The 50,946-nt window shown below is 44.9% G+C and overlaps 1 protein-coding gene across 1 annotated transcript; it reads right to left on the reverse strand.

Moving 5' to 3' along the window:
- Nucleotides 1–18,045: 18,045 nt before the first annotated feature.
- LOC145340349 (arf-GAP with GTPase, ANK repeat and PH domain-containing protein 1-like) lies at nucleotides 18,046–47,646 on the reverse strand (the record flags this gene model as incomplete). The annotated part of the gene is made up of 2 exons (XM_080184806.1): nucleotides 18,046–18,221; nucleotides 47,485–47,646. Coding segments are annotated over 2 exons (338 nt in total), but the record flags the coding sequence as incomplete, so codon positions are not given.
- Between the last annotated feature and the right edge of the window lie 3,300 nt (nucleotides 47,647–50,946).

Here is a 50,946-nt window from a genome sequence, read left to right on the forward strand (position 1 = left end):
CTCAACTCCGGTATCAGCCTAGTAACCTCCTCTGCACTCCCTCCAAGGCCAAAATATCCTTGCTTAAGTGCGGCGACCAAAACTGCACACAGTACTCCAGCTGCGGCCTCACCAATGCCCTATACAGCTGCAGCAAGACCTCCCTACTTTTATATTCAATCCCCCTCGCTATGAAGGCCAGCATCCCATTAGCCTTCCTGACCACCTGCTGCACCTGCAGGCTGGGTTTTTGCGACTCATGCACAAGGACCCCAAGGTCCCTCTGCACCGTCGCCTGCTGCAGTTTTTCGCCATGTAAGTAATAGTCCTTCCTACTATTATTCCTACCAACGTGGACCACCTCGCACTTGCCAACATTAAACTCCATTTGCCAGTTCCTGGCCCATTCGTCCAGCCTATCTAGAAATTTATTGGAGTTCTATGAGGATGTGTCTAGGGCGGTGGATAGAGGAGAGCTGGTGGATGTGGTCTTTCTTGATTTTCAGAAGGCGTTTGACAAGGTACCTCACAAGAGATTATTGCAGAAGGTAAGGGGGCATGGAGTTGGGGGTAGGGTGTTAGCGTGGATAGAGGATTGGTTGTCAAATAGGAGGCAGAGAGTGGGGGTTAATGGGTGCTATTCGGATTGGCGGTTGGTGACTAGTGGAGTGCCCCAGGGGTTGGTGCTGGGGCCTCAGCTATTTACCATTTATATAGATGATCTGGAGGAGGGAACCGAGTGTATGGTGTCGAAATTTGCTGATGACACCAAGATTGGTGGAATGGCAAATTGCGCGGAGTGGGGGGGGAGGGGGAGAGGGAGTGGGGGGAGAGAGGGAGGGGGGCGGAGAGAGGGAGGGGGGGGAGTAGGAGGGAGGGGGGGAGTGGGAGGGAGGGGGAGGCGAGGGAGGGAGGGGAGGCGAGGGAGGGAGGCGAGAGGGGGAGGGAGGGGGAGGGAGGGTGAGGGGGAGGTGAGGGAGGGGAGGGGAGGGGGAGAGGGGAGGGGGAGGGGAGGGGAGAGGGGAGGGGGGAGGGGAGGGGAGAGGGGAGGGGAGGGGAGGGGAGGGGGGGAGGGGAGGGGCGGGAGGGAGGGAGGGGGAGAGAGTGAGACGGGGAGGGGGGAGGGGGAGAGAGAGTGAGAGGGGGACGGGGGAAGGGGACAGGGGGAGGGGGAGAGAGGGAGGGGGAGAGAGGGAGGGGGAGGGGTGGTGGGGGAGAGAGGGAGGGGAGGGGGAGGGGGGAGGGGGAGAGGGGGAGAGGGAGAGGGAGAGGGGGAGAGCGGGGGGGGGGAGGGGAGAGCGGGGGGGGGAGGGGGAGAGCAGGAGGGGGAGGGGCAGAGGGGAGGGGGAGAGCAAGAGGGGGAGGGGCAGAGCAGGGGAGGGGCGGAGCGGGGGGAGGGGCGGAGCGGGGGAGGGGCGGGAGGAGGGGCGGAGCGGGGGGCAGAGGGGGAAATGAGGGAAGGTTGGGGGGAAAAGGGAGTAAGAAGTCTCACAACACCAGGTTAAAGTCCAACAGGTTTATTTGGCAGCAAAAACCTCTAGCTTTTGAAGCGCTGCCTGCCCCTTCATGAGGTGAGTGGGGAGTTCTAATCACAAACAGGACATGTAAAGACACAAACTCAATTTACAAAATAATGATTGGAATGTGAGTCTTTACAGTTAATCAAGTCTTTAAGGTACAGACAATGTGAGTGGAGACAGCCATCATCTTCACATCAGGTGAAAGGGGAAGCAGGGCAAAGAGGAAGGTATAGGAAAAGGGTGGAAGGAAAAGGGTGGGAAGAGATATCCAGAGAAAGGGGTAACAAGAGGGGTAAGGCAGGGGAAAGGATGGGGGGGAAGGGGGTCTGAGGAAGAGGAATAAGTGAGAAAATCTCTGGCTACGCATGGATAGTGAAGGGTGAAAGCAGGTAAATGCATTTCCACTCAACTGGATGATGGTGTGGTCAACTACTTTAAAAGTTGCAGAGAGAGAGAGACAGAGGGGGAATAGTGCATGCTGATAGTCACAGAGGATATTGAGCTGGAAGCTGTACCAGAGAGAACAACTAGCAAAGGAGAGGATGCAACTGAAGGAACAATCGCTGCTATCACGGCAATTGTAGAGCCAAAGGTGAGAGAGACACAAGTTTGAAAGCATTACCAATAACTTGGGTGGGAGTGTGATGGGGAGAAGAATGTTTTTCCAGGGATGGAGGCAGAGGAAGCAGGATTGGACTGGGGAGGTGGAATTTGAGTGGTGAAGGGTACAGGTAATGATCAGAACAACTTCACCTGAGAGGATGGGAAAGAAAAGTGATGGCAGATAGTTCTGCATCTTCCTCAAATTTACATATATTTACATATATATCAAGATTCTCTTTATAGGATCCAATTGGCTTTTCATCAGCTACTCCCATAGCAAAGCACTCAAGCTCCAACAATCCAATGAGGACAAGAATTTCTCTCAGTCTCTTCCCGCACACTCCCAATGACAATTTTAAATTGTTGGTCCCACATCTGAGCAAGTCTTCACATGAACCACTCTCATTGCGAATCTCTTTCTAAGGAATGACAAAACAGGAATAATTTTTCTAGACTCACTACAGTGTAAGATACAGTCTGGCACACCGGCTCGTTCCATCAAAATATCAAGAGCTCCCTCTCCCTGGGTTATCAACGCCATTCAACTGCTGCTTTGGGTCAGATGGTTCGGGGCACATATGGATGACAAGACTAGGGCTTGAAGGAAACAGACAAATAGACTATCCCAGGGATCCGTCTTAGACTCAACTCCATTCAATCTGTAAATCAACAACCTACCCCAACCCTATCCTGGAAGCTAATTGGTACAGATGACATCTACTGTGGTGTGCAGGCTCAGACATTCCCTGAGCTGGAAGAAGTACTAAATAGCAATGTTGCAAAGCTGGACAATCACTGCAAGACAAGGTGTCTAAAACCGAGCACCAGCAACACAGCCACTAGCACATTCCACCTTCACAATGCCAGCCTGAAGAGGGAACTGAACACCATCGTGGATGGCCAGGGACTGAAGAACGGTCCCAGCCAGTTGATCTGGGTGTCACCCATGCCAAAATCCATCTCCTCAAGACCGTAGAAAAAAAGTTGAACCCGAAATAATCTCCTCAGTAAACTGGCCAGCATCTCATGGGGATCACAGGCCAAGACCCTAAGGATCTCTGCTCTTGCCATCACTCACTCAACTGTAGAATACTGTATTCCAGTATGATACCAATCTGCCCACACCAAACTTATCCAATGTGTGATTCCACTCAACAATGGGCACCATCACAGGAACACTTTGACCAACTTATACCACTGGCTCCCAGTCCTGAGCAACATTGCATTCTGCCACCTCACCACCCACCACATCAGGAGTATAATCGCAACAGACAAACTGCTGGAGAAGGCCTTATTATGGCCCAAGCCTGCCCATATTCAAGGACTGCAGCAGGTGACGGTGCACAGGGACCTCGGGGTCCTTGTGCATGAGTCGCAAAAACCCAGCCTGCAGGTGCAGCAGGTGGTCAGGAAGGCTAATGGGATGCTGGCCTTCATAGCGAGGGGGATTGAATATAAAAGTAGGGAGGTCTTGCTGCAGCTGTATAGGGCATTGGTGAGGCCGCAGCTGGAGTACTGTGTGCAGTTTGGTCACCGTACTTACGCAAGGATATTTTGGCCTTGGAGGGAGTGCAGAGGAGGTTTACTAGGCTGATACCGGAGTTGAGGGGGTTGAGCTATGAGGAGAGGCTGAATAAACTAGGCTTGTACTCGTTAGAGTTTAGAAGAATGAGGGGAGATCTCATTGAGACGTATAAGATGATGAATGGGATAGATAGGATAGAGGTGGAGAGGCTCTTCCCGCTCAGGAAGGACAGTAGGACTAGGGGCACAGCCTCAAGATAAAGGGGGGTGCGGTTTAGAACGGAGTTGAGGAGGAACTTCTTCACTCAAAGGGTGGTGAATCTCTGGAATTCTCTGCCCGTTGAGGTGGTGGAGGCTGCCTCGCTAAATATTTTTAAGACGCGGGTTGATGGGTTTTTGATAAGCGAGGGGATTAAGGATTATGGGGAGAGGGCGGGAATGTGGAACTGAGCCACGACAGATCAGCCATGATCTTATTGAATGGTGGGGCAGGCTCGAAGGGCTGGATGGCCTACTCCTGCTCCTATTTCTTATGTTCTTAAGACCTCAACCCACCAGCAGTACACCCCTCATGCCATCCGATATAGTTAAACCCACCATGCCAAGGAGTAACATTATCCAACATGGCCAAGGTCTCTGTCCAGCCATCCAACATCAATAGGGTTGCAAGACTACCCAAGCTGCTGCTGTGGTGCAGTACAAACAATGATGCACAATGTTGAGGCCACTGACTAAACTGGAAGGTAGGCTTAAAGAACTCCATCTGGTCAATGATAAGGCTATTGCTTGGCTCTGTGACTATGCTAAATACATAAATAAATCTGTGCAAGTATTACATGGATTCCTTACTGTTCATGAGTCCCAATGATTATTTGAGGTAATGTGCGGATAAGGAGGGAGGATGGAAACCTCCCTCTGCCACAGTGGTTTACGTTGATTCTAGCACGCTTGTTAAAAGGTATTTATCTTCTAATCATTTTCCATGATCACATACTATATTGAAGTCCAAACACAAATCTATCCTTGCTGCTGGTCTTCCATCATTCAAATGCTACTGCATCGCTGAAAAAAGCCTGGCCCACCTCTCTCTGACTGACCTTCCATCTCTGTGGGAGAACCTCTGCTTCTGCTGTAGCCCTCCTTAAAGATCAGGATGTTACTGCAGAAGACAGACAAAAGGAAAAGCCAAGCCCTATCACTATTGGTACAGTATTTGCACCACTGGCATGTTGCATTATAGTGACAAGCACCTGAAAGCAGCTCAGTAGGGACAGTGTCCAAGTGAAAATCAACAGCACTTTTGCTCAACACTTAAAAGCTACAATGGAAGAATAATTCAAAATTTCATGTTTATTTGGATAAAATGAAAAACGTTTTGTTCCTTTACAATATGCACATAAATGTTTTGCAGTAATGTGACAAATCTATAAATAAAGTCTGCGTGTAAGTCTTTGGCTTAGAGAGACAGAATGTGTGGATGTATGCTAAGTATTAGTGCATTGGACTGTATTAGCCTGTGCATTAGTGTGCTTTAGTCTGTTTGATTGTGTTTGAGTGCAACTGAACATAAGAACTAGGTGCAGGAGTAGGCCATCTGGCCCCTTGAGCTTGCTTCGCCATTCAGTAAGAACGTGGCTGATCTTTTCATGAACTCAGCTCCACTTACCCTCCCACTCATCATAACCCTTAATTTGTTTACTGTTCAAAAATTTATCTATCCTTCACTTAAAAACTTTAATGAGGTAGCCTCAACTGCTTCACTGGGCAGGGAATTCCACAGATTCACAACCCTTTGTGTGAAGAAGTTCCTCTGCAACTCAGTCCTAAATCTGCTCCCCTTTTTTTTGAGGCCAAGCCCCCTAGTTCAAGTTTCATCTGCCAGTGGAAACAACCTCCCTGCTTCTATCTTATAGAACTATATAAAATTATGAAGGGGATAGATAAGATCTCCCCTCATTCTTCTGAATTCCAATGAGTATAGCCCAAGTCTACACAGTCTCTCCTCATAAGCCAAGTCTCTCAATTCCGGAATCAACCCAGTGAATCTCCTCTGCATCCCCTCCAGTGCCAGTATATCTTTTCTCAAGTAAGTGTTGGTGTGTATGTTTTTGTTTATTAGTGTGTAAGTGTGCACAGGCCGGAGCTCAACACATTAATGCACACACACACTCCTGCATGCGCACACATGTGTATGTGCATGAATGTGTGTGTTAGCATGCATGTTTTAGTGTGCATGCTTTATAGCGTGTGTGTTAACATGTGTTTAGTGTGTTTGTCTGAGAGTTGTGTTAATATGTGCCTTTGATGAGTGTTAGTGAGCATGCGCATATTTTAGTGTCTGTGTGTTAATGTACTTTTGTGGATGTGAACATGTATTTTTGTGTGTGTGTGTGTGTGTGTGTGTGTGTGCGCGCTACTGGATCTGTGTGCATGTGTTAAGTGTGTGTATATCACCATACCTCTATCAAGGCTAGAGCACACCTCAAGTCTGCCCGCACCACAATTTTTTTTCAATTCAGTTCCTCCACTTCCATTAATTTTCAGGCTACCCTAAAAATTTCAATCAATTAAAAATTATCACCATCCATTTCCAGAATGACTGTGTGCTGCCTACTGCCAGTCTGGCTGCATGCCAGCACGCAGACAAATGCTATCAGTGTTTCTGACTATCACAAGTGCACAGAGGCCATGCATAATTGACTAAAAGATGGGCTAAAACTGTGGCCAATCAGTGTGTGATCAAAACCCGTGGAATATTCAGTGCTACTTGATTACAGAATACATATCCTTTGCTCTCCTCCCCTGAACACATCATGAAATCTCTTCAAGGTCCAGAGTGCCATAATATGATCATTACTGTCAAGCAGTATGAAGTGCAGACTATGGGTTTCAGGTTAGAGCCTCATACTTCACAAGAGCAATTTCCTTTTATTTTACTGCATTTGAGATTGCACTCCATTAAAGCATGGAGGCAAAAGGGCTGCTTAACGATCATTGCAGAGCACACAAAGCAGAATGTGTGTTCTGGAACAGTGGGTGTAGTTTGACAAGAGATAAAGCTATTTTTTCCCTTCCCTTTGTGGCTGCATTAAAACCTTTCAGGAGGAAACGGTGAAACATCTGCACCCAGAAATAAGGAGGTTAAGCCTACAACCAGCCCCCAGCCTGTGGGAAAGTCAGCCCCCTTCTTTCAGATCTTCTGGGGCAGAGGCTTCAAAAGTCAGTGATGGAAATCATGGCCATCACATCCATTCTATTGCAGTTAGGCCTCCCAAAACAGGCTCCACTCAAGCCCAGGAGAGGGTTTACTTGTAGGATCTCCTGCTGCCTGCTCTGCTGTCAGGCCTTCAACTGATATGACACCTACTGTTTCTCCCCATAGGTTTCAGAGTCTATGGAAAGTGGATCAATCCAACAAGATCATATTCACGACAGGGAAAGGCAAAATGTATTCTCACCAAAACAGCTCCCTCTTCTTCGACCGCAGCTGTCAGAGATCGGGCACCATCCCAATCTCCTCCTGAACTGTGCCAGCTCAGCTGAACTTCCCTGATAGGAAAGTGACAGGGATCATTGACAGGCATCATCTCTTCATTTGTCTTGGTTTGCCAATTTTGGGAGCCACCCTCTCTCTCTCCCTCCACCCCCCATTCTTACTACAGCAGTCCAAACCATGCGATACAACTGAGACAAATGGAACTTGTCACCTGCCAGCTTGCCCAGTAGCTCAGGAGGCAGCAGCCCTTGTGACTTTAATTATTATAAATCTATAAAGTCCCAGGAAAGCCCAGGCAGTTATTAGTGTATGCAGTCGAGTCCAATGCATGAGGAGAGGGATATGGATAGGTGTTATGGAAATCAAACAATAATTTTAACAAGAATAAGTGTGTCCAGGCAATTTAGGTGGGCAGAATAGAAGGTGAGAAAATGGACTAACTAGTGGGCACTGTCCTTTCTGTCACAATACACACTGTTCGTGTTGTTCCAAAGCTATTTTGGGTAGAAGGTGGCACAGTGCAATGTCACTGGGTTAGTCATCCAGTATCCCAGGACATGGTTCAAATCCCACCACAGCAGCTGGTGCAATTTCAACTCAACTAATTAATAAATATGGAATTGAAAGCTGGTCTTATTAATGACCATGAAACCATCATCGATGTTGTAAAAACCCATCTGGTTCACTAATATTCCTTTAGGGAAGGAAATCTGCTGTCCTTACCTGGTCTGACCTACATGCATCTCAGCTTGTTTTGGCTCCTGCTCTGCCAAGATCACAAGGAACTACAAAAGGTTGTGAATACAGCCCAATCCATCACTCAAACCAGCCTCCCATCCATCGACTCTTCCTACACTTCCCCCGCCACAGCAAAGCAGTGAGCATAATTAAGGATCCCACGCACCCCGGACATTCTCTCTTCCACCTTCGTGCATCGGGAAAAAGATATAAATCAACTGACTCAAGAACAGCTTCCTTCCTGCTGCTGTCAGACTTTTGAATGGACATACCCTGCATTAAGTTGATCTTTCTCTACGCCCTAGCTTTGACTGTAACACTACATACTGCACTCTCTCATTTCCTTCCCTATGAATGGTATATTTTATCTGTCTAGTGCGCAAGAAACAATACTTTTCACATATATCTTAATACATTTGACAATAATAAATCAAATCAAATGTGACTTCAGACACACACAGTCCCATGAATTGGTTGAGCATGCCACTCACTTGCAGCAAACCCGCTAAGGACTGGAACATGGACTGCAGCAGTTCAAGGGGGTGTATCGCCACTACCTTTGCAACAGCAATTAGGGATGGGCAACAAATGCTGGCCCAGCCAGTGAATAATGAGATCCCATGAAAGAATTGAAAAAAAATCAAAGGAAATGCCCACTTTGATGAAAACACAAACACCGACTTCCTTTTGCCGTCAGATTAGGGATCTAAGCGAGAGTGTGGCAGTCATGCGAGGGGTTTGCTGAGGTGCAGGTCAATGCACTTTTTGGACCAGAGTAAAGGGAGATTTTTTGTGTTGCACACGATCAGAGAAAGTAAGATAATGATTCTGAGCACCAAAGACACTTTGCACCCACAGCCCTCCTCTCAGACAAAACAAAAATAGATACTCTCATCAGTTCGAGTTAATGTTAAAACAGCAATGATAAAATGTACACATTTAAGTTCTTACCAGCAAACCTGATTTGATCTCAGGCTGAATTAAGCAAAATACTGCAGATGCTGGAAGCTGAAACAAGAACGGAGGATGGTGGTTAAACCGAGCAGGTCTGGCAACATCTGGAAGAAAGGCCCATTCTGACAAACAGCCAAATGGACTCTAGACACTCTCGCCTTACAGATGCTGTCAGACTTGCTCAGTTTTTCCAGCATCTTCTGTTCTTGTTTGATTTCAGGCTGACTGGCTGAAATCAGATCACTTATCAATGTCATAATAGTTGCTGTAATCACACAATCTCTCCAATTTATACAGGTTTATAGGAAACTCCACATTGGAAAAGAGGCCCTAAAACTTCTACATAACACTGAATTGGTTAAAAGAAAAATCAGTTACAAACACAGTACTGAAGAATTCTCATGAACTGCCACTTTTGACCATTTTTGCTTTGGTCAACTTCTGGAAATATTTTGGTTTTGGAAGGAGCACCAATGGTATTGTTGAAGAAATGAGTTGCTGCAGTGCAAGGGAGCTGATTCATTAATAGAAAGTATTAACATGGGGCAGAGTAGCATGGGGTTGAGGTAGGAGTTGCTGACCCTGACTGAAGGGGCTGAGGTTAGCTGCTGTAAGGTCGAGGTCGTCAATGATAAGTATTGGCAACCTGCCAGGGCGAATGAGCTGGATTAACATCAGTAGAGATACAGTCCATAATGCAGAATGGTGACTAGGAGAAAGAGCTTATTTGAACATGGCGAGGGAGCCGGACTGATTGAAATTATTTTTTGGGTACTTCATTGATCATGTCATTTCGACCATACACATTACCTCAGCTCTTTCACACTGTCAAAATTAATACATTCCCCTTTCTAGTTAATCCCCACAACAACACCTGATGATGTGGGTTTAAACAGAAAACCATTCCAAACCTAAGATCAGTTGGGAGAATCTGTCTGTGTGTTTCTACATTGGGGTTGAGGAGCAGGAAAGGAAAGCTGATGACAATTCTTTAAAAACTATTCTCAAAGGAACCCTGATTGTGACACTCGCTCTTTAAGTGCTGGTTATGAATGACTGTAATTAGGGTGGAACTTATATGAATGGCTTCTTAATGTGAGGTTGTTCAAAATGGATTTCTGCAACAACCAATCACTGCCACGAAAAATTAGGCAAGGGCATTTTTTTAACCAAAGTGCATTTTCCTTGTGGAGCAATGTTTGCAGTCTTGCAATGAAGCAAGTGTCAGCAGGCTCTTGTCCTGTCCTTCCATAGTTTACACAGAACTAAGAATGATTCCCCCCACCACCAGTGAAGGTCCACTAAGTCCCCTGACCTTCAGTGATTTATAGATGTTAAATACGCCAGGAATACATGCTATTGAATTTGTGTACTTGCTTGCTCTTAAGGAGGCAAGTCAGTTGTGTATTTAACCTCTCACAGTTGGCAAATAATGAGGTAACAGTCAATTCATTTTGTGCAAGTTATGCCTCTGATCAAAAATCAGCACTGACAAACGTTAACGTGCGTGTCACTGAAACATTATTTGCTGCCAAGCTTAATGCAGTTGTTTACCAGTTGTCACTACAGGCTTTGGGAAGGCACCTGATGGGCCCTAGGGAATCAGTTACCCTGTCACCAACCATTTGCATAAATCAGTGGCTATTCATCTCAGAGCCTGGCAAATCAAGATTACATGTCTGACCAGGAGTTTTAATCTGTAATTTATAATGAACCCTACAGCATTGTCCTAGACAGTCTCTGAAAATGGTTTATCAGTCACTGAAAACTGGGGTTAAAATCAAGAACGCAAATCAGAAGGTCAGGGAGATCCCACGGGACAGATAACTTTCGGCAATGAAAGTCTGCACAATCTAACAGGCAACGGGCACAAAATTTAAAAATTGGAGCAGGGTGGGGAGAACAACACGAGTCATCTTCACATCAGAAGGAACTATGTCAACATATGTTCATTATTAGTAAAAGTGTGACAAAATGATACTACAGACATTCAGGAGTTTTATTAAAACATCAGCTTCCCCAGTGACACAGTCAGGGATAGTCCGAAGCCAACAGATTTAGCTGGGATGAATGATATGTGCCCAGTTACCTAATTCCAGCCAGGTGGCAACTGACCTCACTGTTGCTGTTAGTAAGTGGACATAAAACAGGTGTCAGCTTTCCTTCAGCTGAGTATAACTTCTGGGAAAGCAGTTGTGATGCCTGTCAGTTGATGAGCTTATCTACACACATTGTCAATGCTCGTGTGTGAAGATATTGAAAGTAACCAATGCATCTCCCATGAATCAGCACATTCAGAAGGGAAAGAGGGAATATTCTCTGATGAAGATTTTCAAAGAAAATCCACACTTTTAAGAGGGATCTAACTTACCTCTTCCTTGTTGGCCTACTCCTGATCCAATTGACAATTTCACTGCCGTATAATGTGGTTAACAAACAATGGGTTGGGTCTAAATATTAAGTGCTGTCACAGATGATCAACGCAAGATCAATTAATAGAATCATAGAATCCCTACAGTGCAGAAGCAGGCAATTCAGCCCATCAAGCCTGCACTGACAACAATCCCACCCAAACTCCATCCCTGTAACCCCATATATACCCTACTAATCCCCCGGTACTAAGGGACAATTTACTATAGCCAATCAACCTAACCTGCACATCTTTGGACTGTGGGAGGAAATTGGAGTGCCCAGAGGAAACTCACACAAGGGAGAATGTGCAGACTCTGTATAGACAGTGACCTAAGCGGGGAATTGAACCCAGGTCTCTTGCACTGTGAGGCAGCAATGCTAACCACTGTGCCAACAGTTCATCTGAATCTTGGAGGAATAAGTAATCTCAAACCTCCTGCTGATAATTTTAGTGAAAGAAACACAGTATAGGGTGGCACAGTGTTTAGCACGGCTACCCCACAGTGCCAGGGACCTGGGTTCAATTCCAGCCTCGGGTGTTTGTCTGTGTGCAGTTTGCATATTCTCCTGTGTCTGCATGGGTTTCCTCCCACAGTCCAAAGATGTGCAGGTTAGGTTGATTGTCCTTGCTAAATTAACCCTTAGTGTCAGGTGGATGAGCAGGATAAATACTTGGGGTTACGGAGATTGGGCCTCCATGGGATTGTTGTTGGTGCAGTCTCGATAGGGTGAACTATGTGGATTCTATGATATGCTGCAAGTCTAAAATAAAAGGCTCAAATAAATGCAAGGTAAAATGAAAAGTCAGGAGACAAGAATATCTAGAAAAACACGATCACAAAGAACGTGAAAGCTGTAATAATGGAATCTAGTGAAAAAAAGCTGCAAAGAATGTTAAGGCTAACAGCAGGAGCTTTTAAAAATATATTCGGAAAGGGGAATTCTGCCTATTCGAGACAGATGCAAGCAGGGCTATAATGAATACGAAATGCAGACTTATACTGTGTATGTAATCACAAACAACAAGGTGCTTCATCGTAATAACAACAGAAAGTGGTGGAAAAATGCTGCATGTTTGGCAGCATCTGTGGAGGGAGAAAGAGACCCAATGTCCAATGACTCTGCTTCGGAACTCCAAAGTTCCACTGAGTTAAGTTCTGAAGAGGCAATTGAACTTGAAACGTTGGCTCTGTTTTTCTTTCCCCAGATGCAGAGCTTTTCCAGTACTTTCCAGCATAGTGGTGAGCACAGCTCCACACAGCGCCAAGGACCTAAGTTCGCTTCTAGCCTTCTGTGTGTGGAATTTGCAAGTTCTCCCTTGAAAAGATTGTTTTCTTCGCTGAACGAAAGACCAGTCCCAAGTCCTGGTCACTTAAGCTGTATGGTAATCACTCACTAGATTTGACCAATGGATTTATGGTTGTTTGAGAAATGGGGGTCACAGCAGAGTTCATGACTATGGGGAAAACAGATATTTACAAAGAACAAAGAACAAACCAGCACGGGAAACAGGCCCTTCGGCCCAACAAGCCCGTGCCGCCGCATCACCCTACACCTATTCTACCCTGTGTGTCTACGAATAAAACCCCCCACTTAGCCAGATTCAGGGGAGAATAGTGTCAATTTGGTAAAACCAATCAGCCTAAGAGCACATCTTTGGGGTGTGGGAGGAAACCGGAGCGCCTGGAGGAAACCCACGCATCCACAGGGAGAATGCACAAACTCCCACAGACACAGGCCCAAATCCATGTATCTGCACAGCCAGCAGTGCTAGTCACCGAGCTGTTGCGGCGCCCGTCTACCGGTCCAGGATCAAGCACACACACCGACACGAAGTACTAGGCCACTCCCGGAACCTCCAAGAGTAGCCCACGCACGACCCACCGTGTGCATGCCCCTCGTTTGACAACGAGGTGGACCTCCACCTGCGGAATAAAAGACAAAAACGTTAATCACAAGCCTGCCTTCCCGGTGTCTCCCGAGGTTCTAACCCTTATTTAATATCCCCTACCATAACCCTCCATCCTCGTTTCACTCATGTGCCTATCTAACTGAACCTTAAATGAGTCCAACGTTCCCGCCTCCACCACCCTACTCGGTAGCGCGTTCCATACTCCTACAACTCTCTGCGTAAAGAACCTTCCCTCTCATATCCAAATTATATCTCTCCCCCCTCACCCTTAAATCATGTCCTCTTGTATTTGTAACCAATCTAGGGAGCAGTCTCTCACTATTGACTCTGTCTATTCCCTTCAGTATCTTATATACCTCTATCATGTCCCCCCTCAATCTTCGTCTTTCCAAGGAGAACAGTCCCAGTTTCTCCAACCTTTCCTGGGTTTTCTGTCTTTGAGGGACTAAGTGCTCACTGTCAGTTTCTCAAAGTATATGATTGCTCTTTATATTGTTTTATTATCTTTCTTCCACATTATTAAATACTCTTTATGTGTTTAACAAAAGAGAGGTCTGAGTTTTCACTGTTTCCACAAACGTTTCTCGCTAATACCCAAAATAAAATACACCATGGGAAACCCAGTATGTTAGGTTGGAAAACTCTCGCACAAACATCACCAGGGTTTTGTTACAGTTAGGATACACTTGAAAAATGAAGAGTCTATCAAGACTATTTATAATCATGAACAGAAAGGACAAGAGATTAGCTATACGAGGGAACCTAAAAATAAGTTACAGTGAGGAACTTAATGAGCTTAATAAAAATGAAGAATAAACAGGGTGGAGAAAACGATGGGACTTATGATAAACAAAGCTCCAGGACCTGATGGTTTTGACCTTAGAGAATTAAAAGAAATAAAGAAATTATGGACATTATAGCTATAATTTCCTAAGTTTTCTAATTTCAGAAATTGTGCCTTTTTATTGCAGAATAGCAAGTGTCACTCCAGTATCTAAGAAAGGAGAGAGCAATCTGATACCTACAGACTGTTAGTATAATATAAATAATGGGCAAGTTACAGGAATCCATCAGCAGGGACTAAGTGACTGAACACTTTGATACAAATGGTCTGATTTGAAGTGTCTTTGTGGATTTGCGAAAGGTAGATGAGTCTACCCTCCTGGTTACTCTGGTTACATTACTGAATGGACAAAGCATGATGGATAAGGGAGAGTCCACAAATGCTGTTGATATAGACTTCCAAAGGGCATTTGATAAGGTTCTGGGCAAGAGATTCTTAATAAAAATGATAATGCCAGGAATTGGAGGTAACTCCGTGTCATGGGTGAGTAATGGGTGAGAACGGAGACGGGGAGTGTACGGAAGAGTTAAGGGCGTATTTGATTAGCAAAATTTGAGAAGTCATGCTCCCCAGGAATCTGCACTGAGTCCTCCACTTTCAGATACACATTCATGACTTGAGTGAAGGAACAGAGGGTTGTATATCCAATTTTCCACATAAAACAGTAAATTCTATAGATAAGAGAAGTAAAGAGACATGGACAGATTACGTGAATTGGCATAACTGTGGCAGATGGAGCTCAATACAGGAAGCGTGAGATTATTTCCTTTGAATCTGAGAAAGACAATATTTTCTGAAGGGTCAGAGACTCGGCGCTCACATTGATATCCTCACCCTTCACATCCTCAGAATGTTCAAAAGCATTTCACAGGCAATGATCTATTTCTGAAATTAGTCACTGTTGTAATATAGGATAACCGCCGGTAATCGGCACACAAAGAAGCAAGTAAATAGGTGTTTTTGGTGGGGTCGGTTGAGAGGTAAATGTTGGCTAGATCACTGGGCAACTCTCTGCTCTTCTCTGAATAATGTAATGGGATCTTCTAAATGCAGTCTGGCACTGGAGTATCAGCCTAGGTTCCGTTCTCAAGTCTTTGCAATGGGGTCTTGACTCCCAACCACCTGACTCAGAAGTGGCAGTGCTCCCACTGATCCACAGTCTCATCACTGAACTAAAATAACTACGAGTTTCATATCAGCATTTAGCTGAAGTACTTGTCGAGGCCTGGCAGTTCATTAAGATGTTGGACACCTTTGCACAGTACCCAGAACTTTTAAATGATGACTCAGTCTTGGTACTGCACTCAAATGAAATCTTTCTTCTGAAAGAAATGCTAATGGAGGTTTCAAATATCTGGAACCAATAGTGAACTTTAAAGCTCTGCAAGTTAATGATTGATTAGCTGATCTGAGTGATGTGTGAAATGGAAACGCAAAAAAAACACAATTTCTTATCAATTTAATATTTTGGGTTATGCCTGCTGATTTAATCACCTATATTAGTAATTGCAATTTTTATGGTTTAAAGACAGAGACTTAATATTTTCTCATTTGTGACTCTTCTAAAGCCTGGACTCTGACAGTTAGATTACTTACAGGTCACATCCATTTGATTTGCTCTACAGAACAAGTGTGAAGTGGTGAGGCAGTACCGGAATGTCTTACTGCAATGGCATCACATCCCATTCAAAGGGAAAATGGCACGGGAGGAATCATTTTATCCCTTTACTAGTGCTGACAGTTAAATAAACACAACTTCAAGATTTACAACATCTATGATCACCATCATTGCTCCCACAACACCTGTATTGCTTCATAAGAGCCTTAACAAATAAAAAATGTGACACAGAACTATATGAGAAGATTTCAAGTCAGATGATGTAGATTGTAAGGACTGTCTCAAAGGAGGAGAATGAGTTAGGAAGGTTTAAGGAGCACATTCCAGAGCTTAGGGCCAAGTCAAATGATGAAAAAGTGGTTTGATTAGAACTCAAGACACCTGGGGTGGGATTTTCTGATCTGCTGCCAGTGAGAATGGAGAATTTGGTGCTCAGCCAAAACTTCATTCAGTGCATTAGCACTGGAGAATTCCAGCTATGGATGAGATTTGACGTTTTTGATGCTGATCGTTTCACTTATCCAGTCAGCATCACATGGCACATAATGGAGAACTGGCTCATCACACATAACAATAGCCTGCATTTATATCATGCCTTTGATGTTGTAAAGCATCCCAAAGCGATATATAAGAGCGTTAATAAACAAACGCAATCAAACAGCAAATGAGCATATTGTTCACATGTCAATTAAAGTGAAGAATACGTTTTTGGAACATGCCACACCAATGGCCCACTTGGCCAAACCCTACTTCCATGTGAATTCATGCCAGCCTTATGGGCCTAGTTTTGGGAGATGGATTTGATGATTTTCTGGGACCATTTTGAATTAAAGTATATATACCTCCAGCAATCATCTCCTGACACTTCAAAGTTGGCAATTAAAGAGCTAGTTTACTGATGAATTGCTGCAAAGGGTGTTTGCTGATCGGAACTATATTCCACATCCACCTGTGTTATAGCTGCAAACTCAGGGCATGGCAGGGAAGAGACAGAGGGACATCAGGTCCTGGCATGTATCAATCTTCTTGAGGCAGACAAAACTTGCTCAAATGGGCACTGCAAAATGAAAACACTATTGATGCTTGTGGGAAACCATTCTGTGAAGGTGTCTCTGGGTTAGAACTTGGACTTAGCCAGTGAGTAAATGCATAAAAACAGCAACTTTGGAGCAATATTAGATGGTTCAGTCTACATTAAAGGAAGTGTTTATTGCAGGTTGTGTTGAGTTTTTGATGTCTGACAATGTAGCAGTGGAGGTCCTGCAACTGGCCAGAATGTGGGCACAGTTCTTCAGAGACAATGCAAACAACTGGGATTCTAACTCTTGATCACTCCCTAGTGCCCCCACTGCTGGAATTTCTTCTGTGTTGAGTGGAGCAGGGAAAGAATCATGTGATACAAAAACAGAAAATGCTGCGCTCTGACGAAGGGTCACCCAGACTCAAAACATTGGCTATTCTCTACAGATGCTATCAGACCTGCTGAGATTTTCCAGCATTTTCTGTTTTCGTTTCAGGTTCCAACATCTGCAGTATTTTGCAAGAATCATGCAATATCTACTGACTCTCACTATCTCACAAGAGTGCCCCACTTAAGCAATGATGTCTCTTGAGAGGTGGCATTGACCAGAAGAATGCAGCAAAGACTGGCTCCCAGCACTATCCAATCAAGATGATGGACAGCTTGCCCTACAACCTATAGAGGGAGGTGATGGCCTTCCTATTATCGCTGGACTATTAATCCAGAAACTCAGCTAATGTTCTGGGGACCTGGGTTCAAACCTCACCACGGCAGATGGTTGGATTTGAATTCAATGAAATATATCTGGAATAAACAATCTACTGATGACCATGAAACCATTCTTGATTGTCGGAAAAACCTATCTGGTTCACAAATGTCCTTTAAGGAAGGAAATCTACCGTTCTTGTTTGGTCTGGCCTACCTGTGACTCCAGCCACAACAATGTAGTTGACTCTCATCTGCCTTCTAAACAAAGGTGACAATAAATTCTGGCCAGCCAGAGACATCTATGTCCCACCAATGAATAAACAAACCCTTCCAAGCAGGAGTGCTTAAGAGCAATGCACAGCAATTCACCCCCTCCTTTCTCAAAAGAAAGAAAAGATACTTGCACTCCCAACTACTTGGCTGTTTCAGGGATCCACTATGAGATGAACACATGAAGCAACAACCCATGTCTAGCCTTTCTGTGTAAGCAACATTCCCAATGTCAATGACCACTGAACTGAGCCAACTTCATCACAAACAATCTTAAAAATTGGCCAAAATTATTATACAATAATAATTGGGAATCTTTTCAGCACAGACGCACATAAGAAGGAATTTGAATGCTTGAGTGTCCTAAACTCTTGCTCCCTTTCTTTATATCAAGGACCACTTAAACAATTTTACTGTAATCAATGTTAAACACTGTTAAGGAATGTTCAAGTGGGGTTACCTTCTGCTGTGCCTGAGATGCCATCTGCTTTGAAATTGCTGGTGCTCTTCTTCCTGCGATGCTTCTTCCTGTTGGCATGGGGTGAAGGTGGAGGGTCTAGCTTAGGACTGGTTGTGCTTGATATGCTGGGGCTTGAACAGACGGAGTCTCCCAGGCCGGTGTCTTCAACAGAAATCCAAAAGAAAACATCATGAGAAATGTTCCAGCACAATGACTTTTCAACAGTTCCGACACATGGACTAAAGGCAAATCTAACTCCAGTTAACTGGGTTTGACATTTGAAATACTGGCATCACACACAGTCTCTGGTCTCCCAAGTATTTTATATCCGTACACTGCAACAAAGGGTGACCTTATTTCACCCTTCTTGGAGTCAATAAAGATGTGGAAGATTTTAGGTAGCAAATGCTACTTGGATGTATTTCCGGAGGTTTTGTCAAAGGGAGCCAGAAGGTGATTACAGTGCAGAAAGAGGCCCATCGAGCCCATAATGACTCTCTATAGAGAAATCCAGTCAGTACCATTGCACCCATCATCCCCATATTCCTGCCTGTTTATTTCCCTCAAGTGCTCATCCAATTGTCTTTTGAAATTACTCATCACCTCTGCTTCCACCAGAGCAAGTTCCAAACCATTATTATTCACCAAGCAAAAACATTCTTCTTCTCATCCTCCCTTAGCCAAAACCTGAAATCTGTGTCCCTGAGTCTTTGTATGATAAAATAGTGGGAACAGTTTGTCTTTGTAGTCATGATATAGTGCGTCTTTATCTGTCTGTGTGGAGTTTGCACATTCTCTTTGTGTCTGCATGGGTTTCCTCCGGGTGCTCTGGTTTCCTCCCGCAGTCCAACGATGTGTGGGTTAAGTTGATCGGATTTGCCAAAATTGCCCCTTAGTGTTGAGATGCGTAGGTTAGATGGATTAGTGGGTAGTAAATATGTAAGGATATTGGGGTACAGCCTGGGTGGGATTGTGGTCAGTGCATTCAATGGGCCGAATGGCCTCTTTCTGCACTGTAGGGTTTCTATGGTATCTATCAAATCTCACTTCAATCTCCTTTACAACAAGAAGAACAATCTAAACCTGTTACTAAAATCTTTCATCCTTTGACTCTCCTCTGCACCTCTCATCCTTCCTAAAGTGTGGTTAACCAGAGCTTTGTTAAGGTTCAGCATAACTTCGCTGCTTTTGCATTTAAAACCTCAATCTATGAAGCTCAAGATCTCTTGTGCTTTCCTGACCACACTCTGTGTTTTGCCAGCTTCAATTATCGATGCATAGGCTTCCCGACGTCCCTTTGTCCCTGTACTCTCTTTAAAACCTGTCATTTTATGTTTTTGCCCCTCTTATTGTCTCTTTTATTGACCATCTCCAACCACTCTCTCCACCATTGTTATCCTTGGGGTGCCTTGCCAACTGGAAGGTGAACAGTCTGTTAATTATTTGACTGGATGACGTTTGGCTGTCAAACAGCCATTTTATCCGATATTATCGTAACTAATAAATGAAGAAAAATAGAAGGAAATAGGAATCACATGTTTTAGTGCTGCTACAATTTCTACCTGGGTTCCTCATAGTTGCATCGTGGAGATTCATCTTGAATTCCTGGGGATTCCAGGAAAATCCTGGAAGAATGACAACGCTACGAAGATCTCCTGCCATCTCTTTGCTGACGCCAGTAACTTACTTTGTTTGTTGGTTGATATAAAAACGGCTCTAAACTTACAGGTAGGGAAACAACATGTAGTTGCTTCAGTCAGATGCACAACTACAGTCCTGGCAGGGCACTGCCAGCAGCAATGAGCAAACATGGTTTAAAAGGGTATGTCACGTGGGTTTTTATGACCATCAAACCTGGTGTCCAAGAGGTGTCAAGAATTACTTGGTGGCTGCTGAAATACATGGTTTTCAAGCCATCCACCATCACACTGCATGATGACCAATGCCAAAGGCACTCATTGGTACTGCAGGCCCAGCAAAAAATGTTCGAACTCTATGAAGGTGGCAGTGCAGGCACTACAGTTGGCCTCAGTTTCTCCAGAATGATGGTGGGGCAGAGGAGGGAGAGTGGAAATATTGAAGAAGGAGAACAGTTTGTGCTGGTTCGTTGTACAATCATATCCTGACAAACACAACACTGTGTCGAAACCATCCTTTCTTTAAATAAGTATCACAAATCATTTTCAAATCATTGTACATTGCTGTGTAATTATCAATTTCTAGACTCAGCACTGATGTATCAGTCTAGTTTGGAGCCAAAGAAAATGTTAGCTATAATTGGAACTATATCTAACGCACAAAACCTATGCATAATTTTCAAAGAAAAGGAACACAAGCCAGGATCTGTTATGTATTTCTGCATTCTGAGCCAGATACCTCAAAAATTGGCCTGATTTGTCAAGCACAAAAAGGAGAAAGATTATTAGATCCACCATTGAGAGTTCAGTTGAAAGTTTGTCCATTTGTTAAACTGTAATGATAACTCTAGATACCATTTTCAGCAATTTGTTCCATGGGCAGCTGTGCAACCCAAAGCTAGTTAAGTTAGAAGGATCTGCCCATAAGCTCCTGCTAAGTTTTCCAACTGTCTGCCTGTTCCAAGGTTCCTCTCAGATCACTCTTTTGGTGGTCTTTATAACACAGCTTGGCCTTCCTGCCACATGACCTTTTGAGAGGCACTTCTCTGCAGTTGGGGAGGAGGACAGGGGTGTGTGGAGTGGAAGTTCATTAACCTGAGCAATACTTGAGCTGGTATAGATAGTCAAGCTTACATTGGTCATGTCATTTCTGGCTCCTCTAGACACTGGCAATTTCTTTCCCAAAGCCTGAATGTAACATTAATCGCTTGAACTCCGGTTGATTTTGAGATCACAAAACATTAAGAAACTTTAGAATTTATCCCCTTGACAAAGATGTATGAAAGCAAAGATGGTTTGATGCAACAGAACCTCGATATGGATCACAACTGGTGTTACCAAACAGGAAAGGTAGTAGCAAGGTCTAGACTGGCACTGGGAGGGGCTTGGAAACCCCTGGTTGTGAATATTACTTACCTATATTTTTGGGTAGGGAGCTGATGGAAAAGTTATATAAATTTAAAAAGTGACTCTTGGACACTCAAGTTTTAATCACAGAATTGTTATATTGCAGGAGGCCATTTGGTCCATCGTGTCTGCACTGACTCTCTGAAAGAGAAACTCTCCAAGTGCAATTCACCCACCTCTCCCACATAACCCTGTACAGTCTTTCTCTTCAAATAAAGTTGAATTCCCTTCTGAATGCCTCGATTGAACCTACCTCTACCACACCCTCAGCCAGTGCATTCCCAATGTTAACCGGTCAGGGGTAGGCAGAATGTGGCATTGAGGCCACTATCAGATCAGCCATGATCTTAACAACTGGTGGAGCCAGTTCAAGGGGCTGAATGGCCTACTTCTGATGCTGACTTGTACATTCTTGTGTTGTTTGAAAAAACATTTTTCTCAATCGCTTTTACTTGTTTTGCAAGTTATTTTAAATGTGCCATCTCATTTTCAATCCTTTCATGAACAGTTTCACCCAATTGGCTGTGTCCAGACCCTTCAGGGGTTTTTAACACCCCTCTACAGACCAGGGCAGAATAGATTCAGCTGTTCAATGTTCTTGATGAGAGCCAGGTTGAGAGAAATGAGGGAGAGTTGGAGATGCAATGTTGTAGTTACATTTCAAACTATTCCTTCTTGAGCATGTTTCCCCAGCAGGCAAACAGGATTTGCAAACTTACCATTACAGGTCCCTTCTGAAAGGAACCGCTCTTCTGACACTTTGCCCACTTTCTGTGCTGTATATACACTGTGTATACTGCTCATGAACTGCCCATTTTAATTGTGATGCTCTTGTATTGTGTACACACTGCTATGAATGACATCCAAGTTATGCCTCCTATCCCCTGGTCTTACATTACGTATCTTAAAGAGGGAGTGAACAGCATCCAGTTACTCATGTTCCGAAGGAAGATCATTTACCTGGGAGGGATTTTCACCCCATTTTTGAAGGGCAGGAAAGCCGTTGGGGGTGGAGAATCAAATGGGAGTTCCTAATAGGTTTTACACTGGCAAGATCTCCTGTTGTGGGTATGCCGGCGTTGGACTGGCGTAAACACAGTAAATCTCCTGTTGCCATTGTTGCCATCCTCCTCCAATGAAGTACTGGGGTTCCCACCATGAAAGATCGGAAACCCCAATATCATGCATTAAAATATCACTAATGGATTCCCCTGCTGTACTATTCCTCCCACAAAGTAAGGAACTCCCCTCGTCAGTGTGATGTCACATCGGCAGGGTTTACAACAGGTCTGGACCAACTGGGGCCTGGTGAACAGTCCCTGCTGGGGACGCACAGACAGGTACAGCCCCAAGGAATGGGCAGAGCGATTCCCATTAAAATGGTGCCCTGATCTGTCTGTCACTGAGAAAGCTGGCAGTGCGGACTCATTCAAAGCCTGTCCCACCAACTGACAGCGTGCGTCCCGCTTCTTCCATTCTTTTCCTCAAGGTGCTTGAAAACCTGGTGGGAAAAGCCGGCAAGACAGCTAACGAGCTATGCTCTGCTTTTCCCGCCCAATGAGAAAATTCCACCCTCTGGCTCATGCTCCATGGATGCTGTCTGATCTGTATTTTCCAGCATTTTCTGTTCTTATTTTGGATTTCCAGCATTCACAATTTTTGTTATCCTATTACTCACTCCCAGCTGTTCAATGCTGAATTACTGAACCACTTGAACCCCTCAATTGCACAATGAACGCCACTTGATGCTCACTGCACTGTCTGCATTCCCTTAAAAATAATATTGATAATTGACACAGGAAATATATCACTGTTCACTGACACTGTGCAAGATTTGAAATGCATACATTTGATTGGGACTGATATTGGAGGATTATGTTTGAAAATTGTGACAGGCTGTTGCATTGCAATGAATTGTTACATCACTTATATTAATCGCTCTTCCAAGTATTTTGTTGCATTTCATAGTGAATAATATTATAATTTGACAGAATTATGATGCTCAGGGAATTACTTTAGAAATTCATCAATTTGATAAACACCATCACGGATTTTGCAGTAGTAATGATGGTGAAACCAGAGACTGCCATCATTACTCCACTGAAACTTCTGGACTCTACACATGTGCAGAATAACAGGGAGATGTAGAGGCTGCTGTCTGTGATTTTTATGCTTCTCCTGAAGGTACACTGTTGTGGGTTCCCCCACTCCAAACTGCAATCATAGAATCAATGGAATTCATTGCTACTGATAGGTCACGCTTGAAAATCAATTAAAAATGTTATGTTTTGTTGAATTATGAGTAGCATGGATTTTAATGGCATACTTATTTCATAATTACTGCTAGGCACCCTCAGCACCCAAAAAAGCTAATCTTCTGTCCAGATGTCAAGTTTTTCCATATGATACTCAATTCCACTTCTTAGCTTCTAGCTTAATCCATTCCTAATCATTTATTTTGTTATACCATTTTCCTTGCAGAAGAAATCAAGAGTCAAGAGGGCACAGATTTAAGGTAATTGACAAAAGAAGCAATGGCGAGATGGGAAGGAACCTTTTCACACAGTGAGCGGTTAGGATTTGGAATGCACTGCCAGATAGTGTGGTGAGTGCAGGGTTAACTGAAGCTTTCAAAAGGATATTGAATTATTATCCAAAAAGTAAGGTGCACGACTACAAGGAGAAGGCAAGAAAGTGGCACTAGGTGAACTGCTCCTTTAGGGGGCAAGAACAGGCATAATCGGCCCCCCCTTCTCTGCTGTAACCATTCTATCATCTGCAAGATTTTAAAATTCAAGGGTATTAAGTGCATTTAATTTCCCGGCTTGCTGTGTGTGAATATTTTAATGCGATTGGCTGGAGAGTCCAGATGGAAACCGCCTCTGAAAACAGGGAAAATGACACCTTGGAGGTCACTGGATGGGCAGCCTTTGTGGACAGCCTCCTTCAAGGTCAGTAGTAAGCATCTTGTTTAAACACTGACCACAAATCTGAGATCGGAATTCAAAATGTTTATGTCCAATTAATAAAAGTGATAATTAGAACTAAGTTCTATTACTTTTCTAATATATGAATATCTAAGTTATTACACCAGAGCCCCAAACCCCAGCACAATCAATGTATTATTATCCTCTATTAATACAAACTATATCGACAATCTATGAACCTGTCCAGAAACTGTTGAACAATTGCGTGTCTCTAGGTACTATACTGATCTCCATTACACTTCATTTATGCTCCTAATGATACTGCAGTCAAATACTTCCCACTAGATGCCTCAAAAAACCCCACAAACAATGCACTTTGCTGCCTCCCCTCCAATTGGAAACACATTTACCACAACCCGAAATGATTATCACTTAGTATGGGTGGTGAAATTCCATTCTTTAAATGTCCTTACGGGCTGTTTTCTACTTCTTCCAAACACTACTACACCAAGGACCTAGTTGTGTGTACAGCTGGAAGCAAGCAATGTCTTGGCATGGAGGCCTGAAGTACATCCCTGGAGTTGCCACAGATAAGCACCAAGATGTTATCTTTCCATGCAAGATTACTTTTATTACACATTACAATGATGTACAGCAGGAAACTTCATTTTTCTAATGGACCGCATTGATAGGGATACAGAGAAGCGATTCATATGCTTTGCCTTTTTAAAAAGCTGTCACAATTTTCTTTTAGGGATACGTTACTTTACTCTGGTTACTAGCAGCCCTCTCACCTCTGATTCAGAAGTCTGTGGGCTAATTTTCCACTTCAGGGACTGGAATACATCCCTTGACTGGCATTCTCTGTACAGTGCTTTGGGCGTGTTGTAAGGTTGGAGGTGCCACCTTTCAGATAAGATGTAAAACCCAGGCCCCACCTGCCCTCTTAACTGGACGTTACCTATCCCAGGATACTATTCTGAAGAGCAGCAGGGAAACTCTCCCTAGTGCTCTGGCCAGTGTTTAATCTTCAATGATATAATAAACAGATGATCTGTTCTAGCCACTGCTGTAAGGCAGGAAACAAATTTACTCTTTGTAGTATGTTGGCTGTTGTGGTATGGAGGCTTTTAATTGAAATCTAAATGTTATAAGAACTGGTTCCCTGATGTTTGATCCTCAGGTGATATGGTGGCACAGTGGTTAGCACTGCTGCCTAACAACGCCAGGGGCCTTTGCTGTACTGGAAGTAACGATAGAAAGCACACTCTGGCACAGCTCTGCCCAGTGTTGGGATGGGCGGGACTGATCATGGAGAGTGACCAAGCTCGCCGAATGGGTCAACTGAAACATCCCTTCAACTTGAAATCTCAACAGCGCTGTCCCAAAATCAAAAGCTTTGACGTTTTTGGCACTTAAAAGTGTTCTCCTGTTTCTTAGGAGGTCAAGCCTGTCATGGATTGAGACCCATGGGCTAAGATCACTACTCTGTAAGATTTACATAGCAAACTGCAGTACTCGAGCCACTTGCCAATTGACTATTCTTTACCTTTGTAAGAGGTGTAGCTCCATCAATCTAACTTTGTAACATTGAAAACAGCAGTAAAGACAGCCTAATTCAGAGACTGTAAATTAGTGTCTGCTCTATCTCCCTTTAAAGCAACGGATCTGACTTGGATTGAATATAAAACAGGCATCTGCCTTGTATCAATCAAAGCGTGAAAAGGTTGATTGCTACAAGTTATCTAAAAAAGGGGGCAGAAATTAGATGACTAGACCATCATTTTTGCTTCTAAACCAGCTCTGACAGGAGCATTAAAACTCATAGGTTCCATTTCACAGGGGAGGGACATTTGCGACTCTTCCATACATTCAGTGCCTCATATTAGTTCTTCCCAATCGGGCATCAATGTTCAAAAAAAATAATAATCTGCAATCGCTGCATTTCGACACTTGAAGTACGAGTTGGGAAAGTGGTTTCACTTTTCACTCTGGAAGCTGACAAGCATGACTAGAGGGGGAATAAAATAACATTCAGTTCACATAAATATCAAGCAGCCTGCCCGAGACTGATGGGACCAGAATGCGTTCTCAGCCATCATTCCCCAGACAGGCCCAAGGACACCCATAACTTATTTTACAATCATTTAGTTTCAGCTGAACTGGAAAAGTGACAACTTATCTCTGCTGACAAGATGCCATCTCAAACCTTACAATTAACTGTACACGATTAACGGCCCGCTCCGTCATTATCTTCTATCATGATCAACTGTGTGTGCAGCCCTCCATGCCAGAAGGCCATTAGGACTATGCAAGTATCCAAATATGTAGCTGAAAATCTGGTCAAAGCAGCAAGTGCCATTCCTGAGCATCTAAGCACAGTAATAAACAGTAATAATAAAAGTTATTGAATGGGAACTGGATGGTGCAGCGGTTTAGCAAACTGACCTTTCACCTCAAGGACACAATTGAGTTCAAAGTCCCTTATTACCTGGCCCTAAGGATCCTCAGTGAACTGAACTGGAGCAGTTTTAACCCAATTCCGATACGGTTTAGGTTTTGCACATAGTGCAAATCTATTCTCGGTTATACGAATGCCTGGCCTTTCCATTGGCAATCACAGTGAGAGGGAAAGGAAATTTATGTCATGCTAGCCCAATCGTCACCTGTCTGAACATTCAACAGTTTTGAAGGAGGCAAATTTTCAAGGTCCAGACAGTCTGATATGGGAATGCTTGGCACAAACTGGAAGACATTAAAAATGTGTGCAGCAATCACATGATTAGAACAAATGGCTCCCATTTCACAAACACAACGGGTTTTACAGGCATGGCGACATTTACATAGATCTGCACTGTTGCTGGTACTGTGACCAAAGCTGGTGGCACCTGTAGGTGCGAGATTCACCCACACTCCAGCCATTAAAAGCAAAAGTTGCATCGGAAAACCTTTCATTGTTCTGAGCACAACTGCCATTTAACAAAAATCTATCACAGTAACTTGCCAGGTGATGCTTGATCAAGATACAAGTTTAGCTTTGGTAACCCTATATTGTGAAAATATCGATACAAACAGTATCACCGAATAGTTATGGTGCATAATGAGGCCAGTTGGCCCATCGTATCCACGCTGGCTCTCCAAACAAGCATCATGACTTACTGCCACTCTGCTGCCTATTCCTCGTACCCTTGCATTTTGTTTCTATTCAAGTACTCATCTAAAGCTCCCTTGAATGCTTGAACTGAACCTGCCTCCACCACACTTCTAGGTAGTGCACACCAGACCCCAGCCACTCGCTGTGTGAAAAAGCTTTTTCTCACATCACATTTGCTTCTTTTGAAAAATCACTTTAAATTTGTGCTTTCTCGTTCTCAATCCCTTTACAAGATGGAACAGTTTCTCCCCATCTGTCCAGCCCTTCTCGTGATTTTGAACATCTCTATCAAATCTTCTCTCCAAGGATAACAGTCCCAACCTCTAAAATCTATCCTCATTACTGAAGTTTCTCACCCTTGGAACTATTCTTGTATATCTCTTTTGCACTCTCTCAAATGTGTTTACATCCTTCTTTTGGTGTGGCATCCAGAACTGTACACAATATTCCAATAATCATTAGAAGCTGATCCACAATATCAACTGTACCAGAATTATTCAGAACATTGCCCCAAGTTGCTGCCAGTCTTAGCAATGGGCTGCTTAGGTTTTCTGCTTCATTAGCTATGGTATAACAATCATAGTACGTCACTTAGCAGAATATAACTAACTGGCGTGTATGCGTTCTCATTAAGAACTCTCAGGCATTTTGGAAATGCACCAGGTCATTTTACGTCATCACAGAGCATGCTTACTCAAAATGGTTAATTTAACTCCTTAAAAAATTATTTTATGGAATGTGGGCATCGCAGGCAAAGGCAACATAGGCTGCCCATCTCTAATTGCGACTGAGAAGGTGGTGGTAAACCATCTTCTTGAACTGCTACAGTCCACCCACAATGCTGTTAGGGAGGGAGTTCCAGGATTTTAACCCAGTGAGTGATGGAATGGATGATACATTTCCAAGTCAGGATGATTTTACTTTGGAGGGGATTTGCAGATGGTGATGCTCCTAAGAATCTGCTGCCCTTGTCCTTCTAGCTGGTATAGGTCATGGGTTTGGAAGGTGCAGTCAAAGGAGCACAGGTGATTTGCTGCAGTGTGCATTGTTTAAGATACACATTGCTGCAACTGTGCACTGCTGGTGAAAGAAGTCAATGTTTAAGATGCTGATCAAGCAAGCTGCTCTGTCCTGGTTGAGTTTTGAGTGTTTTTGGAGCTGCACTCATCCAGGCAAAAGGAGAGTATTCCATCACACTCCTGACTGAAACCTTGTAGATGAGGGACAGGCTCTGGGAAGTCAGACCACAGAATTCCCAGCTTCTTGTAGCCAAAGTATTTAGATCAGAGAATCATATAATCCTTACAATGAAGAAGGAAGCCATTCGGCCCATCAAACCTGCACCGACTCTCTGACAAAGGATCCCACCCATGCTCTTTCTCATAACCCCATATATTCCCCCTGACCTACACATCTTTGGACACTAAAGGCTAATTTAGCATGGCCAATCCAACCTGCACATCTTTGAACTGTGGGAGGAAATCCACGCAGACACAGAGAAGGTGCAAACTAACAAAGACAGTCACCCGAGGTTGGAATTGAACCTGGGTCCCTGGCTGTGAGGTAGCAACATGGCTTGTGCAGTTCAATTTCTGGTCAATGGTAACCCCCAGGATTTAATGGTGGGGAAATTCAGTGAAAGTATTGCTGTTGAACAATAATAAAGGCAAAATACTGCAGATGCTGAAACAGAAACAGAAACCGCCAGAGAAACTCAGCAGGTCTGACACTATCAATGGAGAGAGAACAGAGCTAACGTTTTGCGTCTGGATGACACAGTCAGAGCTGAAGCCAAAGAAAATTAGACATTGCGGGTGGGTGGGGAGAAACGACAGTAATCGTACAAAAGGAATGTAAATGGTGATGATAAAGGCTGAGAATGGTGCTAAGAGCATCCATTAAGAGATCAGAATGCGTAAACGACAGAACCAAGATACACATTGAGGTGTTCCTATGTTTTGCTGGAGAGCTGAGTGGCTGATTTTGTAAGATTTTGCACTATTAAACTTATTAAATATGTAGCGTGTGGAATCTCGTGGTGGAATGGGCAGAACTTGGCCTGCCGCACCATTACCTCACTGGCTCCAGTGCATTCTTTAAATGGCACCAGACAACCATTAATTCTTTTGCCCTGCTTCTTGATTCAGGGGAGCAAGATTCCAAACTAACCTCCTTACAGCCTTACATTTTTTGGCCTAGAATCCCTACATTGCAGAAGGAGGCCATTCAGCCCACTGAGCCTGCACTAACAACAATTCCATTCAGACCCTACCCCAGTAATCTTAGATATTTACCCTGCTAATCCTTCTGACACAAAGGGACAATTTGGCATAGCCGATCAACCTAACCTACACATCTTTAGACTGAGAAAGAAAATCGGAGCACCAGAGGAAACCCACGCAGACACAGGGAAAAGGCACAAACTCCACACAGTCACCCGAGACTGGAATTGAACCAGATCCCTGCCACTGTGAGGCAGCAGCACTAACTACTGTGCCATCGTGCTGTCCCTATTTGGCCTAACTCCAAATCTCACTCCCCCACCCACCACAATATTCGTAGCTGACAGGAGCAGAAGCATCTGTACAGGACAACAATGTCATTAATTCCCAGAACCTGGCATTGTTTATAAAGTGGACTGTGGCCAATGGGGGAAAAGCATGTGTAACTACAACCAGAATTGTGACTATTATGTTGCCGTTAATTGGCAATTTTCAATTGATATGGGAAATGAGGTAATGGGAGACAACCACATTCGTGTTTCTCTCTGCAGCCTCCAGGATAGTGTGACAATTCGAGGCAAAATTGTCCACCTTCAACAGCACATTAATAAAACCTTCAAATACTTCGAGCCAAACCTTGGGAAACTTTTGATCAGTTCAATAACATTGTTGCATTTTAAGTAGCTTGACCTCTCAAGGCTGCAACCTGTAATTTTTGGGCCTTGAATTTCTCGTATGCTTCAAATCAAAGACACCCGCAAAGACATTCTGCAGTCAGGTCCTGTTTCAGGCTCAAACACAATAGGATCCTTTATCCACAGGTTGCAGCTGCACCAACCACTCTGTCTGAATTATATATCGATATGATGATTGCACATCCTGGAACACTACTGCCAGCCGACAACCACTAACGAGTGACAGTCGCAGTCAGCAAGCTTTCTTAAACAATCTCTTGCAAAACAACACCTAGAGGATTCAGCATCGTTTTGTTTGTATCTGCTTTCAACTACTCATTAAAATAAGTCTTGACTAGATGGTTAAAAAAAACCTTGGTGGAGTTATCGAGTCCCCACAATGTGAGAGAGATCAATGGGGCTCATTAAACAGACATGGTCATTAATATTGCTTACTGGCAGAGTGGAGTTACTGAGCTGGGCAGTTTGAGGGAAACCAATCAACTTCAACAGACATAGTTAGCAACACAGACTGCTGGATGGGGAGAAGTCAGTGAGTCTGACAGCCTGAGGGAGCTGAGTTAGCTCGAGTAGGGATTACAGAGTGCTAAACTGGCCAAAGACTACTCATCCATGCAGTAAAATCCTCAATGGGCAGCAAAAATTCATACTGACGGTATGTAGCCAGACAAAGTTATCCATGAAACTGGCACTGAAAATTTGGAATTGAAGGTAGAGAGGATGGGTTGGGACAGCAGAATAAGGAAGTTGTTGAATGACAGGAAGCAATAGATATTTGTTAGGCTACCAGTAGGAAATAATAATCCAATGCCCAGAGATTAATGCAGAGTATTTCTCCTAATCCACATAATGCTTCAGATTCAGGAGCCCAGCAATAATGAATGCTTTTTTGGAAATGAATCTTACTGGACTCCAAATGTTAACTCAGTTTTTCTCTCTCCTCAGATGCTGCCAGACCTGTTCTATTCTCGCACTTTCTGTTTTCACTTCACAAACCAGGAGAGGTTGTTGATTCAGAAACAGTCATGGAATTCGTGAAAGAATAAATTAAAATCTGCAATCACTGGTTTGAACATGCTAACTACTCTTTGGATTCTGCTGAATTCCCACTGAATTTTTTACTAACCACTTTATATTACTGACTTCTAGATTAGGAACTCCTGCACAAGTGTAAACAAACATACCCTCCATACCTGATCAATTTTTGTCATAATTTTTAAAAACTCTATTAAATCAACCCTTAGCCTTCCTGTTCTGTCTGACAGTTATAATAGCTCACTATATTGTAACTTTCCCATAAATCCAGTTTGCACCTTTAAAAGATTTTTTTCTTCTCTCATGTGATGTGGGCGTCACTGGCTGAACAAGCATTTACTGCCCATGCCTAATTGTCTTTGAACTGAGCAGCTTGCTAGATCATTTCAGAGGGTACTTAAGACCTGGAGTCATGTGTAGGCCAGACCAGGTAAGAACCAGGATTTCCTTCCCCAAAGACATTAATGAACCAGATGAGTTTTTACAACAATCATGATGGCTTCGGGGCAACCATTATCGAGACTAGCTTTCAGTTCCAGAATTATTAACTAAATTCAAATTCCACCAGCTGCTATGGCAAGATTTGAACCCATGCTCCCAGAGCCTGGGTTTGGGCCTCTGGATTACGAGCCCAGTTACATCACCACCACTCCTGAGTGGTGCTGCTATATTTGCCTTTGTAATCTGGAGGCCAAAACCATCCACAGTACTCCAAGTGTGATTTAACCATCATCATGCTGTATGCTCTGTTCTTCTGTAGAGTACAGGTGTTTCTCTTATGGTGTTAAACTATCACTAAATAGTTGGTAATTTCAGTGTCCTTTCCATCGGGGAGTTTGAAATTTGTGTTGGATAGACAAGATGGAGGCTTCTCATGCTCACTGTGAGATTTCTTTTTGATTTTACACAGTCTCAACTTGACTCCAATTGGACTTGGGCCACAGCAGAAGGTATCCCAAGCACAATGGTGACATCAGAAGAATGGTGGTGTGAAATGAGATTGAAAAGGCCAAAGGTGGTGCAGTGAAGGAGTACCCCCTTTCGGGGTGGTGGGCTTCCCTTGTATCCACTGGAGATAATACAGACAAGGGCATCCCCCCCATAACGCATCCTCCCTCAGTCCTGGCCTCCCACCTCCCTCATTCCCTCGCTGGGTCTACCAGCCAGCCTCTGCTGATATCCTGCACCTGCCTTTAATCCTCTTTTTTGCTGTGGCGCAGGCCCAGTGACACCCACTACCGGAGCCTGGTGCTGCTGGGACTCAGTGCTACTCAACCAATCAGACTGGCTGAAAATTTCCTGATGGGGGTGGAAGCCTCACCCACAATAGCAAAGTTAAATAGTACAGTGAAAAACAAAATACTCAGGATTAATCTAAAATAACAGAAAACACTGCAAATTCTCAGGTCTACCAGCATCCACGAAGAGTGAAACAGAGAACAGTCCCATTGTCAGTTAGCATCGTGGTTGTCTTGCCAGAGTAGGGAATTAGAGAACCTAGGTTCAAATCTCATTCCAACTCCAAGTTCAGTTTTTAAAAAAATCTGGAAAGAAAAGGCTGGTCTTGGTCAAAGCGATAGTGAGGTTTTTCAATTGGTCTAATAACTCAACTAGTTTCACATATGGTTGTCAGGGACCTTGCCATCTTACCCAGTCTTGCCTCTACCTGACTCCAGGCCAACATCAAGGCACTGAGCTGGCCCGCCACACCACCTTCTCAGACCAGCTTTGGAGGAAGGGGTTTGCAAAAGGCACTACAGAAATGCAAGTGTATCTTTCTGCTTTAATTAGGAATGCACGATAAATGCTGGCCTTGTCAGTGACACCCACATCCTGTGAAGTAATTTGAAAGAAAGAATAAACAAGGATGAAAGTTGATGAAAATAATAGGCAGCAGACCAGCTGTCTATAAAGCCAGTTTAAGACTAATGTAAATTATTGATAGCACTTCTAATTACTGCTAGTGTTGGAGCAAATCAATAAGCACGCAGGCTTTAGCTGCAAAGGCATAGGAATTTGAAACCACAGGGATTACACAATATATATTCTTTGTGAATGTTCAAAACTTGGTGGCAGTCATGTGATGTCATATAAGTTCAAGCCCAATGTCAAAATCTTGATGCTGTGGTGATGGCACACACAATGACCACTGCAAAATGGGCAAGTCTCCCAACTTGGAACGTCGAGACTACAGAATATAACAAACGACATATGGCTGACAGTGAGTTTCAGGCAGTAATTCATTTTCACAGCTTATGTCATCATTAGAGGTGCTTGATTGAATTACTGCCTTGCACCACCCTGCCAGACAGCAGTTATCGGATATTTGTTACTGTGCATGGCGTGCCTGAAGCACCCTTGCCGCAATCATCGGTCCTGTGTATGAATATTCTTGTTTAAAGTTAGCGCAAGGAAGATTTTGCATTACTGCTGTCGCCCCATGCTTTGCCGATGCCTGTTTGTTGAATAAATTGCATGGCACAGTACTGAGCCACACAGAGTAGAAGGGTTCTGGGTCAGCTTCTTAGTACAGACAAGATTAGTAATTGGGAGTAGAGGGCTGGGGTTGTCAGGAGTGGGGGGCTGGTATGGAAATGAGTGAATCAACCAGTCTATCTATTACTAATTGCGAATCATTGATCAAAACTGGCCATGTGTAAACACTGTGGAAAGAAACAAGGGTTTACATTTATATAGCTACATTCCCGACCTTCCAAGCACCAACAGAAAAAGACAATAAAAACTGGGAAGTAAGAGCACTGAGCTAAACAAGTCTTGCATACCTTAAAATGGAATGCCAGTTTGACCTTATTTGCGAGATTTTATATTTTTCCCACTGGGAGTCAATGAAATGTTTTTAAAGGATGGTCACTGCTGTCATTTGGAAACATAACAGCCAATTTGCGCACAGCAAGCTCCCACAAACAGCAGTGTGATGATAATCTCTTTCAGTGATTTTGTTGAGGAATAAATATTGACCAGGGCACCCTCCTCAGTCTCCAACTTGTGCCATGAGACCTTTTACATCCAACTGAGGCAGAGCAGGTTCTTAGTTTAACATCTCATCCAAAAGATGGCACCTTCAACAGTGCAGCACTCTCTTAGAACTGTATTACAGTAGATTGTGGGCTCATATTTTCGGAGCAGCAGGGCTTGAATGGCACTCGGAGAAGAGAGTGCTACGATTGAGCTGCGTGACTACATTTGTAAACACTGGTGTTGTTTTCATTGGCCGTAAAACACTTTGGGAGATCTTGAGATTGTGAAAGACATGACGGAAATGAAAGTCATTCTATTGGTTTGAAAACTGCCGAATATTTGAGTTCGGGGTAGGGGAGCTAGAGGAACAGAGAAAATTAATTCCTTCAAGTAGGAATAATCTTTCAATTTAAACATCAAATGATATGGGTGTCCAGAATAAACAATTTTTTTCATTTTCTATCTTTTATATTCTCAAAATATACCATTGGGTTTGGGAAAATACATCTGGAATTTTAGTGCGAGTCCTGTGGTCTGAATGTTTCATAAATCACAGAATAAAATCACAGACTCATGCAGCGTCAAAGAGGCTATTCGGCCCATCAACTGCACACTAACACATTAGAAACACCTGAACTCTCACCTAATCCCATCAGCCAACACTTGCCCATAGCACTGAATGTTATGCTGTGCCAAGTGCTCATCCAGGTACTTTTAAAGGATATGAGGCAACCCGCTTCTACTATCTTCCCAGGTAGCGCATTCCAGACCATCATCGTCCTCTGGGTAAAAAACATTTTCCTCACATCCTCCCCTAAACCTCCTGCCCGTCACCTTAAACTTTTGTCTCCTTGTGACTGACCCTTCAACCGAGGAGAACAGCTACTCTCTTTCCACCCTGTCTGTGTCCCTCAGTCTTGTACACCTTGATCAGGTTGCCTGTCAGTCTTCTCTGCTCCTGTAAAAACAACCTCTCTTCATAATTCAAATGTTCCATCCCAGGCAGCATCCTGATGAATCTCCTCTGCAACCCTCAGTTCAATCACAACATTCTGACAATGTGGCGACCAGAACTGCATACTGTACTCTAGCTCTGACCTCACCAAAGTTCTATACAACTCCAACATGACCTCACTGCTTTTGTAATCTTGACTGATAAAGGCAAGTGTCCCACGTGCCTTTTTCACCACCCTACTAACATGTCCTTCCACCTTCAGAGATCTGTGGATAATCATACCAAGATCCCTTTGTTCCACAGAACTTCCTAGTGTCCTACCATTCATTGAGTACCTTCTTGTCAAATTACTCCTTCCGAAGTATATTAACTCACACTTTTCAGCATTAAATTCCATCTGCCACTTATCGGGCCATTTGAACATTCCACCTGTATCTTCTTGTAGTCCAAGACACTCCATCTTACTGTGAACCACCTGTCCAATCTTTGTGTCATCTGCAGACTTACTAAGCCTACCTCCCACATAATCATCAAAGAACATTTACATCAATGACAAATGATAGGGGGCCCAACACAGATCCCTGTAGTATGCTTCCAGTCACTAAAGCAGCCTTCTGTCATCACCCTCTGTCTCCTACAACTGAGCCAATTTTGAATCCACTTGATCAAATTACCCTGTATCCCATGTGAATTTACCTTTTTTTTAAACAAGTCTCCCTTGTGGGACCTTGTCAAAGGCTTTGTTGAAATCCATATAATTTAAATTGACTGCACTACATTAGAACATAAGAGCAAGGAACAGGAATAGGACATTTGGCCCCTCGAGCCTACTGTGATCTTTTCATGGACTCAGCTCCACTTACCTGCCCTCACTTACACACCTGGTCACCTCCTCAAAGAATTCAATCAAATTTGTAGGCATGACCTCCCTCTGACGAAGCCATGCTGACTATCCCTGATCAAGCTTTGCCTCTCCAACTGGGGACAGATGCTCTCCTTCCGAAGTTTCTCTAATAGTTTCCCTGGCTAGCTCTGGTTTAAACGCCCACACACAAAAATAATTTCCACTAGAAGGACTACCATAACCAATGGAAGTCAGGAAGTCATCTTGGGCATCTTGTGTACAGGCCAGTGCTGGCAAAAACCTGTTTCAGTAGGACATGAAAGGCTGGCCAAGGAGGTAGTATTCAATGGCGGTTCTGGAAATTCCAGCAGTAGGCCCAACGTCAGTCTGAGGGTGGGGGCAGGAGCATATGGAATTAGAAGCGGGAACAAGAGTACAACAAATTTGATTTGAATGGCAATCTGACATTATCATCACAGTTTGAATCATGTTATCATGCCATCTCATTCATGGGCTTAGTTAAAAGACCAAAGTGAGATACTTCACCTGGCCAAGACTTTTCCTGTAGTAGTTTCCTTTTAAAAGCTGAAGAAAATTGTCTGGCTCTGGCTGGTGTTTGAGCTGGTTTTGTTAAGGGTATAAACAGCCCACATGAATATCTGAATCAATCAATTTATTGATTGCCAGGAATAAGGGAAGCACAATTTGACAAACAGAACAATAAAGCTTATTATACAAGTGGTGAGAGATTGCAGATCTCTGAAGTGCAGGGGGAGTTGAGGGTCATAGAGCGTGAATCACAAAAGACTAGGATACAGGTACGACAAGGTATAACAAGCAATTAGGAAAGCTAATAGGATATTATTGTTTGTTGTGAGGGGAATTGCTTACAAAAGTAGGAAGGTTATGCTTCAGCTGTATAGGGGATTGGTGAGACCACATCTGGAATACTGTGTAAAGTACTGGTCTCCTTATTTAAGGATCGATGTAAATATGTTAGAGGCAGCTCAGAGAAGGTTCACTGGTCTAATACCAGAAATGGATGCATTGTCTTATGAGGAAAGATTGGAGAGGTTAGGTTTTTATTCACTAAGTTTAGAAGAATGGTTTAGGTTAGAGGGTCATTAGATTGGTTCCACTGGTCTGCGCAACATCGAGGGCCGAAGGGCCTGTACTGCGCTGTAATGTTCTATGTTCTAAGAGTTAAAGGTGACTTCATCAAAACCTTTAAGACTTAGGACTATCGACAAGGTGGAGAGGATGTTGCCTCTTGTTGGAAAGTCTCAAACTAGGAGGCCACTGTTTAAAAACAAAGGGAGACGGAGATTAAGAGAATCTTTTTCTCTCAGAGGGTCATGAGTCTTTGGAACTCGCTTCCTCAAAAGGCAATGGAAGCAAAGTCTTTGAATATTTTTAAGGCAGAGTTGGATAGATTATTGATTAACAAGGGGGTGAAAAGTTATCTGGGACAGGAGGGAGTGTGGAGTTGAGATTACAATCAGATCAGCCATGATCTTATTGAAGGGCAGAGCAGGCTTGAGGGACCAAGTGGGCTTCTCCTGCTCCTATTTCACACATACATATATATGTTCAGAGAAAGAGTAGACATGGAAAGATACCAAGTGGAGGTAAAATAAATTTCATAATCAGAGCTGTGAAAAAAAACCCAATCCAGGCAGCTAGCGGAGACATCAGCACTGTCCCTGCAAAGGTAGTACTGCAAGTCTCTGAATTCATGCCAGTAGTGTTTTTTCTGCACTTGTTAAAGAGGGAGTTATTGTTGTGCTAACAGAGGCGTCCATAATGGTGGCACAATTTAAATGGTGACCAGGTCACAGAGTCATTGGTGCAAATCTTATGTCATCATCACTGTACCTGGGGCACAAGGTGCAAAGGAACATTGACCTCCTCTGCTGTTAATTTGTTTGATCTCTGCCTGTGAAGATGTTGGAGCTGCCAGGGGTGACTATTAGACAGCTCTCCTACCGCTTTTAAGATAGCGTGGTGCTGCCGTGATTATCTTGTGGCCATTACTAATGTTTCGGAGAGTGTGGGGGAAGGAGAGAGGGATGGAGGATATGCGTGCAATGGGATATTTTAAAAATATAAAAGACAGAAATGGTAAAAATTGTCCTTTCTGGACAAAAGCACACCATATGTTTATTTAAATATAAAAAAATTCCTGCTTTAAACTGTTTGTCTTTTTGCATCTCCAGATCCTCCTCCCAATCCTACCAAAGAAAATCAACAGAGCTTGACCTAAACAAATACCTGCCATTCCATAGTGCCCTTCTGGTTGTGGGTTCAACTTCCCCTTTGCATTGTGAGCACAAATATCAATGCTAATACAGCAGTGCAGTACTGAGGCAGTGCTGCACTGTCAGAGATACTGTCTTTTGGATGAGATATTAGACATATGACCAATCTGCTCTCTCAGGTAGGCATGGAAGATCCCATGGCACCATTTTGAAAAAGGGCCAGGAGCCCACTTCTAGGTCCTCGCCAAAAGTTATCCCTCAACCAACATCAGTGGAACAGATTATTTGGTCATCATCAGCTTGCTGTTCGTGGGAACTTGCTGTGTGTCTGACATTACAACAATGATTACACTTCAACAAAGTACTTAAAACAGCTTTAAAATGGTTCGAGATGTCCGGTGGTCATGAAAGGTGTTATATAAATACAAGTGCCTGTTTTCTCAACTAATACCACCAACACAAATTGCCCCGTTACTTTCACATTGCTGTTTGTGGGAACTTGCTGTGTACAATTTGGTTGCTGCAATTCCTACGTTACAACAGTTACTATACTTCAAAAATTGATTTAATTGGTTCTAAAATGCTTTTAGACATCCTGAGGTTGTGAATGGTACAACAGAAATACAAATTATTTCAATATATAAAAGGGTCAGTAAAATAATGCAAATCAAATAACATTTGTGCCATACAAGTGCTAGGTAATAAACATTTTCAACAAAAGATAATCCAACTACCTCTCCTTTACATTCAATGACCCCACAATCAATATCCTGGGAATCACCACTGATCAGAAACTCAACCAGATCATCTAAATAAATCCATGGCAACAAGAGCAGGTCAGAGGCTGGGAATTCTATGGTGTGTAACCCAGAACCTGACTCCCCAAAGTCTGTACACAAGACACAAGTTTAGAGTGTGATGGAAACATTCTTCACTCTCCACTTGCTTGGATGAGTGCAACTCCAAGGAGTTTGACATCATCCAGGATAAAACAGCCCCGCTTGATTGGCATCCCATCCACCATCTTAAACGTCCACTCCCTCCATCACCGATGCACAGTGGCAGCAATGTGTACCGCCTACAAGATGCATTGCAGCAATTCACCAAAACTCTTTCGACAGTCTCATCAAAACCTGCAAACTCTATCATCTAGAAGGGCAAGGGTATCAGACATATGGGAACAGCACCATGTGCAAGGTCCCCTCCTAGTCAAAAAGAATTGCCCCAAAGAGAATGGGAGGGATGATGGGGAGGATCCCCATCGTTCTTATGGCTCTCTGGTGTTTCTCCTGGGATTGCTCGCAATCCTGTCTTAAAGATTAGTCTGGAATTGATGGGACTCCGGGGCTATCGGGATGGTTAGAAACCTGAGACTGCAGTGACTTTCCCTATCCCACTTGCGTCTCCTTCCACTGAAGTGAAGTTTACTTGTGCCTTGTGCAGGCTCGAGGGACCAAATAAGCTACTTCTGCTCCTATTTTATATGTTCGGAATGGACAGTGAAAAAACAGCTGGAAGCAGCTTTTATTCAAACTTTAATGGAAGCACATTACAGTATCCCAGTTCTAGAGCACATCATTGTAGGCAGGGATGGGGGTAGGTTGAAGATAAGAGTATAACTGTGATCCCAATTGATAACTTCCCTCAGAATTGAGCACTTACAACACCAAAACAGCCCATTTGACCTAACAGGTCTAAACCATTGTTTATGCTCCACGCAAACCTCCTCTTATTACTTATCGAACTCTATCAGCCTTCTATTCCTTTCTCCCTCCTATGATTCTCTTGTTTTCCCTTTATATGCATCTATGAAAGAGGGGTACTGAAGTTCACCAGTGACTACAGTCCTATAAGCACAATTTACTGCATATGGAGCTATCAGAGACTGGAAATAATAACTGAAGATTAAACTCAATCTCTCTCAGCCTTGGCACATAAGAACAATCCATCATTATTGCTTCATCCAGATCATTAAAGACTAAATGCGACTATAACCATAATGGTTGCAAGAAAATCAACAGACAAGTATCACTGGCTGTAGTTGTTAAACACAGCACGATGAAATCAAACTGCTTGTTCACTTAGGGACGAAACAAAATCTCTTTCGGAAATTGTTATAAGTTGATGCGCTCAGTCTGTGTGACACCATTAGCATGATAAACAGTTGAGCGTGTATCGGAGCCTGAGCCTTGGATCGAAGCGACTTGTGATAAATCTACTCCAGCAGTTAATGGAGGCAGGAGTTTAGCTCTTGGCCCCATTTTCTCACAGTTTAACTAGCACCTCTTACTCCCCTGCTCTGCCTCCTACAGTGCAATCTATCTCATGATACAAGGCACCTCCTTAAACGGCCAAGACCCAGGGGATCCCCAATAGCTGGTTAATAAGGACAGTTAAAAAGTCCCAGCGTATAAAATGCCAACTAAATCTGGGAGCTACTCAAAGGCTCCCAGATACTAATGAAGACACAGTATTTTTTTTAAACTGTGTCAGGCTGCCATGAGATCTAAGAAACATTTCCCCTGCTAGAAGCTGTTAGTGCTGCTAAATGCTCAAGTTCCCACCTCGAAATCATCCCACTGATTACCGGGGACACCGATTGCCCACACAAAACCAAGATGCCAACAATATCAAAAGCACAGAGGCAAATAATACATCCCTTCAGAAGCGATGTTGTAACAAGGAAAATCTTCATCACTTTACAGCTGCAAGCTATACCTTCCCTCTGCCTGTGTTTGTCTCAGTCTGTGTTCAAACTCATTCTTATTGGTGTCAATCTTTATATTTTCTAAGTAAGTATTTACATATTATGGAAGTTGTTTTCAACTGGCAAGCTCACTTCTCAATAGCTTCATTAGTTTATTGTAACCCGGGAGCAAATTTAGCTTAGTGAAACAGTTTAAATTTGCCTAAATTTTTAGTGCAAACTTCAGGTTATGTGGCGCATTCTGCCACCCACCACCAACCATCCCTGCTCCTCCAAATCTGAAAAATTTGTGACGTTACAGTCCAAGAGTGGGATTTTCTAGCCCCCTGGAAATTCCCGCCCAAGGTCCATGGACCTTTCAATGGTCCGTCAAGTTTTCCAGTCTCACCGTTGACGATTCCTGCAGTGGACGGAACCGGAAAATTGACGTCCTAGTGTTTGGAGAGAGACAAAGCAACTACATCAAATTCTGAAAACAATGATACTGTTATTAACATGCCAGAAACCAGATTCTGCACCAACACAGATTTCCATTTGTTGTTGGGGGTCATGGTACAGACATACACTCTCAAAACCAGTCACCTCAGGACAGCGGGTTTGCATTTTGCCTGATTTCTGGGCAGATGTTTTCAGGGGTTCAGGCTAATCCAGGTCGGATGAGGTTAAAGGTCACTTGGAATAGAACAACTTGCAAACGACGTTGGGTAATAAGTCCGGCACTATGTGGCACCGAACCGAATTGTAGCTCATTTTAATTGAGTGAAATCAGAAAGAAAGATGGCACATTCTAACCATGTCCTGTTTTCAGGCAACTCCAGTTTTTAGACTGGCAGTTAGGAGAGAATGTACCTGTAATGTGGAAGCTGACAGTATATCTCTGGTCCTGCACTGCACTCTATAGGCATTCTGCAGGCAGTATAAACGCCTCTTTCTTTTACAGACTGTCTGTGATATCCATGATTCCTTGCATCATGAACAAATTAAATTGGTTACGGTTGGAGATTATAGTAGCTTTGTAACTACCAGAATGTAAATTCATCTGCAGTCAATGAGCTTGATCTGTGTTCAATAATTCAGTAACACAAATGTATATTTTTTAAGCTGCTGACACTTCCAATGACTGATAAATGCATTTCCTTTAGAAAGATATTAGCGCCTTTCCTTCACATTCTTTCCAATTAAACCAAAATGAAAGTATATGCAACATCAATACGTAATTTCTCTTTCAGTTTGATATAAGGCCAGAGGAGTCTTGCCCAGCATTAGTAATATAGACTCACTGGCCTTACTTATTGCAATCAATAAGGGATGAAGGCACATACTACTTCCTATTCTCCATTATCCAACCCCCAATCCCCCCCAAACAACTCCTATTTTACTCATGGATTCTCACCTCATGATTCCATCTTTCAGTTGCCAATGCTAAGAAATGCTGTGGAAACTCTTGGAATTTCACCGAAATGTTAAGAATAATTGGATGATTGCAATGAAGCCCTCAGCGCAGTACACAAATGTAACTATCATAATAAGAACATAAGAAGTAGGAGCAGGAGTAGGCCATCTAGCCCTTCAAGCCTGCCCCGCCATTCAATAAGATCATGGCTGATCTGTTGTGGCTCAGTTCCACATTCCCGCCCTCTCCCCATAACCCTTAATCCCCTCGCTTATCAAAAACCCATCAACCCGTGTCTTAAAAATATTTAGCGAGGCAGCCTCCACCACCTCAACGGGCAGAGAATTCCAGAGATTCACCACCCTTTGAGTGAAGAAGTTCCTCCTTAACTCCATTCTAAACCACCCCCCCTTTATCTTGAGGCTGTGCCCCCTAGTCCTACTGTCCTTTCTGAGTGGGAAGCAGCAGAAGTTTTGACAACAGCTATGATTCTCAGAAGACAGTAGTGATGCTTATGAAACAATTCTGGTCAATTCTGATCCTATAACATTTCTACTCCAAAGATGTGCAGATTAGGTTGACTGGCCGTGGTAAATTGCCCTTCAGTGTCAGGGGGATTAAATAGGGTAAATATATGTAAGACAGGGATAGGGTGGGATTGTTGTAGTTGCAGGCTCAAATGGCATCCTACTGCACTGTAGAGACTCTACAATTCTATGACTAAAGGCATTTAGAAACGCAAGGGCTGATTAGGGACAGTTGGCGTGACTTTGTGAGTGGAAAATCACGTCTCACAAATTTGATTGAGTTTTTTGAAGGGGTACCAAAGAAGACAGATGAGGGCGGTGCAGCTGATGTTGACTACATGGACTTTAACAAGGCCTTTGACAAGGTACCACACAGTTGATCGTTGCATAAGGTTAAATCTCATGGGATCCAGAGTGAGGTAGCTAAATGGACACAAAACTGGCTTGATGACAGAAGCCAGAGGGTGGTTGTAGAGGGTTGTTTTTCAAACTAGAGACCTGTGACTAGAGGTGTGCCTCAGGGATCGGTGCTGGGTCCACTGCTACTTGTCATTTATATTAATGATTTGGATGAGAATATAGGAGACATGGTTAGTAAGTTTGCAGATGACACCAAGATTGGTGGTACAGTGGACAGCGAAGAAGGTTATCTTGGATTGTAACGAGATCGCGATCAATTGGGTCAGTGGGCTGACGAATGGCAGATGGAGTTTAATTTAGATAAATGTGAGGTGATGCATTTTGATAGATTAAACCAGGGCAGGACTTACTCAGTTAATAGTAGGATGTTGGGGAGAGTTCCAGAACAAAGAGATCTAGGGGTACAGGTTCAAAACTCCTTGAAAGTGGAGTCACAGGTGGACAAAGTGGTGAAAAATGCATTTAGCATGCGTGGTTTCATTGATCAGAACATTGAATACAGGAGTTGGGACCTTTGTTGAAGTTATACTAGACATTGGTAAGGCCACACTTGGAATACTGCGTACAGTTCTGGTTATCCTATTATAGAAAGGATATTATTGAACTAGAAAGAGTGCAGAACAGATTTATTAGGATGCTACCGGGACTTGAATGTTTGAGTTATAAGGAGAGGCTTGATAGGTTAGGACTTTTTTCTTTGGAGCGTAGAAGGCTGAGGGGTGATCTTATAGAGGTCTACAAAATAATGATGGGCATAGATCAGGTAGAAAGTCAATATCTTTTCCTAAAGGTAGGGGAGTCTAAAACTAGAGGGCACAGGTTTAAGATGAGAGGGGAGAGATACAAAAGTGTCCAAAGCAGCAATTTTTTCAACAGAGAGTGGTGAGTTTCTGGAACAAGCTGCCAGAGTTAGTAGTAGAGGTAGGTACAATTTTGTCTTTTAAAAAGCATTTAGACAGTACATGGGTAAGATGGGGATAGAAGAATATGGACCAAATGCGGGCAACTGGGACTAGCTTAGGAATTTAAAAAAAAGAGCCGCATGGACAAGTTGGGCTAAAGGGCCTGTTTCCATGCTGTAAACCTCTATGACTCTACAAGTGAGCCAATAAGTCACTCAAGCCTCTTCTGGCATTTAGCTAGATCATGACTGATGTGTGTCTTTGGAGTGAGGTCCTGAGAGGTCTGAAGGAGGGAAGACAAGGGCATGGGCAAGGAGCTGAATAGGCGGTGAGTGAGTGAGGAGCTGATTCATGGGTGGTGTTGTGGGGAGAAGGTGCATGGCAGTAGATGGTGGGTACACTCCACTGTTAACCACTGATCTATGTCAGAAATGAACAGGGAGAAAATATGGAGGGCAGCATCGGAATCATTTTGGGAGGGGCCCAGGCAGCACAAATCTATACAGTGGAAGTTTAAACTTCACATTTCGAAAGGCTCCAATGCACAACAGTAGCGAGTGTCTCAACATTCAGTGCTGTTGGTATCGGAAGATCTGGCTCAGTTACTTTTCACTGGATGGAAAGCAGAAAAAAACACACACAGTCAAACAGAAATACGGACGCACTGATTGTAAAAATTTTGGAGTCAGCAGTTACTTCCTTAAAAAGATGCAGCAATTATATTACAATTATTAATTCATTATTGTGAAAACACCAATGATCTAACTGACACTGGATGAATGATGGATGGTTCAGCCACATCAATACACCTCAATTCCCCAAATAAATTTGAAACAGTAAACCACACAATTTCAACACTGTGACACTGTGAGGCTACAAATGTCAGCAATGGGTCAGTTTGGAGAGAATCTTTTGTTGGAAAACATGCAGGTTTGTCAGTTGTTGAGAGTATTTGGCCAATATGATTTCTCTACACTGCTAGTGTTCATTATCTGGACTTGTATACAAGCAGCTTAGATATTAAAATGGTGAGGCGAGTGGGGTCTATAAGCACTCATTGGAAAAGGTGGAGGAAGGAGTGGAGATACTGGGGCCAAACACATTCCTCTGATCTCTCGAGTCTGGATTGTATTCAGCTGAGATTCACTGAAAAGGAGACTGCTCCATTTCCCCCTCGAGAGGTCTCAAGGAAAGCAAGTTGGAACAAATTTAATTGAACTGATCCAAATTAGTATTTTAATTGGAGAAGCCTGGTATATGAAAAGGCAATGTGGCAGTGGTTGTAGGCAGGACATACCTAATGTTAGGGAAGGGAAAGGAGAGCGGAATGAGAGAAGCAAGGTGGGATTGAGGGAGGGGGTTGCTGGTGGTGGTGGTGGTGGTGGGGTGGGGGTGGGGGGGGGGGAGGGGATGGGGAGCGCTGTTCCAACTGCACGATATTGTCACTCCAGAGAAAAGAAGCAATGCTTGCACTTCTATCACGCCCGCCATCATTTCAGGATGTGTGAAAACACTTCACAGTCAGTGGAATGCTTTTTGAAATACTGTCACTTCTGTATTTACAAAAAGAGGCAGCCATTTGTGCACAGCAAGCTCCTAAAATTAGCCATGCAGCAATGACTAAATACATTTCTGATAGTGACTGAGAAGTAAATATTGACTAGGACAATAAGTAGAACTTGTCTGCTCTTCTTCAAAATAGTGCCACAGGATTTTTTACGTTCACCTGAGAGCGCAAACAGGGCCTGTAGGGTGGCACTTCTGACAGTGCAGCACTCCTTCAGTACTGCCCAAGATTTTGTGCTCTTGTCAATGGAGTGGGACTTGTAGCCACTGTCCTGTGAGGTTGGAGTGCTCCCCAACTGATGCACACAGCACGATTAACCTAAAAAAACTGAAGAATAATTTTTCGAAATAAATTTCCCACCAGCAGAATTGCAACAACTTGCTTCCACTATATTGTAAGTGATTATTTTTAAACAGGCTGAACAAAATGCTGCAAATGTTCTTACCTCAGCCAAGTTCTTGAATGCCTGAGATGTGTGTTTTACTGAGTAAATTGTATCCACAGAGATATGATTTACTCCTCTGCACTTTGTATCAGAACACCAAATGGATGTCATAACCAGGCAAACGTGCATTATTAAAGTGTGCTGCTTCTCAAGTCAGTAGTGGTGAGGGAAATAAGGATTTCCTTAGGTTCTGGACCTCTGGAAATTGAAGTATTTTAAAAAGAGAATTGTTCCCATCCACATCATCACAGTCTCTTTGCAAACCAGAAACCTAATCTTCAAATTGTAATTTATCCCTCACAATACCGTGTCTCTCTGGGAACTAACAAAAGCATCAGGGGAGGGGAGAAACATGCAAGAATCATAGAATCTCTGCCTTGCAAAAAAGAAGGCCATTCGGCCCATTGACTCTGCACTGACCACAATCCTACCCAGGCACTAATCCCATAACCCCACGTATTTACCCTTCTAATCCCCTGACACTAAGGGGCAATTTAGCATGGCCAATCAACCTAACCCGCACATCTTTGGATTGTGGGAGGAAACCAGAGCACCCGGAAGAAACCCATGCAGACACTGGAAGAATGTGCAGATTTCACACAAGACAGTCACCTGAGGCCAGAATTGAACCTGGTCCCTGGCACTGTGAGGCAGCAGTGCTAACCACTGTGCCAATGTGCTGCCCAAAAGGAGAAGAGTTTTTTTAAACATTGCAGGACATAATCTAGAAGGCAATGCCTGAAAGGATGATTGAATCTGATTCTATCATAACTTTCAAAAGGGAACTGCATAAATATTTGAAGGGAGAAATCTGGAGGGCTATTAGGAAGGAGCAGGCTAGTGGGACTAATTACATGACAGTTTCAAAGAGTTGGCACCTGCATGATAGTTTGAATGGCCTTTCCCTATGCGATATGAGTTCATGTGATTGGAACAACTGTTTGCCAACTATAAATCTGAATCTGAATCTGAATGTTATGCTGTACTTCTAATTCTGATTCTCAGATTGTCCCTATCACTCTCATTTATAGCAGCACATCTATATGCCCCTCTGCTTCATGTTGTGGTTCTATATAGTACAAAATGGTCTCTTCAATTATCAGTCAATTTTGGAAAGACAGATTTGACCAGTGTTGCTAAATGTCCATTTGAACTGTAAAAAAGCAATTGTTTCAGGGATGCTTACCATTATGCTTCACAAATATAGCAAGTTATAAATCCAGCTAGTACCACAAACACATAGCTTCAATGCTGCATTTTAGAGCTGAGTCCACCATCACAAAGGTCTGGCCTTTACAATCATGTCTCTCCCTCCCTCCCAGACTATCAGGAGCAAGATGATGTCACTTACCACTGCTGATGCCAGAGTTAGCAATTACTGTGGCTTCACTCCACTGGTCAGCACTAGAGACGGAGTACGAGCGTTGGTGCATACCCTCAGGGCGGCTGTTGAAGGAGACCAGGCTGATTCCACTTGCCATTTGTGTTGCTGAGCCTGTAGGAGTCACATTACCTGAGAATGGAAAGTAGAGGTGCTCAGTCATTGTGAACATTCACTGGTGTGGTGCATAGTGTTCACAAAAACCGTTACACCATTCTGTTACCCCAGCACATTGCTACCCAACATAACTAACATGCTCAGTGTAGGAGTGGATTGAACAATAGAAAGACTCACCATTTATCCTCTGCAAAGCTCTGTTGCCCAGATTCTAACTCACACCAAATCTCAATCCCTCATTACCCTTGCAGTCACTAGTTTACATTGGTTCCTGGACCCCATCACCTTGTCGATTCTAATATTCTCAACTTTTATCTCAAATCCTTCTGAGGCCTCCAACCCCTCGCACCACCCCTCCACTTCTGGAACCTCCTCCAGCTAGGGATCCCTGCACTCCACCAATTCTGGTCTGTTGCACGTCTCCAGTTGTAATCATTTGTGCCCTGGTCTTCAGCCGTTAAGACCAAAAGCTCTCAAATTCCTTTCTTAAAACTCTCTTCCTTTAAGGCATTCCTTAAAATATGAAACAATAAGTGAACACCTTCACTAATGTCTTATGTGGCTGAATGTTGTTTCTGTGAAGTACTTAAGGAAGATGCGGCATGAGAGGGGCGATGGGAGGAGAAGCAGGAGAAAGGGGTGGGGGAAGGGGGGAAGAGCAGGGGGAAGGGGGAAGAGGGGGGGAAAGACGGGGGGGGGAAGACGGGGGAAAGACAGGGGGGACCAAGACCGGGGGGGGGGGAGCAAGACGGGGGGGGAACAAGACGGGGGGGGAACAAGACGGGGGGGGGAACAAGACGGGGGGGGGGAACAAGACGGGGGGGTGCAGGGGGGGGAGCGGGGGGGTGCAAGGGGGAAGGGGGTGGGTGCAGGGGGGGAAGGGGGTGGGTGCAGGGGGGAAGGGGGTGAGTGCAGGGGGGGGAAGGGGGTGGGTGCAGGGGGGGGAAGGGAGTGGGTGCAGGGGGGGGAAGGGGGTGGGTGCAGGGGGGGGAAGGGGGTGGGTGCAGGGGGGGGAAGGGGGTGGGTGCAGGGGGGGGAGGGGGTGGGTGCAGGGGGGGGAAGGGGGTGGGTGCAGGGGGGGGAAGGGGGTGGGTGCAGGGGGGGGGAAGGGGGTGGGTGCAGGGGGGGGTGCAGGGGGGGGAAGGGGGTGGGTGCAGGGGGGGGAAGGGGGTGGGTGCAGGGGGGGGAAGGGGGTGGGTGCAGGGGGGGGAAGGGGGTGGGTGCAGGGGGGGGAAGGGGGTGGGTGCAGGGGGGGGAAGGGGGTGGGTGCAGGGGGGGGAAGGGGGTGGGTGCAGGGGGGGGAAGGGGGTGGGTGCAGGGGGGGGAAGGGGGTGGGTGCAGGGGGGGGAAGGGGGTGGGTGCAGGGGGGGGAAGGGGGTGGGTGCAGGGGGGGGAGGGGGTGGGTGCAGGGGGGGGAAGGGGGTGGGTGCAGGGGGGGGGGAAGGGGGTGGGTGCAGGGGGGGGAAGGGGGTGGGTGCAGGGGGGGAAGGGGGTGGGTGCAGGGGGGGGAAGGGGGTGGGTGCAGGGGGGGAGGGGGTGGGTGCAGGGGGGGAAGGGGGTGGGTGCAGGGGGGGGAACGGGGGGTGCATGGGGGGGACCGGGGGGTGGAACAGGGGGAGCAGGGGGGAACGGGGGGGGAGCTTGGGGGAACAAGGATGGAAGGAGGGAACGGGGCGGAATGGGGGATCGGGGGAGGGTGGAATGGGGGAACGGGGGAGGGTGGAACGGGGGGAACGGGGGAGGGTGGAACGGGGGAGGGTGGAACGGGGGAACGGGGGAGGGTGGAACGGGGGAGGGTGGAACGGGGGAGGGTGGAACGGGGGGAACGGGGGAGGGGGGAACGGGGGAGGGTGGAACGGGGGAGGGTGGAACGGGGGAACGGGGGAGGGTGGAACGGGGGAACGGGGGAGGGTGGAACGGGGGAACGGGGAGGGTGGAACGGGGGAACGGGGGAGGGTGGAATGGGGGAACGGGGGTAGGGGAGAAGGGGGAAGAGGGGGCAGAGGGAGAAGAAATCATAGAAACCCTACAGTGCAGAAAGAGGCCATTCAGCCCATTGATTCTGCCCCAACCACAATCTCACACAGGCCCTACCTACATATTTTACCAGCTAATCCCTCTAACCTACGCATCCCAGGACACTAACAGGCAATTTTTTTTTAGCATAGCCAATCAAACTAACCCGCACATCTTTGGACTGTGGGAGGAAACTGGAGTACTCGGAGGAAACTCACGCGGATACGAGGAGAATGTGCAAACTCCACACAGACAGGGCCCTAAGCTGAGAATCGAACACAGGTCCTTGGAGCTGTGAAGCAGCAGTGCTACCCACTGTGCTACTGTGCTGCCCAGAGTGGGGGAAAGAGGGGGCGGGGAAAGAGGGGGCGGGGGAAGAGGGGGCGGGGGAAAGAGGGGGCGGGGGAAAGAGGGGGCGGGGAAAGAGGGGGCGGGGAAAGAGGGGGCGGGGAGGTGGGTGGGTGGGGGAAAGAGGGGGGTGGGTGGGTGGGGGAAGGTGGGGGAAAGAGGTGGGTGGGTGGGTGGGGAAAGAGGGGTTGGTTGGGTGGGTGGGTGGGTGGGGAAAGAGGGGGTGGGTGGGTGGGTGGGGGAAAGAGGGGGGTGGGTGGGGGGGGGAAAGATGGGTGGGTGGGGGGAAAGAGGGGGGTGGGTGGGTGGGTGGGTGGGGGAAAGAGGGGGGGGGTGGGTGGGTGGGGGTGGGGGAAAGAGGGGGGGTGGGTGGGTGGGTGGGGGGGAAAGAGGGGGTGGGGTGGGTGGGTGGGGGAAAGAGGGGGGGGGTGGGTGGGTGGGGGAGGTGGGGAAAGAGGGGGGGTGGGTGGGTGGGGGTGGGGGAAAGAGGGGGGGGGGGGTGGGTGGGGGAAGAGGGGGGTGGGTGGTGGGTGGGGGAAAGAGGGGGTGGGTGGGGGGTGGGTGGGGAAAGAGGGGGTGGGGGTGGGTGGGTGGTGGGGAAAGAGGGGGGGTGGTGGGTGGGGGGTGGGGGAAAGAGGGGGGTGGTGGGGTGGTGGGGGAAAGAGGGTGTGGGAAGAGGGGTGGAAGGGGGGGGGGAAAGAGGGGGGTGGGTGGGTGGGGGAAAGAGGGTGGGGGGGGAAAGAGGGGGGTGGGTGGGGGTGGGGGGAGGAAAGAGGGAGGGGGTGGGGGAGAAAGAGGGGGGGTGGGTGGGTGGGGGAAGAGGGGGGGTGGGGGTGGGGGAAAGAGGGGGGTGGGGGGGTGGGGGAAAGAGGGGGGGAGGGGGGGAAAGAGGGGGGTGGGTGGAGTGGGTGGGGGAAAGTGGGGGGGTGGGGGGGTGGGGTATGATAGGTG

Source organism: Carcharhinus amblyrhynchos, unplaced genomic scaffold (assembly GCF_965287045.1).
Source record: "Carcharhinus amblyrhynchos unplaced genomic scaffold, sCarAmb.v2.hapA scaffold_950, whole genome shotgun sequence".
Lineage (NCBI taxonomy): Eukaryota > Metazoa > Chordata > Chondrichthyes > Carcharhiniformes > Carcharhinidae > Carcharhinus > Carcharhinus amblyrhynchos.